The sequence below is a fragment of the Lynx canadensis genome, chromosome C2 (genome assembly GCF_007474595.2).
Source record: "Lynx canadensis isolate LIC74 chromosome C2, mLynCan4.pri.v2, whole genome shotgun sequence".
In the NCBI taxonomy this organism is placed as follows: domain Eukaryota; kingdom Metazoa; phylum Chordata; class Mammalia; order Carnivora; family Felidae; genus Lynx; species Lynx canadensis.
The window spans coordinates 8,238,468-8,310,556 of record NC_044311.2 but is presented as its reverse complement, the minus strand read 5'-3'; the positions used below and the strand labels follow the sequence as shown (position 1 = coordinate 8,310,556).

The following is a 72,089-nucleotide window of genomic DNA, read 5'->3' as shown; positions in this document are numbered from 1 at the left end:
GCCTCGACCCCCGAGCAGGCCCCGACACAGCTATACACAGGTCACCTATATGCTGGAAGCCCGGGTGAACTTGGATAGGAACGTTCTAGATGTCCTCCAGGAGAATGTATCCTTTGTGAGGCTCTTGTGGAAAACAACATTTCAGGGCTCTGGAATATTTTACTTATACAATTCAAGACAAAAGAGAGGAAGAAAGTCCCCACAGTTTGCCAAAAATGCTTCCATTCCCTCAGAGAATTTTATCTGGAGCCTCCTCAAGAAAAGCAGGAGAGACGAAAAGCACCAAATATGCAACTCCTCCTGCACGGGTCATAAGAGTCAAACTCGTGTCCACAAAAAGCCAAGAACTCCAAAAATTCCACCTCAGATGACTGAAGTAACACAAGAGTTGCATGAAGAAGAATAAAGGTGGCAGGAGCAAGGAGGGATACTTAGAAAAACGGGAGAAGAAATGGACCGTCCAGAACCCGGTCAAGATGAGGCGGCTAAGCAAAGACACAGCCTAGACTCTGAAATCTCAAACACACACAACATAATCCACATATAAACAGGAGGGCGCTTCTACGTCTGAACATAGTGAGGTTGGAGAAAATCCTAGCACTGAAAATCCTGGAAATGTAAGTACAACTTTCCATGATGCCGTCCCATTGCAGCGTGCGAAAATATTTAGGCAGAGTTGAGTAAGAGGGAAAAGCCAGTGCACAGTTTAGCCCCCCCAAAACAAAATTAGGTCGACTTCTAAAGATTCGGCCAATTCTTTGGGACTTCTGTGGGAGACGCTCTGTTGTTTTGGGGTTTTGATTTGGATGACCAAGTAGTATTTAATCAAGTCTTTGAATGGATGTAAATGTATATGCTAAAAAAAAATAAATAAATAAACAGGATCAAGGAACTCCGGGAGAGGGAGGGGAAGTCAGAAGGGAGAAGACCTGGAATGAACATCACCCATTGCCTGAAAGTCAAGGACCAGAGCTTATGCTGGAGCTCAGGGAAACACTGAGTCCACAGAGTCTGGTGTTGCAAGCATGATGCATAAAAGTGATCCATAAGGGTGTTGGAAGAGAATGTTAAATCTTTCATCTTTGTTTATTTTTGTCCCCCCCACACAAAAAAAGGCAGAAATTATGATTTTAAACTACCGACTATGTGGATTGACACTGGGGCCCTCCCTCGGAGAGCCCTGTGTCACGGGGGCTCTGTGGTTAGATTCCTTCATAATGCGAGGAGGTCACCAGCAGAACCATTCGATCATTTGCACTGTCCTGCAATGTGGCCTGTTCAATGGGTAGACAGAGTGTATTGTATAGTTTAAAATTCTTGTAAAATAGTGCAAACCATGGCACTCACTTAAAACATCACTGCAAAGAGAGTTAGTGAGGAAAATTGTAAATATGGGAGCACCCGGCTGGCTTAGTCGGTAGAGCATGTGACTCTTGATCTTGGGGTTGTGAGCTCAAAGCCCCATGCTGGGTGTAGAAATGACTTGAAAATAAAATATTAAAAAAAAAAAGAAGGCAAAGAAAGAAAACTCTAAGTCTGGAAATAACAAGTGAACAAGAAAATGTCCTAGCAGAAACCTCTCCTGGACTGTCCTATGTGACAGCTACAAGCTCTGCGTGGCTATTGAGCACTTGAAATATTGCTTAGTGTGAACGAGGAAATGAAGTTTACATTTTATTTCATTTTAATTAATTTAAATTTGTATTTAAAACCTGGTACTCTGTGGATCCTGAGAAACTGAACAGAAACCCAAGGGGGAGGGGAAAAAAAAAAAAAAAGAGGTTAGAGTGGGAGAGAGCCAAAGCATAAGAGACTCTTAAAAACTGAGAACAAACTGAGGGTTGATGGGAGGTGGGAGGGAGGGGAGGGTGGGTGACGGGTATTGAGGAGGGCACCCTTTGGGATGAGCACTGGGTGTTGTATGGAAACCAATTTGACAATAAACTTCATATATTGAAAAAAAAAAAAGTCTCTCTAGTTTCCCACCAATAAAAATATGATATTTGTGGCTCAAAAAAAAAAATAAAAAAAAATAAAACCTGGTACTCAATTCCATTACTGGAAAACTTTTAATTTTTTTTTTAATGTTTATTTATTTTGAGAGAGAGAGAGACAGAGCACGAGCAGGGGAGGGGCAGAGACAGAGGGAGACACAGAATCCGAAGCAGACTCCAGGCTCCGAGCTGTTAGGCTCGAACCCACGAGCTGTGAGTTCCAAGACCCGAGCTGAAGTCGGATGCTTAACCAACGGAGCCACGCAGGCACTCCTTACGTATGCTTGAAAGGACGAGTATGAAGCTATTCTGGCCAACTCGCATTCTGAAATTGAAATACGGATCAGGAGCTTCCAATGAGTTTTTAGCAGTGGATGAAGATGTGCTGTTAATGTAAAATACACACTGGGCTTCAAAGACAGGGTCTGAAGAACACAAAGTATTTCATTGATCATCTTTAGATTATGTGTTGAAGTGGTAATATATGTAATACACAGGGGTTAAAAATATGTATCGCTAAAATTAATTTCACCTTTTAAAAACTGTTCCAATGTGGCTCTAAGACAATATAAAATTCCATGAGTGACTCACATGAAGTTCCCACTGGACAGACTTGGTTAAGATGATGTGCATTTTCCTGAACGAGAAATCCCGGACCAGGCCCCTCGAGGATCTTGGAAAACGTTCAACGTTGTCTACTCGCTTTGAAGTTCTTTGTTTGGTAACAAAGTCACCAACCAGAAAAGAGAAGAAAGAAAAACCAACACGGGCAGACAAAGTGCAGGGGTCATTTACTCGGTGCCAGACGCGGGGCTCCCAAGGCCATCATTCAAATGGCAAAGCCCTTCAAACTTTCAAAGACAATGGAATGACTCTCACCCCACCGCCGCCCTCCCCACCTCCCAGAGCTATTACGAAGCTAAGTGAGAAGCTATCTGTAGAAACACTGCGACATCTGCCCAAGGCCTGAGTAGAATAGCAGCCAAGTACGCACTTTTCCACATGTTCTGTAATCATCACCGCACTCAGTGGGTAGACGATTATCTCCATCTAATAGAAAACCATGGCACGCTGAGGCTGCGTCTCTAGCTCAGGTCACGTAGCTAACATACAATGGCACCTAGACAGCCACTCGGAACTATCAGGGAGTTCACGGACACTGATGAGGTGGATGAGGGATCTCACTCTCTGGCAACAATTCTCAAATGAGACACGGAGGCTGGAGGTCTCTCTGACCCTCTGCTCTGCAGGTAGCCCTTCCTGGTCCTTGGAGGGTAGACATTCTCTGTGGGAGCAATAGATTCCATGACAGCCGGGAAGGGGGAGAGAAACTTCCCGAACGTACCAGGTCTTTCCAGATCTTTTCTGGAAGGAGGCTGGTTCTTGAAAGCCAGGACCTCATTCTTTTTTTTTTTTTTTTTTAATTTTTTTTTTCAACGTTTATTTATTTTTGGGACAGAGAGAGACAGAGCATGAATGGGGGAGGGGCAGAGAGAGAGGGAGACACAGAATCGGAAACAGGCTCCAGGCTCTGAGCCATCAGCCCAGAGCCCGACGCGGGGCTCGAACTCACGGACCGCGAGATCGTGACCTGGTTGAAGTCGGACGCTTAACCGACTGCGCCACCCAGGCGCCCCCAGGACCTCATTCTTGAGCTAGCTCTGCACGTTCAGGTATGCCCCCCGGGTGGCCTCAACATGGCCAATGCTCATTTGTCCAAAGCAACAGTTGACTCTCCAGGGCTGATTGGACCTCCAGCCGAGAAGCTGCCCTCATTCCCACAGCCCACAGCCCTCCGGCCTAATTCCTATTACCTTCAGCCCCGACTGCCTGTTTTTTCCCTTCTCAGTCATTACCAGAGGCAGGCCTGGCATGGGTGGTAGAGAAGGACAGCATTCACTTCCAGCCATTGGTGGTGGTGCACAGGGCCCGCCGCAAGCCATGGCTTCCAGGCCTGGACTTCTCTTTTGAAAGGTGGTAGTTTGACTTGGAATGAGGTGCGCCTGCACCTGCCAAGTTCAACACACAGTGGAGACCAACACAGCTCTATCCCTGAGAGGCCCCGCCTAAGGCAAGGCCCAGACAGGGCAGTTCAAAGGGCGAACAGGGCGAGGGGGAGGCCCAGGCTCCAGAGCCGCTGGATAGAAGTGGGGAAATAGTGGTTGGAGGGCTGAGTGGCTGAAAAACAAGGAGGCGGCGGTTGACTTTCCGCTGTTGCCTGCCTCTATTTTCCAGTTAGCTACTTTCCCTTTGGCTTAAAGTAACCCTATAAGGTTGATTTGATGTCTTGTGTTGTCCTTTGAACTGGTCCTCCTCAGGGAGGGTTTCCTGAGTTTCCGGGAGCTGGCAGGGCCTCAGAACAAAGCAAGCTCTGCCACACCCAGTCCCTTCCTCACGGGGCACAGGCCAGCACCCTGGGCTACAGCTCAGCCAAGGACCTCCTCTCCTCCGCTGGCTTTCACCCCTTCTCTGCCACCATTCACGGGGGTGGAGGGGAGAGGCTGGGAGGTTGGAGGGGAGCACCAAGGTTAAAAGAGATTCAGCCCAAATCAGCGACAGCCCTGGAATGCAGAAGAAAGTGCTAGCCCTGAGTTGTGTGACCTGGGAGAAAGGCAGGAGAGAGCAGATCATATACCACTTCTAGGTGGCTCCTACCCCCCCCCAGGATGAGTCAATTGCTCTGGCTTTCTTGAAGAGCTGTTTCAAGGTCTCCAAATGAGCTGATCTGAGGAGTTTCGTTTTGTTTTGTTCTTAACATTTATTTATTTTTGAGAGAGAAAGAGTGAGCACAAGCAGGGGAGGAGCAGAGGGAGAGAGGGAGACACAGAATCCCAAGCAGGCTCCAGGCCCTGAGCTGTCAGCACAGAGCCTGATGCGGAGCTCGAACTCATGAACCATGCGATCATGACCCGAGCCAAAGTCGGACACATAACCGACTGAGTCCAGGCGCCTGGAGCTGATTTAATTTTTAGCTGCTATTTCCTAACAGAGGTGAATAAAAGACCCCAGGCAATTGCCTACCTGCATAGCAGAAAGGGTCTGTAGGGCCCATTTCTAGATCCAGATGAAGCTACCTGAAACACTAAGTGGCTGCATAGTTTCAGTTAAACTTCACAAATTATTACAGAATTACGAGTTCTACCAGTCCTGACACTTCTAATAGCAGCTTAATGGTTGTTTATGAAACTCTCCCCAGTTATGGCTGCTTAGCATATCAAAAGGCTTGGGAAATACCCCCCAGATAACCTTGGGAAGAGAGACAGGCACAACCATAATGGGTGACTTTGCTGGGCTAAACACAGATCTCCAGAGGAGAGCAAACTCCAGTGAAGGTGAAAGCCATCCTTTAAACCAACCACAGATTTAAAAAGTGCTAAAACATAGACATACAGAGGAGCCACCATACAATATTCAACAACTCTCTTCTAAGTAATTTTAGATACCGAAACAAATGTTCTGCCCTTGGACTCCGTATTATGTAATTCCCACTGTGATGACAAGGAAAGTCTCATATATACATGTTACAAGATTATAAACACAAAACCCTGTGTACTGTATCCTCTGGACAAGTAAAGGGATTTTAACCCCTAATATTCACCAAGTTTGATTCTCCCCTTTGCTGTCTTTAGAATATAGCAGTTGAATAGAGAGAGAGAAGATACCCCTCAGCTGCCAGTCATGGCTCCATTGAGATTTTACTGCATGTCAGGTGCTTTATGTACATATTCCTCTAGTCCTTAGAATAGCTCTTGGGGTTTTTCCTCCCATTTTACAGATGAGGCACTGAAGGATCCAAAAGGCTTATATAACATGCCATAATTACGGAGCTTAAAAGCGCCCAAAGCCAGGATTTAACCAGGGGGCATCAAACTCCAGATCCCATGGCTTGATCACTATGCAACACTTCCCTAATTTGATAGTCAACTTATTTGTTGACTACTGATTTAAAGTTTTAGCTATCTAATTTACTTTCCTGATTGGGGCGGAGCAGAAATTGTGGAGGCACCACCAGGATCTGCCTCAGATGTTTTTACCATTTCCATGTTCCCCTCCCCCAGCTTCAATGCACCTTTACCTTTGAATTCATTTGCCACAAATTTGCAAGAAGTTTTGCAACAAACTCCCACAAATTTGGTGGTTTAAAACAGTATGTATTTACCTCCTTAACAGTTCTAGAAGTCAGAAGTCCAAAATAGGTCTCATGGGATTACAATCGGTATTTTAAGCCTCTATTTCTTCCAGAGGCTCTAGAGGAGAACCCATTTCTTGCCTTTTCTGGTTTCTAGAGGTTTCCTTCATTCATTGGCTCATGGCCCCTCCATGTGTAAAGTCAGCAGTGGCATCATTCTGAGCTCTGCATCTGCCGTCACATCTCTGACTTTCCCGCCTCCCTCTTTCAGTTATAAGAATCCTGGTGATGACATTGGGACCCCAGGAAAATACAGGATAATCTCTCCATCTCCAGATCCTTATTTGAGTCATATCTGCAAAGTCTCTTTTGTTATCTAAGATAAAGTATTCACGGGTTCTGGGGATTAGGATGTGGAATTCTTTGGGGGTCATTATTCCACCCACCACACCTAATGGATGCAACAGTTTCTTTTCCAAGGACTTCCCTTCAGCTCCTGGAGCCACTTTGCCCCAGTGCACAGAGAAATAGAAGTTCCTGTTGCTAACTGTCCTGGTTTGCCCCAGGCTGGGGGGTTCTGGAACATGAGACTGTTACTGCTAAAACCAAGATAGTCCTGGACCAACTAGAGGGGTTGGCTGCCCTACCCTAGAGCCAATGACTGATGGTGATACGTTGTGAAACCCAACTCACTTGCCTCAACAAAGACAAATTCTGAGAGCTAATTTATTTTTTTTTTAATTTTTTTTTCAACGTTTATTTATTTTTGGGACAGAGAGAGACAGAGCATGAACGGTCGAGGGGCAGAGAGAGAGGGAGACACAGAATCGGAAGCAGGCTCCAGGCTCTGAGCCATCAGCCCAGAGCCCGACGCGGGGCTCGAACTCACGGACCGCGAGATCGTGACCTGGCTGAAGTCGGACGCTTAACCGACTGCGCCACCCAGGCGCCCCCTGAGAGCTAATTTATACTCCAGACTTTCCCTAGAAGATCAGGCTTAGGTTTCTGACTCTGCCTAAAATTACATCCTTGCCTCTCCCATCCCTGCCCTTCTTCCCCATTCCCTTAGTAAATTCTACTGGAAGCATTTCCTTAGCAAACCGCCTACACACCAATCTTCATCTCAAGACCCTCCATTGTGGTGACCCGCCTAAAAGGGGGAGAGGGGCACAGGAGAAGGAATAATAGCTTTGTTTCCATTTATTCAACAAACATTATTAAACTCCTATAATATATCAGGTCCTACACTGGGGATGAAGAGTCACACAGAAGCCAAACCCAATCCTCAGGAGGCTCACTTAAAAAAAACAAAGAGATAACTGAGTAGAACAATACAATGTGATAAGCATAGAGAGAGACATTCAAAGAAGATCACAGAAAACGAAGGGTGCAAACTACAAGAAAAGAGGTACAGGCAAGCATTGATCATCAAAGAAGCTTGGACTTTTTTTTTTTTTTTTTTTTTTTTTAGAGGGAGAGTATGAGCAGGGGAGAAGGTCAGAGGGAAAGACAGGAGAGACAGTCTTAAGCAGGTTCCACACTCAGCACAGAGCCCAACATAGGGCTTCATCCTATGACCCTGAAATCATGACCTGAGCCCAAATCAAGAGTTGGGATACTCAATCAACTGAGCCACGAAGTACCCCAAGAAGCTTGGACTCTTTAAAAGCTACTCAAAACCGTTAAAGGTAACACACATTTCAACCAATTTTTGTAAGTCAGAGGGAAAATCTCTCTGAAGATAGGAGATGGAAACAGAGATGGAAAATAGGAAATAAAAAAAAAATCAGAGAATCATACATACCAGAAGTTCCAACATCTGAATGATAGAAGTTACAGAAAGAGAACACAGAAAACAGGAAAAAATTTTCAATGAGATAAGGAAATCCTCAAAATTGAAAAATATATCACCAAAAAGTGAAAGGACCACCAATGACCTAGAATGACAAGTGAAAAGACTCAGTAAAAGTGTATCTGTAAAATTTCAGAACCTCAAGAACAAAGCAAAGACTCCAAAGCTTCCAGAAAAAATTTAGTTAGGTACATACAAAAGCCACATTGAAATCTCATAGACACGATTGGTCTATGGTCTATGCCTTCAAACATCTAACAAATAATTATTCTCAGCCTGGAATTCTATGCCCACAAACTGTCAATCATGTGTGAGTTTAAAATATATTTTAATGCATTCAGGAAACCTAAAACTTTTTATCTCCTGCCTTTTCTTAGAAAGCTACTGCTGACGTGTTCCAGAAAAAATAAGGAAGAAAATGAAGAGAAAGGAAAACATGGAGCCCAAGAAAGAAAGAACCCAAAGGAGGAATGACAGCTACATAGTAGGCTTAAAGAGTAACCATTTCAGGAGAAGTAAACTCGTAGAATAGTGTTTGGGGCTTTTTAAAATACACTTTTAACTACCTAAAAAATCATGTTAATACACTGATTCATCTGATGAAGCATTTGAGAAAAAAATTTAAGGATCAGGACACAGGTAATCGGTTGAAAAGGGAAACAATTATCAACACCAAGAAGAAATAAATAAAAAGGAAATATCATTATCGTGTCTTCCTGTACCCTGTCATAAACAGTATCTGCAGAAAGCTAATGATGAAGAATGCAAACTGACTATTGAATAAACCCAAAGTTTGCAAACATATAAATAAATAGGTGTAGTTGGTGTTACAAGCTGAATGGTATCCAAAATTCATATATCAAAGCCCTAATCCCCAGTACTTCAGAATGTGACTATATTTGGAGATAGAATTTTAAATCCAATATGATATGTCTTTATTAAAAAAAAAGGAGATTAAGACACAGATGGGTACAAAGGGAAGACCATTTGAAGACACCAGAAGAAAATGGGCGTCTACAAACCCAGAAGAGAGGCATCAGGAGGAACCAACCTTTACCGATGCCATGATCTTGGACTACCAGCCTCCAGAACTGTGAGGAAATAAATTTCTGTTGTTCAAGCCTCCCAGTCTGTGGTGCTTCGTTATGGTGGCCCTAGCAGATTAAGACAGATGGGAAACATGTAAGTCAAATCTTCCTAAATTATAATAGAGAGTCATTGTGCAAAAATATCCAAAACTGATAAATCAAGAAGCTTAAAACGTGAATATAAACATATTTTTTAAAGTACTTGTTAGCTTTTAATGGACCTCCTTCCATGTGGCTTCAAACTACCAAGACATAAACCCCCACACACCCTTAATCTTCTCAGCTCTTCTACTGAAGAATTTGGCCTTCACGATGACAGGCTATTTGGGGAGCTTTTCCTTTCCCAAAATTTGGCAGTAGCCAGATCACACCACATCAACGACGGGAGAAACTCCAGTGTCGGTTCTGGTACCATTTGCCCATGTCTGCTCACTGACGAGGGTCCATAGTTTATTGAGGTTGACAGTTGGGCAGAAGCTCTGCTTCCTCTTGAGGAGGTGATGCCTCGTTCCAACTTTTCCAAAGTAACCTGGGTGATATTTGCCGAAGTTGATCCTGTGGTGATGCACGCCACCAGCATTTCCCAGCCCCCTGGGTGCTTCCGGTGCTTGCCTACCCAGCCATGGCTCACGTGGTCCTGAAGTGTCTGGGTCTTCCTCAGGCTGGATGGCATGTTGGAATTTTTTTTTTTTTTTAATTTTTGTGTTTGAGAAAGAGCGCAAATGAGGGAGGGGCAGAGAGAGACAGTGACACAGAATCCGAAGCAGGCCCTGAACTGTTAGCACAGAGCGCAGGGGGGGCTCGAACCCAGGAACCGCAAGATCATGACCTGAGCCTGACTGAGCCCCCCAGGAGGTTAGGCTTCCGACTTCGGCTCAGATTCTGTCTCTCTGCGCAACCCCCTTCTCGTGCTCGGTCTCTCTCTGTCTCTAAAACATAAATAAAAAATCTTAAAAAAAAAAAAATAATTAAAAGCTAAAGGAGGTTAAAGAGTTGCCTGGGGGGGCCGGGGGAGGGGGGGTGGTGGGGAGGGGGGCACCTGAATGGCCCAGTCGGTTGAGCGCTGACTTGGGCTCAGGTCATGATCTCACAGCTCGTGGTTGGTTCAAGCCCTGCATCAGGCTCTGTGCTGCCAGCTCGGAGCCTGGAGCCCATTTCAGATTCTGTGTCTCCCTCTCTCTCTGCCCCTCCCCTGCTCGTGCTCTGTCTCTCTCTGTCTCTCAAAAATAAATAAATGTTAAAAAAAAATAATTAAAAAAAAAGTTGCCTCAGAAGATTGAGGCAGGGTCCCACACTCCACCTTGAATCCTTAAAGACAGATGTATTTCAGAATTCAGATATTTTCCTATCTTTAAAAGATAATATTCACATACTATATCATAAGCACACAATTATGTGCACATAATTAGGGACAGCATCCCATAATTAACACAATAATTTTGCAAAAGGATTTTAAGTTTAGGTCAGGTTTTGCTACCAGAATGAGCTTTGGTGCTAGGGTACCCCCCAAAACTCAATTTTCAAAGCTCTTTTTGATAAAAAAACATGCAAACCAGTGAGTGTAATCTTGTGTTTCATATTTTTAACCATGTATAGCGCTTTGATAAAAATCAAAATCATTTTTGAAAAGGCTACTCTGGCAGAATTGTGGAAGGAGATTTGGGGGAGTGGAATTATACCAGGGGCAAGAGGAGAGTCAGAGACTCACAAGAGAGCCCATGTGATAATGAAGCCCGGATGTAAGGATGGCAAGTGAGGCAACAACGATGGGTAAAAAAGGAGAAAGAACGACGGATTTCAGAGATCTTGTGAACAAATCAAATGGGATGGGTAAGAGAGAAGGAATAATAATGGACAAAACCCCAACTCTTAACTTGGGAAGTTGTGTCAAGGTACCAGCACTGAATGGAGAAGGCAGAAGGATAGGACATTTGGAGGACAAGGAGACAAATGTCCAAGATAGGACATTTGGAGGACAAGGTGAGGTGGGGCCTCTGAGACTTTCATTAGGAGATGTTTTGGAGGCATTGGAAGGCATCTGGGCTAATATATATTTGACATACCCCACGACAGAATTCCTAACGGGGCGGGGGTGGGGGGGAGGCCAGGAAGGGAAAAGTAGGGACAGGATTTAAGAACACAGCCCTCCTTCCTGCTTTGCTTTCTTTTCTCAATGAAGTCTTGACATGGTGAAGAAAACGACAAGCCCTGAAGTCAGTCCACCCAGTTCCCATGCCCCAAACCCCTGGAGGCAGCTCGCAGGGCCATAGACACTCTGAGGGTTCTCTCATAAAAAAAAGAAATCGCTCCTCAGAAAAGCCAATTCCAGGTTCAGTTAATGGCTGAAGTGATCATCGACAACTCCATTTGATAAGGGAAGCTGAAAATAATTCATCTTCTCCTATCTCCCCAAATCAAAATTAGGGAAACAGAGACTTACTTATCAAAAAGTGCCAGTTTTAAATTGTTTTTGAGGATGAGCTATTTCAAAACCAAAACTCATATGCTATTTAGGACATATCAGAGAATAAGAAAAGAAGGCAAACATCTCCATTCTTTTAAAGACACTGACATAGAGCCGATACCAGATCTTATCCATGATAATTGTTTTAAAAACCAGTCCAGGGGCACCTGCGTGACTCAGACAGTTAAGCATTCGATTTCAACTCAGGTCGTGATCTTGTGGTTTGTGAGTTCGAGCCCTGCATCAGGCTTGGTGCAGACAGCATGGAGCTTGCTTGGGATTCTCTCTCTCTCTCTCTCTCTCTCTCTCTCTCTCCCTCTTTCTGCCCCTCCCTTGCTCATGCTCATTCTCTTCAAATAAATAAATAAATAAATAAATAAATAAATAAATAAATAAACTTAACATTTTAAAAAAACACTCCAATATTTGTAAATATACATGAAATGTCTAAATATGGTAGCAATAGAATCTAAAGGTATTTTAAAATTAGTTCAGTGGCATTTATTCCAGGAAGGTAGGCACAGTTAAAAATTAGGAAATCTTAGTAATATATTTCTTCAATATATTTGATCCACAGTGAATGAAAGGGAGAGATCATGTGATGATCACGAGAGATTTCCAAAAAGCATAAGACCCCGATTTTTTTAGAAATTCAATAAAATTAATAACTAACAGCTGGTATTCTGCTTGATGGCAAAACATAAATATTCCCATTAAAGTTGCAAACAGTATACAGTCGACCTTTCAAACATCACAGGGGTTAGGAGTGCTCACACTCTATGCATTGAAAATTCACATGTAACTTTAACCCCTCCAAAACTTAACGACTAGTAGCTTACTGTTGACCAGAAGCCTTACCTATAACAAACAGTTGATTAACACATATTTTAAATATGTATTACATACTATATTCTTAAGGTAATCTAGAGAAAAGAAAATATGATTAAGAAAATCTTAGGGGCACCTGGGTGGCTCTCAGTTAAGCATCTGACTTTGGCTCAGGTCATGATCTCACAGTTCATGGGTTCCAGCCCTGCGTTGGGCTCTGTGCTGACAGCTCAGAGCCTGGAGCCTACTAAGGATTCTGTGTGTCTCTCTCTCTGCCCCTCCCCCGCTTATTCTCTCTCTCTCTCTCTCTCTCTCTCTCTCTCTCTCTCAAAAATAAATAAACATTTTTTTTTTCTTAAAAGAAAATCTCAGGACGCCCAGGTGGCTCAGTCAGTTAAGCATCCGACTTCAGCCCAGGTCATGATCTCGCAGTCTGTAGTTCAAGTCCTGCGTCGGGCTCTGTGCTGACAGCTCAGAGCCTGGAGCCTGCTTCAGATTCTGTGTCTCCCTCTCTCTCTGCCCCTCCCCTGCTCTCACTCTGTCTATCTCTCAAAATAAATAAACACTTTTTAAAAAAAAAGAAAAGAAAAGAAAATCTTAAGAAAAAATACGTTTTGGGACTGCACTGTATTTTTCAAAATAAATCTGTTTGTAAGTGGACATGTGTCATTCAACTTCTGCTGTTCCAGAGTCAACCGTAAACATATTAACAATAAAATAACTTAGAAAACTAAAAAGTAAAGTAAGTACATTGATATTCTAAATGACAGGGCAAGTTTCCCATATTTGCAGATATTGTCATGACATTCCTCAAAACCCAAATAAAATCAACTGGAAAACTATCAGAAATAACCAGCAAATTCAATAAAGTGATCAGTTACAAAATAAATGCAGAATACCAGTAGGTTTCTTATACACCAAGAATAAAAATCTAATGCACTCAAAAAATTAGTGCAGGGGCACCTGGGTGGCTCAGTCGGTTACGTGGCCGACTTTGGCTCAGGTCATGATCTCACGGTTCATGGGTTCGAGCCCCGCATCGGGCTCTGTGCTGATAGCTCAGAGCCTGGAGCCTGCTTCTGTTTCTGTGTCTCCCTCTCTCTCTGCCCCTCCCCCATTTGCGCTCTGTCTCTCTCTGCCTTTCAAAACTTAATAAATGTTAAAGAAAAAATTTTTAAAAAATTAGTGCAAAAACAGAGCTCACTCTCTCTTTGAGAAGGTCAACTTTTAATAAGACCTACCTATAGCTGTTGAAATTTCAGAAAATGACTTCCATAAACTCACCATACTCTAGTACTGCCTGGAAAGTCCTCATGTTTCCCCACTGATATTCACAACCCACTTTGAAGACCAATTCTCTAACAGGGAAGGCTAGAACCAGTGGATAAAGTGTAACAAAATAATTAAAACTCTCTAAACACACAAACAGATCCCACTCACATTAATAAAAGATTCATCTGAGTAAATCCAACAAACATGTACCTTACCTGTAAGATTAAAACCATAAAATTATACTAAAGGATCGAAAAGAACACAGGAACTTATGGAGAGGAATGTCATGTTCTTGTATAGAAAGATTAAAAATGTAATGAAGTCACTTCTTCCTAAATCTATAAATTAAGCCACTGTCAATCAAAATTTCTGGATAAATTTTCAAGTTTGAAATGTGTAAGAATAGTCAAAATATTCAAAAAAGAAGAATATTAAGGGGAATTCATTTTATCATATTAAATGTGCTATAGATTTATAGCACATCTATAGTTATTAAATATTGAAAAATGAATACCCTGACCAATGGAACAATATAGAGGGCATTTGTTTAAAGGGTGGACTTTCAAATCAATGAGGAAAATAAATGCATGAACTGCTTTTCTCACATAAAAACAAAATATTTTTCCTAAGTCCACTTCCTCATAAATCACTTTCAGATGAAGCCACAACTCAGAGTCTGCACTGGTCAGAACCCAGTGTAATCTGCATTGCTTTATTTAATTCTCAAATACAAACCTATGAGATATATGTTATTCTGTTTTACAAATAAAGAAAATGAAAGTTGAGAAAGTTGAGAAACATGCCCAAGTTTAAGGGGTAGATCTGAGAATAAAAACCAGGTCAGAGAGGCTCCAAAGCTAATTCCCTCAGCCCCTTTAGCGAATCATTCCTTTCCTAGTCTCTCATTGGGCTCAAGGTAGAAGCCAAGTATACCCTTTCTGAAGGTGTATTCCAGTGAGTCACATCTGTAATCGTGGAATGTCATGGACAAAGGCAGATCTTTGTTTAAACAATGCCCCGAGATTCACAAGATAACTGCAGATAAAAATATCCAAAAGTATACAGGTTCGGCTACCTAAAAAACCCTACAACCATCCACTTACATCAATAGACAAATCATCTAAACAGAAAATCAACAAGGAAACAGTGGCCTTGAATGACACACTGGACCAGATGGACCTAACAGATAAATTCAGAGCATTCCATCCTAAAACAGCAGAATACACATTAGTTTCAAGTGCACATGGAATATTCTCCAGAATATGTCACATGTTAGGCCACAAAACATGCCTCAACAGGGGCGCCTGGGTGGCGCAGTCGGTTAAGCGTCCGACTTCAGCCAGGTCACGATCTCGCGGTCCATGAGTTCGAGCCCCGCGTCGGGCTCTGGGCTGATGGCTCAGAGCCTGGAGCCTGTTTCCGATTCTGTGTCTCCCTCTCTCTCTGCCCCTCCCCTCCCCCGTTCATGCTCTGTCTCTCTCTGTCCCCAAAATAAATAAACGTTGAAAAAAAAATTTAAAAAAAAAAAAAAAAAAAACATGCCTCAACAAATGCAAGAAGACTGAAGTTATACGTGCACCTTTTCTGACCATAACGTTATGAAACTAGAAGTCAACCTCAAGAAAAATTTTAGAAAGACCACAAATACATGGAGGTTAAATAATATGCCACTAAACAATGAATGGGTCAACCAGGAAATCAAAGAAGAAATTTAAAAATACATGGAAACAAATGAAAATGAAAACACAATCGTCCTTTGTGATATAGCAAAACAAACAAACAAACAAACAAAAACAACAACAACAACAACAACAAAACCTTTGAGAACAAAAGCAGTCCTGAGAGAAAGTGTATAGTAATACAGGCCTACCTCAAGAAGCAAGAAAAATCTCAAATAAACAATCTAACCTTACACCTAAGAGCTAGAAAAAGAAAAGCAAAAATAGCCTAAAGCCAGCAGAAAGAAAGAAATAATAAAGATTAGAGCAGAAATAATGTTATAGAAACTAAAAACAAAACAAAACAAAATCAAAAAACAAACAAAAAAATCTCATAGAACAGATTGATGAAACCAGGAGCTGGTTCTTTGAAAAAATTAATAAACTTGATAAACTTCTAGCCAGATTTATCAGAAGGAAAAGATAATTGATAAAGTTCTAGCCAGACTTATCAAAAAGAGAGAGAGAGAAAGGACCTAACAAAATCACAAAGGAGAGAAGAGAAATAACAACTAACACCACAGAAATATAATTATAAGAGAATGTTATGAAAAACTATATGTCAACAAATTGGACAACCTGGAAGAAATGGATAAATTCCTAGAAACATTTAATTACCAAAACCAAACAGAAGAAATAGAAACTTGAACAGACCCATAACCAGCAAAAACAATGAGGCAGTTATCAAAAACTCCCAACAAAAGCCTGGGACCAGATGGCTTCACAGGGGAATTCTACCAAACATTTAAAGAAGAGTGAATAGCTATTTTTTATCAAAAAAATTATTATTTACAAAAAAATAGGGTGCCTGGGTGGCTCAGTCAGTCGAGTGTCCGACTTCAGCTCAGGTCATGATCTCACAGTTCAGGAGTTCAAGTCCCATGAGTTCAAGTCCCAGCTCAGAGCTTGGAGCCTGCTTCAGATTCTGTGTCTCCCTCTCTCTCTGCCCTCTCCCACTTGCACTCTGTCTCTCTCTCTCTCAAAAATAAATAAACATTTAAAAATAAATAAATAAAAATAAATAAAAAAGAAAAATGAATAAAAGAAAAAAGAAAAAAAAAACTTCCAAATTCATTCTATGAGACCAGCCTCACCCTGATACCAAAACCAGATAAGACACCATTTAAAAGAGAACTACAGGCCAATATCTCTGATGTGAAAACCTCAACAAAATACTAGCAAACCGAATCCAACAATACATTAAAATAATCATTCACCATAATCAAGTGGAATTTATTCCTGGGTTGCAAGTGTGGTTCAATATTCACAAATCAATCAATGTGATATATCACAATAATAAAAGAAAGGCTAAGAACCATACGACCATTTCAATAGATGCAGAAAAAAGCACTTGACAAAATACACATCCATTCATAATAAAAACCCTCAAAGTAGGTTGAGAGGGAACATACCTCAACATAACAAAGGCTATATATGAAAAACCCACAGCTAATATCCTAAAAGGGGGAAAAACTGAGAGTTTTTCCTTCACAGGGACAAGACAGGCACGTCCATTCTCACAATTGCTATTTAACGTAGTACTGGAAGTCCTAGCCACAACATCAAAAAACAAAAAACTAAAGGCATCCAAAATGGGAAGGAAGAAGTGAAACTTTCACTATTTATGGGTGACATGATACTACATATAGAAAATCCAAAAAACTGCTAGAAGTGATAAACAAATTCAGTAAAGTCCCAGAATACAAAATCAAGGCACAGAAATTTATTGCACTCCTATACACCAATAATGAAGCAACAGGGAGAGGAAATTAAGGAAGAAATCCCATTTACAATTGCACCAAAAACATAAGATACCCAGGAATAAACCTAACCAACGAGATGAAAGACCTGTACTCTGAAAACGATAAAACACTGAAGAAAGAAATTGAAATGACACAAATAAATGGAAAGACATTCCATGATCATGGATTGGAAGGGCAAATATTGTTGATATGTGATTACTACCCAAAGCAATCTACACATTTAATGCAATCCCTGTCAAAATACCAACAGTATTTTTCACAGAGCTAAAACAAACTCCTAAAATTTGTAGGGAACCACAAAAGACCTCAGATAGCCAAAACAATCTTAAAAAAGAAAAGCAGGCAAAGGAAACAATCAACAGAACTAAAAGGCAACCATGGAATGGGAAAAGATATTTGCAGATGACATATCAAACAAAGGGTTAGTATTCAAAATCTATAAAGAACTCACCAAACTCCACACCCAAAAACCAAATACTCCAGTGAAGAAATGGGCAGAAGACATGAATAGACACTTCTCTAAAGAAGACATCCAGATGGCCAACAGGCACATGAAAAGATGCCAGTGTCACTCCTCATCAGGGAAATACAAATCAAAACCACACTGAGATACCACCTCATGCCAGTCAGAGTGGCTAAAAATGAACAAATCAGGAGACTATAGATGCTGGAGAGGTTGTGGAGAAAAGGGAACCCTAGTGCACTGTTGGTGGGAATGCAGACTGGTGCAGCCACTATGGAAAACAGTATGGGAGTTTCCTCCAAAATTAAAAATGGATCTGCCCTATGACCCAGCAAATAGCACTGCTAGGAATTTACCCAAGGGATACAGAATTGCTGATGCATGGGGCACTTGTACCCCAATGTTTATAGCAGCACTTTCAACAATAGCCAAATTATGGAAAGAGCCCAAATGTCCATCAGTTGATAAAATGGATAAAGAAGATGTGGTTTGTATATAAAAAATGGAATATTACTTGGCAATGAGAAAGAATGAAATCTGGCCATTTGTAGCAATGTGGATGGAACTGGAGAGTGTTACGCTAAGTGAAATAAGTCACACAGAGAAAGACAGATACCATATGTTTTCACTCTTAGGTGGATCCTGAGAAACTTAACAGAAGACCATGAGGGAGGGAAAGGGGAAAAAAAGTACAGAGAGGGGAAGGAGGCAAACCATAAGAGACTCTTAAAAACTGAGAATAAACTGAGGGTTGATGGGGGGTGGGAGGGAGGGGAAAGTGGGTGGATGGGCACTGAGGAGGGCACCTGTTAGGATGAGCACTGGGTGTTGTAGGGAAACCAATTTGACAATAAATTTCATGTCAAAAAAAAAAAAAAAGCAAGCCTTCAGGCATCACATTCTGGGCTCCAAGTTATATAACAAACTGTAATAATCAAAACAGTATGGTACTGGCACAAAACAGACACATAGATCAATAGAACAGATACAGAGCCAAGAAATGAACCCACAATTATAGGGTTGATTAATCATCAACAGAGCAGGAAAAGAATATCCAGCAGGAGAAAGACTGTCTCTTCAACAATGGTATTGAGAAAAATGGACAGCAACATGCAAAAGAAAGAAATGGGTCACTTACACCATACACAAAAATAAAATTCAAAATGGAGTAAAGACCTAATGTGAGACCTGAAGCCATAAAACTCCTAGAAGAGAACTCAGGGGGCAATTTCTTGACATTGGCTGTATCAGCTCCTTCTAATATGTATTCTGTGGCAAGGGAAACAAAACAAACATTAACTATTGGGACTACATCAAATAAAAAAGTTCTGCACAGTGAAGTAAATAATCAACAAAACTAAAAGGCAACCTAGAAAATGGGAGCAGATGTTTGCAAATGACATATCCGATAAAAGGCTAATATCCAAAATATGTAAAGAACTTCTACAACTCAACACCCCCAAAACAAATAATCCAATTTAAAAAATGGGCAGAAGACATGAATAGACATTTTTTCCAAAGAATGGACACATGAAAAAAATGCTCAACATCACTTATCATCAGGGAAACGCAAACCAAACTATAATGAGGTATCACCTCACACCTCTCAGAATGGCTAAAATCAAGAACATAAGAACAACAGGTTTAGCAAGGATGTGGAGAAAGAGGAACCTTGTGCACTGTTGTGGGAATGGCAAACTGGTGCAGCCACTCTGGAAAACAGTATGGAAGTTTCTCAAAAGTTAAAAATAGAGCTACCATACAATCCAGAAGTCACACTAGTAGTTACTTACCCAAAGAAATCAAAAATACTAATTCAAAGTGAGACATTACTCCAATGTTTATAGTAGCATTATCTTCAAGAGTCAATTATGGAAGCTGCCCAAGTGTCCATCAATGGATGAACATATAAAGATGTCGCATATACAATGGATATTACTTGGCCATAAAAAGGAAAGGAATCTCACCATTGGCAATGACATGGATGGAACTGGAGAGTATTATGCTAACAATATAAGTCAGGTCAGAGAAAGGTAAAGACCAACAATTTCACTCATGTGAGGAATTTAAGAAACAAAACAAAGAAGCAAAGGGAGAAAAAGTGAGAGCAAGAACAGACTCTTACCTATAGAGAACAAACTGATTGTCACCAAAGAGGAGGCCTGGAGGGATGAATGAATAGGGGTTGGCGACTAAGGAGTGCACTTGTGATGAGTGGCTGGACATTGTATGCAAGGGTTGAATCACCACATTGCACACTTGAAACCAATATAAGCTGTATATTAATTAGCTAGAACTTAAAAAAACCTTTTAAAAAACCCTACACTATAAAAAAATTCCCAGATATCATACAGTTTATTAAAAGCACCAGTTTTAAAATTCCTCTAACCATACATTCTGTACCAGAGAATGTTAGGTAAGTTATTCAACTGAGAATCATTCAAACTGCCCTCTCTGCCTACCCTCTCACCCAATAGCATCATTAAACAAAGGACAAGCCAGAGTTCTGGACTCCACCCAATAGCCCCAGTAGATTAATCACCTCCCATGAAATCTTTAATGATTATACCACTAGGCCTTTCTATATAACTCACACGCGGACAGTGCACTTGTCACACTAGGTACTAAGGGTCTTTCCCATTGTCTGCTAATGGGGTCTCTGAAAACAGAAACTCAAGGTGTGTGGCCCTTGGTGGGTATTTAATGTTTGTTGAATGAATCGGTGAGTGGATGATGAATGAATGCTGACAGACAAATGATTAAGGCGTTACTTTTCAGACTAGACCAAAACAGGAACCAAAGCCCAGAGAGCACACTTGTGGGCTAACTATCGTGTGGCCACTTGCCTAAGGCACTTTTCCATTTATAGAGAAGACTGGGGAGCTTTCCTGTCACATACATCTATTATCATAACATTGTTCCAGATGTATTTTACACGTCTGTTTTTCACATGTCAACCTTCGGCTCTCCTTCTCAGAAGGGATTAAGGCTCTGTGCACATTTGTATCACTGACAGCTGGATCGAAGTCTAGAGCAAAGTAGGAGCTCACCATTCGCTGCTCCATGCATGAATTGATGATTGACTTTGTTCTCTTATTCTACCAGAAATCCAAACACGAAAGCCAAGTTGACAGTCTTCTGCAAGAGCAATGATCAGGGACCCATGCATTTTCTGCAGTTGACTTGGCCTGAGGTTGCCCTCCCATCTCCCCTTTGGGAGGTCTAGGGCCACGAGATAGTGGCTTCCGAGCATTGAGGGAGAATCTTGGCTAGACTGACAAGTGGACAGCCATGGTGGAGCTGGCCCAGGTAGGATACTCTGAAGGTACTTCATGTCCCATTGGCCATTCATGGTTGCAGCCAACAAAGAACATAATGTTGTGCCGAGAGGAAAAATAAATTGAAGAGAAACAAGACTTAAGTTGGCAGCTTAGCTTGAAAGCCAAGAATACTTTGTTCTTGAACAGGAAGCTGGAGGAATGGGCCATGGCCCCAGCCTTCCAAAGCTGCAGATGCCATATCAGTAGTGACCATCTACAGAGTTCCCATTCCAAGCTCTGCTGTCGGTCAGAAGAAGCCAGAGAGTGCAACCAGAAGATGGGAGAGAATTGTTCTTGAGCCTTTCAGAGAAATTTAACATTATAATTATAGTGTTACTAATATTTAATCTTGAGGTTTAAATTGTCCTAGGCCATTATTAGTCCTTTGAGAAACACGACCTTCCTCTGCTATAATAACCTAAGACATTTTGTGGAATTAATTTGTAGTTGTGTTCTGTTCATAGTTTTATCTGCAGAAAATTCCCCAAGAAATTCATTAACCAGGATTTTTTTTTTGTTATAGCAAAAGAGCTCTTATATTAAAAACAAAAAAGTCAGATAAAAAGCTACTCCCTAGACCTTTCTCAATACCTAGGAAGCAGGTAACACTTAGGATAGTCTCAAAAGACCCCTGCTTATAAATCCCTTATATCAAAATACAAAGCCCTTAGAGTAGATCTAAAGCTCCCAACTACCCCAACGTTCTCTTCACTTTGTCTACTACTACTATTGGAATTAAAAGGAATCTATGCCCAAATCAATGTAAACATGACTTGAGACATAAAACTCTATTCTTTGTGTATATAGACACATACACCACACACACCCACACACACACACACGCACACACACACACAATTTTCCTATCATCTTAGTAATGTTATCAGTTATTTCTAAAGAGTTCTTTTCCTTTAACTCTAGTGACACAAGTAAAAGTCTATCTGTCTGATATTAATATAGCTAAAATTCCAGCTTCTTTGTGGTTTCTGTTTGCATGCTATACCTTTTCTCATCCTTTTCTTTTCAATCTGTTTGCATCTTTGAATCTAAAATGTGTCTCCTGTAGTCAGAACATAGTTGGATTTTGTTTCTTTTTCCATCCGGAAATCTCTGACTTTCGATTGGATTTTTAATCCATATATATTTAATGTTATTACTGATATAGTTGGATTTACAACTGCCATCTATTTGCTTTCCATACGTCTTCAGTCTTTTTTGTTCCTCTATTTCTTTTACTTTCCTTTTTGTCTGGTTTTTGATTATTGACGTATAATTGACATACAGTGTTACATTAGTTTCAGGCACATAACATACTGACTTGTCAATTCTGTACATTACTCCGTACTCACCATGATAAGTGTAGTCATCGTCCGTCACCACACAGAGCTATTACAATATTATTGACTATGTTCTCTATGCTGTACTTTTCATCCCCATGATTGATTTATTTTATAACTGGAAGCTTGTACCTCTTAATCCCCTTCATCTAATTTTGCACATCCCCCCATCCATCTCCTCTCTGGCAACCACCAGTTTGTTCTCTGTACTTAAGAGTCTGATTTTTGGTTTGTTTTCTAGATTCTACATACACGTAGAATGATGTGGTATTTGTCTTCTCTGTCGGACTTATTTCACTTAGCCCAATACCCTCTAGATCTGCCCGTGTTGTCACAAATGTCGAGATCTCATTCTTACGACTGAGCAATCAATACATTCCATTGTATCTATATACCGCTTCCTTATCCATTAACCAGTGGACATTTGGGTTGCTTTCATATAGTGGCTATTGTAAGTAATGCTGCAATAAACATTGGGGTGCATGTATCTTTTCAAATTTGTGGCTCTGTTTTCTTTGGGTACATACCCAGTAGTGGAGTTACTGGAAAGGTGTTCTCTTCTAATATCAACTAATACTGGATTCTTTAACCTTTTTTTCTTTTCTTTTAATTTTTTTTTAACATTTATTTATTATTGAGAAAAGGAGAGAGACAGAGCATGAGCATGGAAGGGGCAGAGAGAGAGAGGGACACAGAGAATCCAAAGCAGGCTCCAGGCTCTGAGCTGTCAGCACAGAGCCCGACACGGGGCTCGAACCCATGAACCGTGAGATCATGACCTGAGCCAAAGTTGGTCCCTCAACCAACTGAGCCACCCAGGAACCCCCCTTTAACCTTTTTTTTCTAGGCATTTTCCAATTCACTTATCAGCTTGCATTTCCCCTAAATCAATGACAAGTTCTCTTTAAACCTGTAACTACAAAACCTGACCCTGAAGAATATTTCAAATCATTCACTATAGCCACCAATATAAAGGGAGAGGCAAGATCACCAAATATTTAATCAGGATTTCTCTTCAATGCTTTGGAAACATGCAAAACATTTATTCAACAGTCCATAAACACCATGGGTCCTCTCCCACATCTATCCTCCAGAGCATGAGGCATCACCATAAATGAAATCCTGCTCTTCATTTCTTGCCTGATATAATATTCTTTTCCTTTTCTGCTAGTGCTTGTATTCACTGCACACCAATTCTGGGTCTATCTTTGCTCCTTGAGGTATAAAAAATGAGTAAGATTCAGTGCTTGCTCTTTGAAAGTCAAAAAGGAGATAGAGACACACAAATAAAACGCTGCACTATGAAAAGAACAATAAATACCATTATTAAGTATTTACCACATGCTGGCTGGCCATTGAACTGTAAACAGACCTCCCGCAGCCTTTTGCCACGGTCCTATGATGTAGACCCTGTGATGATCCCCATCTTATAGATGAGGAGACCAAAGCTTGGAGAGACCAGGTTCTATAACTAGGTGGTAGAAAGATCATGTTACAGCAAGGAGGGAAGGGTCAGCTCAGCCTGGGAAATGCAGGAAAGACTTCAAGAGGGTTAAGTTTTGGTTGAGCCTTAAAGACTGAGGAGACTTCAGGGTCACGTACATTTGCCTTGCTGGAATTTAAAACAGACAAGGTTGGAGGTCGAATTTCTAAAAGGGCTTTTAGAACTTCTTTTTGGTGTTTTCCCATTAGCTCTAACAAAGCCACAACATCACTAAAAAACTCAATGATCTGAAATAAGGTATACATGGAAGATCATCTTCTAATGTCCATCCACCCCACTTGATCTTCCCCTCTTCCTAAAATGTTACAATTAGAGATTCATTCTTTTGGGTAAGGTATCTTGTCTGCTCTCTGGAGGTTCCCTATTAAATGCTCAGATGAGACACGGGCTAGTTACTACCCATTAACACTCTAGCCTGAATCCATGTATCCACTCAACGATAGCCCTGGAGTTTGGCCACCAGTCACTACCTTGGTGACCCTGGGCAACGTCCTGAACCATAAATTGGGGATAATAATCATAGCAGCTACCCGATAGGATTGTTGCCAGGATAAAAGATAATTCATGCAAAGTACTTAGTACAATGCCTAGTATTTTGTAAGCACTTAGTAAATATAAGTAATCTTATAATTAACAAGACCGGAAGAAAAGGGAAATTAGAGGGGAAGTTTCTGGATAAGGGAAGGCCAATGAGGGCAGATCAGGGGGAGACTGTTTCTCTGGAGCTGAGGGTCAGACACACAGACATAGGAGACAAGAAGGCAGAGACTGGGTAAGTGGAGACAGCAGGTTACCATCCCTGGTGTGGTATTAGTTAAGTCTCCCGTGGTTACATGTTAATAACCCTAACCCTAACTGTATCAGTCTCAGTCATCACTGTATCCCCAGCACCCAGTGCCTACTAGGTGTTCCATAGTGTTTGTTCAATGACTTAAGGAATGAATGAGGGACTGCCTTTTGTATTTCAAAATATACACCATATCCATAGAACACATTCCAAAATGTTCGTTGGGGGTTATATTGGCTTCACAAGATATGGCAGATGACTTTTTGCCTTTGTACATCTTTGTTTCTGTTTTTGTTTGTTTGTTTTCAAATTTTCTGCACTGGTCTTTAGTTTTATCATTTGGAGGGGAAAAGTTTTCTGGATGACTAAGGTTAGTCTGTTCTCATGTTGCCCTCATAAAAGAGCGAATTTTCTGAAACAGAGCTTCTCAATTCTAATGTCCTTACAAATTGCCTGGGAATCTGGTTAAAACGCAGATGCAAATTCAGCAGGTCGGGGGCAGCACCTGAGTGTCTGGGTTTCCAACAAGCTCCCAGGAGTGCTGACAGTGCTGGCCTGGGCACCACGCTGTGAGAAGCCAGGTTACAGTCTAATGTAACAGAAACCCAGGCCAAACACACGTACAAAGAAAACAAAAAGCAGGAGGAGAAGATGTGCCAATGGACAGAGGACACCTCATCCGGAAGCCAACATGACTTCAGGACGTTTCTCTCTTAGATTATGGTTTCTTGAGGATTCTGTTTTGTTTGCTTGGTCTATTTGGAGGCTGCGCCGTTCAAAAGAAGAGATTCAAGTCTGTGAAAGCCCTGGGGATGCTCGTATTTTCTGAGCAAAAAGAAGGGCTCATTTTTTTACTCTGTCTTCCATTAAACACTGCCACTGCGGCTGTCAGTCGCATTCGCTTTAGATTAATGTCTCCTAAATTAATTTTGTGTTCAATAAACCTCCATAAATGTTTGTTCAGCAGACCAAATTGGACCCTTCGATTTAACTAAGGGTGCAAGTACAGCCACACAGCTCCCGTCCCCATTCACACACTGTTGGCCCTGCCTTCATTAGTCACTGTCAATGCTGGTGCTCTGCTAAGCTCCTCCATATAATCAAATGTTGCTCCCATTGAAATATAAGCCTCCCAGAACATAGAGGGGCATTTTCTAAATTGGCTGGAGAGGATTACAAAGCACTGGAGAAGAAAATAAGTACAAGTGGAAGCAATCCTTAATTTAAGATTCTTTGACAGCAGCAAATCTTCGCTTTCTTTTTTTAACCCTCATTTTCTCAGAGAATTTTTAAAACACTCCCCTGCTGCGCACCTTGTCCCATTCAGTTCCCGTAGTCTAGACCACCAGCCCTGCTAAATCCTGATACTACAGACTTTGGAGTTGGTCCAGACGCCTCGTTTTACAGATTGGGAACCTGAAGCCCAGGAAGGCTGGACAACTTGCCCAAAGCCCTCCAAGGCTGCCCCAGACACCAGGGCTCTGCCATGACCTCAAGCTGTGTTGCTTCATTGTTTTGAGAGCTTGGGAGCGAGCGGACAAACCAGGTTGGTTGTTATTTTCCTATCAGGGTTAAGTCCTGGCAAACGGCTTCAAAAGTCAAGTGGTGTTTTAATAATCAGAGTAGCGGCACAGCTACAGCAGCGGCCCTTGATTTTTACTTTTTCATTACAGAAATTTTCAAAAATACTCAAAAGCAGAGAGGTTGCCACATCTCCATGCGGTTATCATCCCACCAGTTTCAGCGATCACCAACGTTTGATCATTCTCGTTTTTTCTAGTCACCATCTCTTCCCTTTTGTCTCAGCAATCATTTTTGATACTTTGGATTATTTTGTTCCAGGCTTTACCCACTGTGTCTCCAAACGGTATGCATTTGCTGTTATCTCCAGATTGATCAATTCTAGGTGTCTCCTATTGACTTCCTATTAAGGCAAATCAAGACATAGCTCTCTTCCCCAGTCCAGCATCCTGTCCTCTGGTTCAGTTTCTCCAAAGATTAAATTCTAAGCCTCCTGCATAAATGGAATGAGACTCTAATATCTACCTGCTTCTTATACCGGCTTTCAAACAACCACTCACTGTCTCCCATGCTGCACCTCACCCAGCATTGGAAAGTTCCTGCGTCACCCCCCATATGCGAGCCCTTCCTGCATTTTGCATGACAAACACAAGCAAACGAAGCGTGTGTATACACCCTCGCACACGCACACCCCTATTCACAGTCACACGTTCGCACACCTGGCAACCAGTTTTAAGCTTCATCCTGTCAACTAAGCTGTGAACCTTTCTTCCCTCCTCTCTCTGACTTGGTGTTTTGTGATTCAGGGCTTCAAATGTGTCATCATTTTTCTTGTTCTCCTTGTTGATTTTGGATAATTTGGGGGAAAGAAAAAGATCAGAGAAACATCTTTACTGTATCTTCCAGAATTTCTACCAATGAAGATTTGAACCCAGCTCCCACGGCTGATTAGCTTTCTCATTTTGAGGAAAGAGACCCGGTCTTTTCTGAATCTCAGTTTTCTCAACTTTGCCAATAATCCAGCTTTCCTAGGGTGGTGGATTGAATGATTCTGATGCCTGTGACACAGGGGAGTCCTGTTATCTCAAGGAATGGATAATGGTGGCCACAAAAGGTAGTACCTGGGCTTCTCCAGGCTGGAGGGCAGAAAAGTCCCAGGAATAACTTGGTACCCTGCTGGGCACCACCACGGATATTTGCCCGCATTTCTGATTCAGCTCATTGCCCAAAGGCCACGCAGGGGCGGGTGGGACAAGCAGAAGGCTCACCTTCCAAATCTCCGCGGCGACCACTCCTGTGATGGAGCCTCCCGCTGCAGTGAAAAAAACTCGCTGCAAAATTCATGGTTATCCTCACAGAATTGACATTCTGCACTCCACTGAGTGTTTCATTTTGTTGTTGTTGTTTTCTAGCAAATCAAAAGCTATCCGTTATCTATAAAAATTATTGTTTGATCCAGCAATCTCATTTCTAGGAATCTATCCAAAATATACACTGGCAAAAATAAGAAAAGATATGTGCATCTGAGGCTTTATTGCTGTGTCATATATATTAACAGAAAATTGGAAAAAATGTAAGTGCCCATCAATAGAAAAGTGGTTGAGTAAAATATAATATATCCACACAGCGGAGTGTTATACACCTGTCAAAAGATAGTATAAGGAGGTAGTTGCCAGGATAAATAGTTAAGAAAAAATTTTAATGTGGTGATGTTTGCATGGCTCCTAAAAAGTGGTGGATATAAAAATATGCATATATATGCAAATGCATATTTTTAAATGGATGGATGAGCCACACAAATTTTTTAAAGTTTATGTATTTTTGAGAGAGAAAGAGTGCAAGCAGGGTAGGCGTAGAGACAGAGAATCCCAAGCAGGCTCTGCACTGAGCCCAATGTGGGGCTCGAACCCACGAACCGTGAGATCATGACCTGAGCTGAAATCAAGAGTCTGATGCTTAACCAACTGAGCCAACCAGGCGCCCACACACAGCCTTTTCAATGGTTACCTATAAGCAGAGGAGAATAAAAGGAATAAAATTCAGTCTTCTCTTAATACAGCTAGTTTTGAGGACTTGACTTGAACCACGCAAATAATTAACATAATTTCAAAATGAAATTAAAATTTTAAAGTGCAATCCTTAAAATCCAAACAACAAATGAACATATATACACCTCGGTAACAATCCCAAGAAAAAAATATTCCAAATGACTCTAAAGTAATTGCCTGAACATGTCTAGCAGGGTCTATCTTTAAAGAAAGAAATAACTGCAAAATTCCTGCTTTCAGTAACTACATTGTCAAGGAAGCATTGACATTATTACCCAACAGGTTTTATTAGGTGGGTTAAAAAAAAAAAAAAAAAAAACAGGCAGTCACGGTGGCGTCGCTGAGAATGTTTTTCCACGCAGGGGAAGGCGACACTTTGTCAGGTCAGCAAGATCTACTCTGTAATCCTAAATTTGAGGACAGTATCAATGTAAACTTACAAGGTATTTTGCTTTTTAATTTTTTAACTGTTAATTCTAATTTTGCTTATAGTTTATTTATTTCTTGAGAGAGAGCAGGGGAGGGGCAGAGGGAGAGAAAATCCCAAGCTGGCTCTGCACTGAGAGCAAAAAGCAGATGTGGGGCTTGAACTCAAGAACCATGAGATCATGGCCTGAGCCGAAATCAAGAGCTGGACCCTTAACCAACTGAGCCACTCAGGCGCCCCTTAACCCTTTATTTTAAAATAATTATAGATTCATAGAAAGTTGCGAAAATAGAGGCACTATGAACCCTTCCCCCAGTTTCCCCTAGGGGTTATTTGTTAGATAACATGGTACGGTACCAAAATCAGGAAACTGACATTGGTACGATGTGTGAATACAGTTCTATGCCTTTCTACCACTTGTTTCGATTTTTGAACTACCACGACCATCAAGGTACCGAATTATTCTATGACTGCAAAGATCTCCCTCCTACTAACCCTGCCTAATACACTTCCTCCCACTCATCATCCCTAACCCCTGGCAACCACTAATCTGTTTCCGTATCTATAATTTTGTCATTTCAAGAATGACATACATAAACGGAATCACAGAGTATGTGACCCTTTGGCAGTTTTCATTCAGCATAATGCCCCCGAGATCCATCCAAGTTGGGTGTATCAATAGTTTGTTCGTTTTTATTGTATTCATTCCATGGTATGGATGGACCTGCCGAACCTTTCACTCATTGAAAGACACTTTGGTTTCTTCCTCTTTGGGGGTTATTGCAAATAAAGCTGCTAAGAACATTCGTGTTCTGGTTTTTGTATGGACCTAAGTTTAATTTCTCTAGAGTAAATGTCTAGGAGTGTGATTCTTGGGTCATTCCAGAAGTGTATGTTTCCTTTTTAAGAAATTGTCAAACCGTTTTCCAGAGTGGCAATACTATTTTGCGTTCCCACCAGCAATTTGTGAGAACCAGCTTCTCCGCATCCCTGCCAGCACTTGGTATAGCATTCTGTTTTTAATTTTGGCTGTTCAAATTGTCGTATAGTGATATCTCATCATGGCCCTTACTTGTGCTTTCCTAGTGACCAATGGTATGCAACATGCTTTCGTGTGCTTATTTGCCATCTGTATATCCTTCTCAGTGAGATCATGGCTTTTGACTTCATGACTTTGCCCATTTTCTAATTGGATAGTTGTTGAATTTTGAGATTTCTTTATATATTCTAGATACGTGTCCCTTGACATCTATGTGGCTTGCAAATATTTTCTCCATGTAGCTTGTGTTTTCTTCTTCTTAACAAGGTCTTTCACAAAGCAAAAGTTTAAATTTTGAGAGGGTCCAATTTTTTTTTAATGTTCACCTATTTAGTCTAGAGAGAGTGTGAGCAGGGCAGAGGCAGAGAGAATCCCAAGCAGGCTCCACTCTGACCGAGCCTGACTCAGGGCTTGAGCTCACAAACCATCAGATCATGGCCTGAGTTGAAATCAAGAGTTGGATGCCTAACTGACTGAGCCACCCAGGTGCCCCAATGGAGTCCAATTTATCATTTTTTCCTTGTATGGATTTAGATATGTGTCTAAGAATTCTTTATGAAGCTATAGGTCCCAAATATTTTTGCTATGTATTCTAAAATTTTAATGATTTTTTCCCCCAAATGTTTATTTTGAGAGAGAACAAGTGGAGAAGGGGCAGAGAAAGGGGCACAGAGGACCCAAAGTGGCCCTGTGCAGACAGCCCGATGGGGGTTCGAACTCACAAACCATGAGATCATGACCTGAGCCAAAGTCCAATGCTTAACCCATTGAGCCACCCAGGAGTCCTTAAAAATTTTATAACTTTATGTTTTATATTTAAATCTATGACCCATTTTAAGTTAAATTTTATATAAGTTGTGAGGTTTAGGTTGAGGTTTGGTTTGGGGATTTGTTTGTTTTTGTTTTTGTTTTGACTTATGAATATGCAAATGTTCCAACACCATTTGTTTAAAAAGATGGTCCTGGGGCACCTGGGTGGCTCAGTCTGTTAAGTGTCCAATTTCTGCTCAGGTCACGATCTCACAGTTGGTGGGTTGGAGCCCTGCAGTCCTGCATCGGGCTCTGTGCTGACAGCTCAGAGCCTGGAGCCTACTTTAGATTCTGTGTGTCCCTCTCTCTCTGCCCCTCCCCTGTTCGCACTCTGTCTCTCTTTGTCAAAAAGAGACGTTAAAAAATTATAAATAAATAAATAATAAATAAATAAATAAATAAATGATGGTCCTTCCTCCATGAGGTACTTTTGTATCTTTATCAAAACTCAGTGTGGTTTATTTCTAGGTTTTCTACTTTGTTCTATTGATCTGTATTTCTACATAACTGTGCCAGTAACACTTGCCGTAATTATTATAGCCATATAGTACATTTTAAAATCAGGTGGACTGATTTTTCTCACTTTTTAAAAAAAATTTTTTTTTTTAACGTTTATTTATTTTTGAGACAGAGAGAGACAGAGCATGAACGGGGAGGGTCAGAGAGAGAGGGAGACACAGAATCTGAAACAGGCTCCAGGCTCTGAGCGGTCAGCACAGAGCCCGACGCGGGGCTCAAACTCACGGACTGTGAGATCGTGACCTGAGCCGAAGTTGGCCGCTTAACCAACTGAGCCACCCAGGCGCCCCTCTCACTTCTTTTTAAAATTCTTTTAGCTACTCTTGTTCCTTTGCCTTTCTATTTAAATTTTAGAATAAGTTTGCTTGTTTCTACAAATAAATCTTGCTGGGATTTTAATAGGAATTGTGTTGGTCTATAGATTAATTTGGGGAGAAGTGACATCTTTTCTATGTTGACTGTGTCAATCCATGAGCATGAAATGTCTCTCCATTTATTTAAATCTTCAATTTCTTTTATTAACATTTTGTACCTTTCAGCATCGGGTCTTTACAAGTTGTTAGATTTATACCTAAAGATTTCCCTTTTTTTTATTTATTTTATTTTTTTTTTTTTAATTTTTTTTTTTCAACGTTTATTTATTTTTGGGACAGAGAGAGACAGAGCATGAACGGGGGAGGGGCAGAGAGAGAGGGAGACACAGAATCGGAAACAGGCTCCAGGCTCCGAGCCATCAGCCCAGAGCCTGACGCGGGGCTCGAACTCACGGACCGCGAGATCGTGACCTGGCTGAAGTCGGACGCTTAACCGACTGCGCCACCCAGGCGCCCCAAGATTTCCCTTTTTAAGTAACCATAAATGGTATGTTACTGCAGTTTCCGTGCATTCATTGCCAACGTATAGAAATACAATTTACTTTAAGGGGCATCTGGGTGGCCTCAGTTGGTTGGGTGTCTCACTTCGGCTCAGGTCATGATCTCACAGTTTGTGGGTTTGAGGCCCTCGTCGGGCTCTGTGCTGACACTCAGAGCCTGCTTCAGATTCCGTGTCTACCTCTCTCTCTGCCCCTTCCACAACTCAATCTCTCTCTCTCTCTCAAAAATAAATAAACATTAAAAAATTTTTTTTTAAAGAAATGCAATTTACTTTTATATGTTGATCTACCAGTGGCCTTACTTGGCTCACGAATTCATTCTAGAAATTTTTATGTAGATTTACGGGAATTTTCTACATAAGCCAGCATGTCATCTACAAAAAGAGAATTCTTTTCTAAGCTTTATGCCTTTTATTTCCTTTTCTTGCCCTAATGCACTGGCTAGGACTTGAGCACTATGTTGAATAAGAGCGGTGGGAGCACCGGATGAGGGTAGAAGCTAGGTTGCTGGGGGTGAGGAAGAGGCATGTTTTGTTTAACTGATTCAGGGTAATTATCAAACATTTTCCATCCTTCCAGACCATACCTTTTAGTCCTTTGGCTAGATAGAGAAGGCTTTTCATGGGCCTATTTTTGTCTGTGTCCATTGGCATTTGAGTTGCCAGCTTCTGGACAAGTAGACAGGGTTACAGCCAATCTGGAACATAATGAGGCAAAGAAAATCCAGGGAACTTACAGCCACATTGTTCCTCGACTCATGAGGTCTCCAGCTGACCCACAACCTTCTCTATATCTTTCGAGCCTTCATATGTTTACAATGTCCAGAGTTTGCAGCTGTATTTAGTAGAAAGCAGAGGGAGAAATGCATCATATTGTCTGGAATAAGACATTCACCTTTAAAGTGGATTCTTCTTTTTCCTTTTTGAAAAACTCAAAGAAAAGTTTTTTTAACATGACTCTCAATTGATAACTGAGTTGGTGATCCTCAGATGAAGAGGGGCACAAAGTCTCAGGCCTACAATTGCTTGGTGCTCCATCAGAATTCTGCTACTTAAAGAAGAGGGGCTTCTGACATCTCTCCAGAAGCTTTCAGAAGCTCAACATTGCTCTTGAGATTGTCCCTAATACAAAGGAAACACTTATTCCAGGGATACCAAAGATAGGAAGGCAGCCTGATGAGCAAAACCTAGAGCACACTATTCATCATGTGTCCTGAACTCCCTTAATCCAACCCATGTCACTGAATCACTGCATTTGGAATTTTACCAAGAAATCTTCATTCAGACCAAGAAAGATGGTCTATGAGTTGGAAACCTCAGTCAGCATTCTAAACCATTCCTACATGATAGTTTATCTCTCTTAAGTGTTCTCATGTCAGATGTCCCTTGGTGCCAACAGAATTTATTTGCAAACTTGGAGACAGGAGCAGGGAAAATCAAAAGTCGATCTCGATAGATCTGGGCCTTGACTCCCTTACCTTTCCAATGTCTCCTTTATTCCGAAGACAGGTAGCAATTGGCTGCCCTCTAGGAAGAAGGAATGATAGGGGGAGGAGCCCAACCATACCCTAAAAATAGGAAAATGGAATTGAACCCCATGTCTCACTGTCCCCAGAAAAAGGAGATAGTTTTTCATCACCTGAAGCACACTGCTGTCTTAGGCAATGGGCAGTGAGATGTGTGCTCTGTTCTAGAGTGTTCCACGCCTGCATCACAGAGTGACTAGTCACAAAGGGTACCCAAGGGTGGGGGAGGGGACTCCACCCCTACCACAGAGCCTAAGAGGTCCCACCACCTCCTGAGATTCTAGATGTCTCCCAACTTCTCTGGGACTTCCTACTTGCCACCCTTGTCCTGTCTTCACATCACATCAATACCTTAGTGTAATTCTCTATTTATTCAACCTATAACCCAGACAAGCTGGGTTCCTGTAACCTAGGAAGCCCTTTACAAGCCTTTTTGATCTGCTTATACCACATCAATTCCACAGCCTGTGAAAGCCTGGAGTTTTCCTAGGAATTTTGCTCATTCCCAAGCATAATTACAACAAACAAACAAAAAACACATTTCTGGAGGCATGATATAGAGGAAAGTGCACGTATCTTCCACACACGGGTCGATGAGCTTTTATTATACAGAATACACCTGTAAAGCTACATCCCAGATCAGGAAACAGCTTATTCCCTGCACCCTAGCTGCCTCCTGGTCATTATTCCCGCCTGCGCCCCACAAGAGTAGCATCTTCTGAGGGCAGGGAATTATTACTGGGAACGGTCTGAAGCCTTTATGTGTACTAACCTCACTGACTCCTCACCGTGACCGCTGAGATGGTTCTATTACTAACCCACTTACAGGTGAGGACAGCAGGGAGCATGCAGGTTGAGCTACTGGCTGAGATCCCCCTGCTGGGGATTAGCGGAGCCAGGATTCAACACAGCCGTCTGGCCCCCAGAGCCCCACTCCTGAACCACTCCTGTTGCCAAAATGTCACGGTGGCTGGAGAAAACCATGGGAGTCAAATAAAATTAGATTCTGGAAGAACAGCCACCCACCTCCACAGGGCTCTTTGCCCACAACTTCCATGTGCCCTTTTGTTTACATCTTCTTCCTTACCACTCAGAACCTGGTGAGGGGTGTGAGGCTCAGAGCAGGGAAGGGGCTGGCCCAAGGGCCACAGCTGGAAGGACAGAGTCAGGTTTGAGCCCACACCAAATCAAGGACCATTCTTGTTCCCTCATTTTCCATGGGGGAACTGAGGCCAGGAGGGGTTAAATAGACTACATTGCCCCTCCTTCCAATTGTTTTTTTTCATGGCTGGGGCTAATTTTCCTCAGGGCCCATGTCTGTACTGAGTGACCAGAGGCCACTGGATTCTTTTTTCAGACTTCTTGGTGGAAACTAGGACCTTGGCTATGCTTGTGCTGGTGACGGGGGATCACCAGGGATCCAGGCAGGAACTGTAGGAGGAGAGGACAATAAGGAGATGTACACAGCAGAGGCTGAGCAAGGCAGGGAACTCTCTGCATCCAGAACCCACTGGGGCATGACTTATGGGCCCCAACCTGCAAGGACAGCCCGCAACAGCATTGGCCGTTGGCACAGTGGTATGAAGGTGTCAGTTGGACTGCCATTCCATTCTGGAACTCAGAGTCGTCTTCCAAGCTCATGTGGGTGGGTGACAGCAGAATACACCTCCCTTGTGGGTGTAGAGTGCAAGGGCCCCTTGTCTTGCTGGCTGTTATCCAGGGACTGGAAGTCACCTTCAGGTCCTTTGCACGTAGCCTCTCCATGGCCCTTCCCACAATTCTCTTCATTTCAAGGCCAACAAGAGAAATTTCTTTCATGCCCTGAATTTGTTTTGTCAGAGAAGGTTCCTTCCTGAGGAAAAATTCAATTCTAAGGACTTTTTTTTAAGTTTATTTATTTTGAGAGAGAGAGAGAGAGAGTGGGCAGAGAGAGGGAAACAGAATCCTAAGCGGCTCCACACCATCAGCACAGAGCTCAACACGGGGCTCGAACCCATGAACCATGAGATCATGACCTGAGCCGAAAGCAAGAGTCAGACACTTAACAGACTGAGCCACCCAGATGCTCCAAAGGACTTAATTGATTATGTCAGGCCCACCCAAATAATCTCCCTTCTGATCAACTCGAAGTTGACTGACTAGATACCATAATTATATCTGAAAAATCCCTTTTTCTTATTAACATAATCATGGAAGGGATATCTCATTATATTTAGAAGTGCCAGTCACACTCAAAGGGAGGGAATTATAGAGAGCATGCACCGGGGAGTCAGGAATGTAGGGGCCGTCTTGGAATTCTGCTTATCACATCAGGTGAGGTTATTGATTTTGTACCAGGGACCTCATCTGAGAACAGCTACTTTAATGCAGCTACCAAATAAATATGAACATTTATGTGACGGTGAACACAGTGAGCACAGAAAAGCAATGATTATATATCTCTAGACGAAGATTTCTAATCAAAATGACAAAGAGTTCAAGTGGAAACCCACTCACTACACTGAACATTTATTGATACTGGATATGTTTCTTTTCATTATGAAAATACATGTAAGCTCAAAAAGAGAGAAGAAGGACAAGAAGTTGAATGTAAGTATGCAGGGGTGAATGGGGGCTAAGACCTTTGGCTACTGTACTCTGAGGTTGTAGCCATATGGGACCGAGTCCAGCTCTCTGGGGCACCATGTTATTTGAGTCCTCAGCAGCATGTGAAACTGTTGACTGCCCTCTCAGGTCCACGACACATTTCTCTAAGCACAGGTGGTTCCAGTGCTTCCTAGTTTCTCTCCAGCCACTCTTCACCCTTCTTCTCAGTCTCCTTTGCATGTTCTTCTTTTCCCTGCCCTCAGGTTGTTGCTCAAGGCTCGGTCTTGCATCTTCTTTTCTCAAGGGATATGCTTTCCTGGAATACGCCAACAAAATCCATAGCTTCAAAGACCATCCCTGTGTTGAGATTTCTCAGTCTTTATCTCCCTCCAGGTCTCTTTTCCTGAAAAGCAGCCCCGTGTATCCACTCACCTCCAAGACAGCACCACCTATGGATCTTCCAGGCCTTCAAACTCAACATGTTCAAATTTGAACTCATCCCCTTTCCTCTCCCCAGCACCTGCCCCCCCAAAATAAAAATGCTTTTCCTTCCATATTTCTCGTCTCAGTAACTGTCACCATCATCCACCAAGATGTTTCAAGCAAACCTGGAATTCTCCCTTGGTCCGTCAGTCTTCTCACTTGCCTATCTAAGTCATCGTCACCACCTATCAATTTCACCTCCCAAATGATCCATCTGCTTCACTCCATTTCCACAGATACTCCCATAGACCAGGCCATGATCTTCTTTTGTCTGCATGATGGAAATGATTTCCTAACTAATGTCTTCGCTTCTACTGTTATTTCCTTCCAACCCATGCTCCACTTCTTAGCTAGAGGGATTCTACTAAAATGCAGACCTCCTCATACTACTCTTCTACTAAGGGCCTCATTGGCTTCCCATTGCTCCTTATGGTAAATTCCATACCGTGGCTTCAACATTCTCCATTACCTGACCCCATTCTAGTTCTCCAGTTCTGGTCTTGCCAATCCTCACTGCACCCTCTATAATACAGCCACACTGAACTTTGGTTCACTCTTCTCATACCCTACCCCATCCTCCCAACTTCTGCTAATTGTCAGGTTAAGTAACTGGATTGCACATCCTAGCCTCTTGGAGGGTCTTTCCTGACTCCCTCAACAAGGCTAAGGCCCCCCACAGAGTATATCATAGCATCCTGTACTTCCCCATTATATCTGTCATACATTATCGTAGATGCTGAAAACTCCTTGAACAAAGACACAGTGCTTGCCATCATCTGATCCTCCTCTGTGTCCTCAGTGCAGCCATTGAAGCAGTGGGTAAACTATGTCCTTCCAGAAGTGGTAAGTGGCTGAACATCCCAAAGGCATTTCCTTGCTAGACCTACCATGAGAGATGTCACAAGTACTGAATTCTCTCAGGAACAGAAACACAGTCACTAGGAATCAAGCAAACAGAGAGGTTTTTCCCTGAATAAAATATGATTTTAATTTGCACAATACGCACATTTATAATAATAATAGCTGCATGAGACATGCAATAATAAGTTCCTAATGCTAACCTGGGGCAAAATATCTAATACAAATTAAATTGGCTCTGTTCCTAGGAATTTTAGTATATTGCATTGTGGATTTTTAGCCAAAATTGTGCAGAGCATAGCTGATTAATATTCTAATTAAAATCAGAATGGAACTATAGGAAATTGTTGGGTTTCCTCAGTAATGAATAAATAAATGCCTTCCTAATAAAAGTAGGCTCCCAATAGACATTAGTATTGACTCAGATGTCTTCTATGGAAACCACATAGCCCGCCTACCTAGAAGGTTGTGAGGCCTTGAAATGCTGCTGTCTCCAGAATCAACCCCACGAATGCCCTCCTGACTCTAGAGGCATTTTCGGCCTTTGGAGGGACTCAAGATGTATGTGCAATCATTTTTCTCTTTCATACTTCAACAAGAAGAAACTGTCCCACTCAAAATCTTTAAGGGGCAGTTCATTACACAATGTGATTTTGCCTTTGGCCACAGATGGTTGAAACAGATGTGGATACTTGTACCAAAACGGGTCAGTCTGAAAGGCATGCGAACATATGGAGCCGAGCTGGAAATCCAAGTGGTCTTGGGGTCTAGGGAACTCCTTGAGGGCAGCCATGACCGTTCGCTGTGAGCCTCAGCGAGTGAGCAGAGCTCCAAGTCTGCATCGGCTGGCAGATGCAGCATTCGCTGTAGCAGAAATAGGAAATCATGAGGATCCAGATGGCAGAGTGAAATAAGAGTACATGGAATGTCTCAGAGTGCTTAAAATAAATCTTCCTTTTCTTATGCTACTTTGAGCCACTTTCTCTCCTTGCTATCCAACAACTCCTAAGATAAAGGGGAGTAGTGGCACCAGCCACGTGATTTCCGGCCCCGATTCTTAATTTCACTCCTGGTTAAGAGCTGTACCAGTGCCTTGGATGAGGACAGAGAGAAGGCCCTGAGGGAAGATGTGGGGGGTGTGAAGCTGGGCAGAGCAGCAGGACCGAGATGAAAGAACTGGGGGCCAAGAGAACTCCAGTAACTAGAAATAGGTAAATCTAACAAGAAAAGGGTCAATGTGGGTGAATATAAAACACACACTTGGACCGGAAAGGAAATCAACCAGACAGCCCAAGATGAGTGGTGGACATGGAGAACAGAAGTCACAGCGACGTACGACGAAATGACTGAGGGGGGTTGTTGACAAACATGTCTGACACGTCCGCGCTCATGAATTCGAAGCTACTATCTGCATGTATGATGCGCCAGGCACTCTGTTAGGTACTCTACATCACACGTCAACAATTTTACTATGGCCTTCCTAATATCTTTTTTTTAATGTTTATTTATTTTTGAGAGAGAGAGAGAGAGAGAGTGCACATGCATGAGAGTGGGGGAGGGGCAGAGAGAAAGGGAGACAGAGAATCCCAATCCGCAATGCAGGGCTCAATCCCATGAACAAGGAGATCATGACCTGAGCCGAAATCAAGAGTCGGACATCTAACCAACGGAGCCACCCAGGTGCCCCAGCCTTCCTAATTTCTAATAAACATAGAAGGCCTCATTTTCAGCAGAGCAACTGAGAAAAAAGAAAGAACTTAGAAGAGTCCTAAACTCACCGGGTTCAGTGGTTGCCCCTTTAAACTTTGGTCTCTCTTTCACAGCTATGGTGGTCATCTGGCCCTGCTTTTCTGGGGCTTCCTCTCCATCATTTTAACATATGTATTAGTTTGGAGATCCCAAAATCAGGTCCTGTCACGAAGATTCTTCTTCATTTTTTTCGGATTTTTTTGATGGTTAGTTATTTTTGAGGGAGGGAGAGAGAGAGAGTGAGAGACAGAGTGCGAGTCGGGGAGGGGCAGAGAGAGGGAGACACAGAATGAGCCGGACACAGGGTTTGAACTCAAAAACCGCAAGATCATGACCTGAGCCAAAGTCAAATGCTTAACTGACTGAGTCACCCAGGCACCCCGTGACACAAAGATTCTAACACAAATGGTTGATTCCGGAGGTGATCTGGGGAACACCAGCAGAGTGGGGAAAATGAGGCAAGGAAGGGAAGGCAGCCAACTTGTTATCCAACAAGTTCCTGCTGGGACAGCTGCAGCTTGGGTTTTTAGAGGGACCTCCAGGAGTTAGTGTAGGACACAAACATCAGAGTCGTCTTTCCTAAGGCATGAGAATCTGGGGTGTTTATCCACCACCTACTAACAATGATTGGTCGAGTTCTGCTTCTGGGACACCGATCTTCTGGCTTGCCTTGCCACAGGCTGTGTGCTCCCAGGGCCATATAAAAATCTGTTGGGCAGAGATTTACAGATGTCACAGCAGCAGCCTTTGTCTTACAGAGGTAAATTCTGAGGGGACAGGATGGGACACTGACAACTATAAAACTCGAGTTTCCTTTGGGATTCATTATCCTTCTCCATGACTGTGCTTTTTAACTTGGTGTATGGAGCAAAAGATAGGCTGATTCTTTTATAGCAAGCAGAAGATGGCATAATCAGGAACCCATGAGAAAGGAAGAGTGTGTTATAGAAGATTCTTGCTGTCATGTTTCAGAAGAAACCTGTCTGGCAGAATCCTAAAGGGGACCTACTCAACAGCCCGCACAAGCGTCCCAGGGTCTGAGTATCTAAAAACCCCCATTCCAGTGCCATATCCTAAGCAGTCTGTTTGTTTTCGAAGGTGGCCCAACGAGTCAACTGGGCCCTAAGACACTGATTAAATTGGCTGAAAGCTGAATGCTTCCTGTTGCTTCATAAAGTCCTTGAAGTTGCTCTCTTTTGCACTTGAAATTGGATATATTAATTTTTTTAATAAAAAGGGAGAGGAGGAGGTCGTTTTTACCTGAGCTGGTGGAAAAGAAAAATTTGACTAGCGCGAAATACATGTAAATATTACATGAAAATCTTCCTAGTGTGTAGATATCTTATTAAGATTTTTATTGTAATTCCAATATTGTTAACATATAGTGTTACATTAGTTTTAGGTGTACAATATAGTGACTCAACAATTCTGTACATTACTCAATGCTCATCGTAAGTGGTCTTTAATCCCCATCACATGTTTCACCCATTCTCCTCCCTCACCTCCTCTCGAGTAACCACCAGTTTGTTTTCTATAGTTAAGAGTTTCTCTTTTTTTCTTTGTTTTGTTTCTCAAATTCCACATATGAGTGAACTTACACAGTATTTGTCTTTCTCTGGCTGGCTTATTTCACTTAGCATTATACCCTCTATCTTCTTCCATGTTGTTACAAATGGCAAAATTTCATTCGTTTTTATGGTTGAATAATATTCCTGTGTGTGTGTGTGGTGTGTGGTGTGTGTGTGTTGATTCTTAGTATTCTTGTATTCTTTGGGTAAATGCACAGTAGTGCAATTGCTGGATCATGGGGGTGGTTCTATTTTCACCTTTTTAAGGGACCTCCATATTGTTTTCCACAGTGGCAGCACCAATTTGCATTCCTACCAGCAGTGCACGTGGGTTCCTTTTCCTCCACGTCCTGGCCAACACTTGTTATTTCTTGTGTTTTTGATTTTAGCCATTCTGATGGGTATGAGGTGATACCTCTTTGTAGTCTTGATTTGCATGTCCCCCTAGTGTGTAGACTTTTAAATCAGTCGGGGGCATTAAAGATGAGGTAGCAATCTGGTTTTTTGGAATAATTGTCTTCATGCCAAAAGAAATGCTCCACCAAAGCTTTTTTTTTTTAATACGAAAGGAAAATTCTTAGAAAAGTCTCCTCCCTGAAATATTGCCTTTCCTGTTTTCCTTCATTCCTATTTCTGACATCAGCCCAATCTAGCAGCTTCCTTTCACCATGAGTCAGCTCATAAGCATAGTCCTCTTTCACGACAACTATCCAGAGTGAGAAGCAATGTGACAGCTTTCAATCTCTTCCTACCTAAATCTGAAACACCAATTCTTGCTTTACACACTTTTTCATGGGTGCTATTCCAGCACTCCATAAATGACTAACTCATTTTGTAGTTATCTACATATCTTTTCCTAGTCTACATCATTGTACTACACTTAATAGCCCCCAAGGAAGACTCTTAACTATCTTATCCATCTAGAACAGTGGCACATGCCACCAGCATGGCTGCCATGTTTCACAGCTCCAGAGGGTACCATTTATGTAGAATACTGCAGAAAGCCTGGAATTGTGAACTTATTGGTGCTGGTCAGCATCAACCCAAGATTACTGCTCAACGGTGACCATGGCAATGAAGTCACTTCTCCATCAATTATGACAAATCCACTTATGACAAAGAAAGAATATGGTTTTGCAGGTGAGATAAAACCTAAATAGAAGATGGAAATTCAGAGTTCAACTAGTGCAGCCCTTTCATTTGACCCCACACTGTCCAACATCCAAATGGCTAACCCAGCTTGGAAATGTTGAGCTGGTTTCAGAATATTCTACACTATGTCCTCTGCCACATCACCCTTCATCCCTCACACCCCTACCTTCTCCTCCACTTCTCTCCCCTACCACACACCTTACCATTACTCACAGAGAAACCTGTATCAAAGGTATCAGACTCAAATGGCTGAAAGGCTAGGCAGAGGATATAAATTCATAAAATGGACCAAATGGGGATTGTGGTGACCAGGAAGGGTTCTCCCCACCTGAGAGAGGAGCCACTACTCAGCCAATAGCACTATACAAGTGATGTTCTTCAGGAGAAACCCAAAGTCTAGATTATAGGAAATTTCCTGGATTTTAAATGTAGTAAATTAACTTCGATTATTTGTAAGCACCATATACCAAGCAAGTCACATCTGGCCCAGAGTTTTCAGTATCAGCCTCTGATGATGGAGCCCATGAAGGAATCAACATCTCTTCACCACTCACAGCTAGGTGATCTGTTATGCATCAGTGTCTCTGAGCCTTGGTTTCCTCATCCATAAAAATGAGATATTGACTCCTTCACAGGATTTTGTAAGAACTAAGCTTATATAAGAGGTAAAGAACATAGCACATGTGGCTGGCACAGTCAATGCTCAATGAAAGATGGCTGTTCCCTTCCCTCTGCAGCAGAGACCTCTCTGCATGTGGGTATCGGTAGAATTCACCACAGCTTTCCACCTGTTCCTTTCTCTGCTATTAAGGAAAAATGCCCACTACTGAAGGCATTAGGGAGTGGGGTGGTCTTCAATTAGTCATCTTCACCCCAAAACAGAGTTTTTACAAATCAACAAATTTGGTTTTGCATGCTTTCTAGCCTAAGGACAGTAAGAACAAACCAGTAATAAAAATAAAAGAATATAAGCTAACACATTGCATTTAAAGAGAAAACATAATCGTTATAAACATAAAGGTAGGGTGTTCACTTCAGGCCATATTTGCTGAAGGTCACACCATATCATGTGTGCTTGGATCCAATTTGCCAGGTCCTGCTGGGTGGCCAAGGGCAGAAGTCAGTTGGCAGCTAAGAACACAGTAATGTCTTCTCTCAAAAGGTGAGTGGGTCACTGCCTTTAAAAGAACTGAGCTGGGTTGCATTTAACTGTTGACAACGTAATAGCAGGAAGTGGGGCTAAGGCTTAGGGTCAGGGCAGAGGCCACTGGAACTGGGTAAGTCCCTGGAGCACCAGGCTGGTCCACTCCCTTTCTATCTCCCTCCTCACAGTGATGAAGGATGTCTGAGGGCAGTATGATGTTTGAGCTCAGACTCAATGCCTGAATTACTAGTTGGACTTCCTGTGTTTCACTCCTATTCCTATTTGGTGATGATTTTCTTTTTTTTAAGTTTTTTTTTATTTATTTTGAGAGAAAGAAGCGGGAGAAGCAGAGAGAGAGGGAGAGAGGGAGAATTCCAAGCAGGCTCCACAGAGCCCAACGTGGGGCTCGAACTCAAGAATTGTGAGATCATGACCTGAGCTGAAATCAAGATCCAGACGCTCAACTGACTGAGCCACCCAGACAGCCTTTTGGTGATGATTTTCATACCTGGATCACAATAGGTAGAAAATATGCAAAAATATTTTGCAAATATGCAAAAAAATATGCAAAAATGCAAAATATGCATTTCCTCAAGGCAGCACAGATTCTGGAGCAAAGTTGCTACAGAGTCAGACAACCATGACATCTCAATTCCTGCCAGGCTAAAAGATCCTCTAATTTAAAATCAATTAAGTAACACAGAGAGTTGGTGATCGTATATACCCACCAGCCCCTTGCACTAGGCCTTCACACAATAAATACTGGTTATTGAATAAAATCAACTCGTGGCAGAGTAAATAATAACCCATGAAGTACACTCAACAGAATGAAGGCTGATACTCTCCAAATGCATGGGTTTACTCCTTCATTTTATTTCTTATTAACAGTATTTCTCCATTGGCATATTCATTCATTCATTCATTCATTCATTCATTCATTGATTCAATAAATATTTATTGAGCACCTCCTGTGCTTCAAGCACACTTAAAAGTTAAATTCTGAGGACAAAAAGATGATCTTCAATTAGAACCTAAGGTTATGTCTACTCTATGAAAAACCACATGGCCCTTAGAACCATAATTGCACCAGATCACCCGTTGTGGATACCAATCTACAAGGCCCATGTGTCTAAGTCAACATATGTGTTAAAAACTGTTTCGCCCTTAAGCTTCCTCTGTGCTGCACTAACAGCATGTATTTCACTTGGTTTGGCCAAATTGAAAAGCAGCTTAAAAGAGGAAGGGGATATTTGCTTATGAATTTATCATTCTTTTGGATTAAAAGTTTATTTCATGTTTGAGCTGATGACTCTCAAACCAAAAGCCTTCAGTTGAAATATACCAAGACTGTCCTAGATCAGTCTGTTATCAAACAGCTGATCAGAGGGGTAGATGTGACAAGAACTAGGAACTTTCTGGTGGCCTATAAACATCATTTAACTACAATTTGCATGAAGAGAATTGTAAGAGCTGGTAATTGAAAGAGCAAATCAGGCTTGCTGCTCATCGAGATCCTTTAACACATATTGATTACTGTGTGCCATCTACTGTGCTCAATGTTTTAGCTAATCTTCTAGAATCCTCACAATAATTCTGTTTTTATCTTTTCCATTTTAGAGCAGAGGAAACTCAGGTCTTTTCGAGGACTTAATCACCTGCCCGAGGTTACAAAGTTAAGAAAAGAGGAGCCAGGAATCCAACACAAATAATGAGTCCAGAGCCCCAGCTCTGAACCACACAATTTCTGCAGCTCTGTCATATACATCACTTGTGTGTCACCACCAACCTGTGGCAGCCAGACAGCCTCTATTCTCCATTTGACAGATGGCAGACTATAGCTCAAAACCCACAGCTCTGATGGGTTACAAGAGAACAGAGCACAGATACACCACCTATGGCTGGCAGAGACTCGAGGAATTTGGAAGGACCGTAGCTCCTACATTGGCATGTTCTAAGATACTACACCAAGACTGGGGTCTGGTCACCCTCTCTCAGCTCAAATGAATGCTTTGGCTGATGCCAGGAGACTTGAGAAATGAAAGCCCAGTGCCAGCCTGAATGTGCCCTATACCCTCCCAGAAACCAGATTCAAAAGAGAGAACAATATCCATGCACATTGTAAATACATTTACCTCTTGACTCAATGATCTCCCTTCTAGAAATGTGTTCTACTGATATTCCTGCACTCGTGAAAAGATTATTCTTTGCCACACCATCTGTAACAAGAGTGGAAACAACTCAAGCATCCATCAAGAGGGAACTGGTTAAATTAATTATGGTAAAGCCTTTTAATGGAATACTACATAGTTGTGAAAAAGAGTGAAGTTTTCCATGTACTGATACAGAAAGGGGTCTAAGATTTATTGTTAAATAATATAAAATTCAGAAAAGCATTTTAGTATGCTATTTTTTGTGTAAGAAATGATGTACATATACAATCATACATTTATATATTTATATATTCAATAAATTTGTTTAGATACATTTATTTTTTTTTTTTAATTTTTTTTTTCAACGTTTATTTATTTTTGGGACAGAGAGAGACAGAGCATGAACGGGGGAGGGGCAGAGAGAGAGAGGGAGACACAGAACCAGAAACAGGCTCCAGGCTCTGAGCCATCAGCCCAGAGCCCGACGCGGGGCTCGAACTCACGGGCCGCGAGATCGTGACCTGGCTGAAGTCGGACGCTTAACCGACTGAGCCACCCAGGCGCCCCTATTTAGATACATTTAAATGACCTCTAAAAGAACACACAAGAAGCTAATAAAGATGGCAATCCCTTTGCATGTTACGGGAGGACAGTAAATAGTGTGGATGGGGCAGAGATGAGAGTGAGTTCTATGTATCTTTTCATAACATTTGCTTCTTAAATTGTGCAAAAAGGATGACCAGGGGCATCTAAGTGACTCAGTTGGTTAAGCATCCAGCTCTTGATTTCAGCTCAGGTCATGATCTCACAGCTCATGAGATCGAGCTCCGCATAGGGCTCATGCTAACAGTGTGGAGACTGCTTGGGATTCTCTCTCTCTCTCTCTCTCTCTCTCTCTCTCTCTCTCTCCCCTGCCCGTCCCCCACTCACACTCTTTCTCTCTCAAAATAAATAAATAAACTTTAAAAAGTTTTGACAATAAAAAAAGTACGACCATCTTGAGCCCAGCTAAAGATCATTTGCACCTCTATGGAGACTAGGCTGCTGAGTCTGGGCATGAACAAGTATGTGTTGTAATATGTATACACAGACTTGGGAACGTCTTCTCTACCCTGCCACTCCATGGGCTCATACTTGGAGTACTCTGTATCATTCGGTGTAGACCAAGCTGCTGTGAGAAATAGATCCAAACATGTAATGGTCTGACATGGTAAAAGTTGACTCCTTGCTCACGTACCTGGGAAGGGGTTCGAGTCGGCAGGCGACTCCCCTCCACCAGGAACCTTCCATCTAGTGTCCGCCCCTCTCATTCTCTAGGGCCTTGATATCACATATATCCAGCTGGCAGAAGGGGAACAGGTGCAGGAGGACACATATGCTCATATGCTCCTTTTATTAAAAGCCTTGGCCCAAAACTGACACACTGCACTTCCTCTCACATTCCATTGGTGAGAACAACTCACGTGACTACAGCCAAATACAAGGCAGGCTAGGAACGCAGTCGCTAGCTGGGCAACCTCTTTCCATCTCACCATTTGCCGTGGAAGGGGAGAGTAGACAGTCACCCATCTCTGACACCACCTCTATCCCCATTACTGAAGGAATTCTGGAAGGATTACTAGGGATCATTCATCTAGCAAACCCTTCCAAGGAACCCGTGTGTCAGTCCCTGCTGATGTAAAGAATACTGTGATGTGGTTTGTGGTTTGTGGAGACGAAGAAGCTTAGCTCCCATTGGAATGATGAAAAGGGGGCCACAGGAACCAGTTGAAGACCTCAGTTACCCTGAGCCTCCGCACGGCCCAGCACAGGGATCAGAATCACTATCTTTTCCCAGTACCCATCACTGATTCTCTCATCAACGTTTCCTTGTTCCCTTGTACACTTTCTCTGTTCAGTTATCATCTATGGCAAGAGGACCTTTCAATGACCAATAGTGCGTTCTCTTCTTGACCCACCTGACTCCAATTCTAGCATTCATTTCCACGGGCACGGCTTCTTTATTTATTCCCCGGGAGATCACCCTCCTAACCCTGTCTGCCCAGGGCCTTCACACGTGCTTATACTTGTGTGCCCATATGTGCACACACGTACACACACTGAGGCTGTGATGTAGCCCCAAAGGAAGCACAAGAAGAATAGTGCGAGCCCCAAACCTTCCCCCAGCCTTGTAGGAAGGAAGAGAGAGACACATGGACAAGTATGCAAGGGGCAACAATTAGGGATCGATTTTGAGCTGAAATACCTCTGCCAAGGGCCTAAAGCAACACAGACGTGATCTCGTCCGCAGGATACAGCAGGTGAAAGCAACAGATGGGGACTCTGAAAGCTGCCGCGTTAAACTAGAGCATACAAAGGCAAAATTCATCCGGACCATGTAACTCCAGGAATTACTTTTTTACCACCAAGGGCCTGTTTTAATTATTTATATACATCACGTGGGCTTGTGCTTGCAAAGATTTTTCCTCCTAGAGAAATTACATTTATTAGACAGCAAGGTCTCATTTCCCCTGTGTCTTATTAAGCAAAGACACGTGCCACTACCATGCAGGGTTTCTGATCATTCGTTTGTTCACTCGACAAACATTTACCGAACTCCATGTGCCAAGCGCTGGGGACACAGTGGAGAATGCAGCAGACAAGGTCCCTGCCCTCCCGTTCTCTCTGCAGATCATCAAAAGATTATAAATACATAAGTATAAATTAGAAAGGAGAATAAAGGAAGCCATGAGAGAGCATGAGGTGAGATCTGCATAAGAAGGAGCTTCAAAAAAACGGCATCTCTGCCTTAAGGACCATCCCAGTGGGGGCCAGGTTCTCAAGAGGTGTGACCACCCAAACTTCAGGAATTCCCCCTAAAAGAGATGAAAACACTCAACTTAAAAAGGAAGCTGATAAAGTCTACCTGTCTTCTCTGTGCCAGAGACAGGGCTGGGCCATTTCTCAGCACTGTTTCTTCTCCCGCCCTGCCCGGGGCTCCCCTTCCCAGGTGGGTGACCTGTTCTTCAACTTTCACGGATTAAGAACCAAGGTTCCAAAAGTTTCAGTAGACCGACTGCACCTTCTGCTTAGTAAAAGGCAGACCAGAGAGTCAAACCTGGATCCAAAGCCCAAACGAGCCAGTACCAGAAGGTAGCGATGCTTAGGGGGGACCCTGTTTCAGCACTGGAAGGAAAGTCACCGAGAGGCAGCACCTGCACCTGCTGTGAAGGATGGATGGATGCACCCAGGTGACACTCAGGTGCTTATTCCCCCACAGATAGCGAGTCAGAGACCACAACCACACAGGCCCCTTCATCCCTTGGACCACCACATCTGCTGCCCGGGGCCTTGCAAACAGGTGGCCCATGGGAGCAGCCCAGCCAGTGAGAGAGTTGTCCTTCTGTACAGATGTCTATAAATGAAATCTCGGGCTTTCACAGATTATGCCCTCTCATGCTGAGTCCTTTGCAGGTCCCATCATCATTCCTGGCAGACTCCCAACCTCCCATTAAAAAGGAATGTGTGAACTATTTTAAAATTCCTCCAGGAAAGAGTCAGCATGTTGCCTTGGCAACTGATGAACCCTTCTAGGAGTCCTGCTTGGTTCTTCCTTTAGTCTAATGTACTTCCGCCCCAGTGCAATTCAAAGCCTGTGCTGGCCTCCAGGGGTGCAAGAGAAGACAGAAGTGATTCCCTGTGACCATACCCCCCACTGTCCCCTTGCCCCGTGAGAGTTTTGGGGACAGGAGAAGGAAGCAGAAGAGGAAGCAATATGGAAAGCGAGGAAAGGAGGACAATAGAGGACCTCTAACCAGGGACGTGGAGGCTTGGCTTGAAAGGCCTGGGCAGTCTCTAGTCTCAAAAATGTGAACCAGTTCTGTCACAGGGTTGCTGACATATCCCTCTGCCTTCTCCTCCACTGACCACTCTAACTTCCTGACCCAGCACTTTAAGAAGCCTGCCCTCTCTACCAGCCTCACGGCCCTCCATGAGCCCCCACACCCTCTGACGGACCAGATCCCCCATCAGGGCTTGCCCCTTGGACCTTTAGCTTGCCCATACATGCATCCTGTCACCCCTGCTCTAAACCAAAGTTCCGTGGGTGAAGCGCCCGTGCTGATGTTCATTTCAGCCACCACCATCGGCGCACTGCAATACTCATTTTCTACTGACTCCAGAGAGAGTCACAGACTTCTGTCCCTCTCACCGTGTGTGGAGCACGTGCCAACTTTCCACCAACCCCTCTCCCTGTGGATGAGAAACACCTGCACCCGCAGGACCTAGACCTTGATGGGACCACCACAGAGCAAAGTCCTTCTGCCTGGCCCTGGCCAGAAGGTGGGAGGCAGAGTTTTAAAAAAAGGAGTTTGGGATATAACCTGCCTTCCAGGACTATTTTGTCTACAAAAAAGTCCAAGGTCAAATTAGCCTACACAAACCCAAAGGAGAAAAGAACCTATGGACTCATTTCACTGAAAACCAGACGTGATCTGGTAGCTCCAACAATTTGATCTCCCTCCCTTGCCTTTATTCTATTTTGACTTCATTCCAGCAGGTTTTTGCCCACATGGTGACAAAGATGGCCACCAGCAGAACCAGGCATCTGCCCTTCCAGAATTACAATTCCAGCAGGAAAAAAATGTCACCTTTCCCAGAGTTCCAACCAAGTCCCAAAGCTGAGCCTCCTGGGTCGGTGTGTCCAGCCCTAATCGTTCCCCCTGGCAGGGCCTGAGTCGTGTGTCTGCTCCTGGAGCTGGGAGAGTCGCCTCCACAAACCCTGTGACCTTGAATAGGGGAGAGGCGATACCCCAGTGCAAAATCAAAGTGCTGTTAGCAGAAGACATGGAGGCTGGACTGACCGCACAACAGATGTCCCCCACCATCTGCGGCCTTGTCTCTTCCTTTCTCTTATTCAGAATAGTGAGACGTGGAGTTAGAAGTGTCTCCCCCTTAAGAAACATCTTTAGCTCTGAAGGATCGGGCAGGGCCTGAGAAGAACCAAGTTGGGGGGAAGAAAAGTGAGTTGCCTAAAATTGGCTCTGACCCTAAGTTTACAGAGACAGGAGTGAATGGGGGTCGTATTTATTCGTTTTCTCATTGAAATCCCCAGCTCTGTTCCACCTTCAGGCCTTTCATTGGCTGTTCATTGCCAGTGGGACTTTGCAGACCTCAGAACAGTTTCCTTAATTATATGTCTGTGTTTAAAAAAATAAATAGTGGCGCTTATCACTTGCCTGCACATGGGGACCTGGATGAGCCCACTGACGCAAAGCAGTTTCTAAGCAACTTGTGGGTTGGTGCCTAATGCAACAGCCACGAGATTTGGAGGAAAAATAAAATAAAGCCCGTGGACTCTCAATGTGGAGCCAATTGTGATTGGTTCATAGAGGCTGCAAGGGGTCCTTCGGGAGGTTAATTCCATCTCAGGCTGACAGAAAGGGCTTGTTTCTGGAGAGTCGGGATCTCTCTGGTGTGGGATGCTTGATAAGTGGCTTCTGGAGGATTCCAACAAGCGCTCTGTCCCAGGGAGACCCGATGCTGATGAGTGTGATAACCAGATCGCTGACGTTCAGAACTGAGAGAGGCTCTGAGCCATGAGAGCAAGTCCAGGGAAGAAGGTTGGAGGGGGAGAGGGCAGGGCCAGGCTTCCTTGTGTCCCCCACCCCAGCCCTCGGCCCTCAGCCCTCAGCCCAGTGTGGCGCTACTGGTCAGAGGGCGGGGAGTGACGTTCTGACTGAGGAGGAGAGACTCAAAGCCACGGGACCGACCTTACGGCGCACAGAGAGAGTGAACCACGGCAGCAAACGGGCGTCATGAATAAATGATACCAGCATTTGTATCTGGCTGCAATGCTCACACCCTGTATGACCCTCGGAGAAGCATTTAAGCTCTCCTTGCCAAAGGTTTCTGGTTTTACAGTGGAAATGATAACAGGATCGTCATAAAGATTAAGTGATTTGTGGAACACACAGCATTTTTCTCTGCCATAAGGGTCATACCGGGCCTCCGTGGCCACTGCACTAAGATTCTGGAAGAGTCTATGGTCATTTCCATAATGGACTATATCCGTTAACTTTTTTTTTTAAAAGATTTTATTTTCATAGGCCGTTTTAGGTTCACAGTAAAACTGAGAGGGAGGTACAGGGTCCCCACACACAGCCTGCCCCACACAACCTACGCTGACGCATCAAACCACCCAAAGTCCTCGTCTTACTTTAGGGTTCACTCTTGGTGGTGTACATTCTGTGGGTTTTATGTGGTAACTTTTGCCGTGTGACGAATCCCCCAAAACTTAGTGACTTGAAACAACAACGTATTTAGCTCCTGAGTCTGTGGGTTGACAATTTGAGCCGGGGCTCAGATGGCTGGTTCTTCGGACCTCAACTCACCTCATGCCTCCGCAGTCAGCTGCCAGGCCATCTGGGAACCGACTGATCTAGGACGGCCCCAGCCCAAGATGACCTATCTCTACTCAACATGGCCTCCATCCTCTATCTTGCTTGTCTGAATATGTCACGGGATGGCTGGTTATGCTCTGGGCAGGCACAATGTCCCTTCTACCACATTCTCTAGGTCAGATTAAGCTACACGACCCTCTCGGACTCAGAGAGTAAGGAAACAGACTACATCTTCCTGAGAGGAGCTGCAAGGTCACATTGTAAAGGGACATAACTACAGAGAAGGGAATCATCGTGGCCCTGTTTGCCATCCACCATAGCTCTGTTCAGAGACCTTTTTTAAAAAAAAATTTTTTTTAATGTTTATTTATTTTTGAGAGAGACAGAGACAGAGCTTGAGTGGGGAGGGGCAGAGAGAGAGGGAGACACAGAATCCAAATTAGGCTCCAGGCTCTGAGCCGTCAGCACAGAGCCCGACACGGGGCTCGAAGCCACGAACCGCGAGATCATGACCCTGAGCCCAAGTCGGACGCCCAACCGACTGAGCCACCCAGGCTCCCCTGTTCAGAAACCTTTGAGGGAAAAAACATTGGTTTGCATCCATCTCTAGACCTTCTTGGAATAGTTCTTAGTCAAGTTGCTGACCAAGGACACCCTTCCATTAGAAAAGGCTGTGGAACTGCCCCCCAATCCCTGATATCCAAATCCAGTATCTATCTATATACAGCTAAAGCATAGGTGTGAATATAAACCAAGGGAACTTAGGGATGACAAAATAAGGTATAATTTATAGATAAATTTGCTAACAATAAAAATCACTGACTCTCAGAAGAGAATGGCCTTAGAAGTAATTTGATCTACCAGTTTTCAACTTGTGTGACATGGAACCATGGAGGTTTCAAGAAGGTAAGTCATGGGCTCACTGAAGAGAAAATCAGATACCAAACAGCAATGCAGAGAAGAACTCTGGGCCCCTCACCCCTACGTCAACCAAGGTGTCCACAACTTTTTATAACAAGTCATTAGACACTTTATTGCAAAGATTCTTCTACTCCCTGTACAAATGTTCTAGGATTTCCCTGTGGTTACTTGGCTTCATTTGATTTTTACTACCCAACATCTTTCAGGGAACTAATATATGTTGAGGGCCTACACCACATAAATCATTGTGTTGGGTCCTTCAGTATTGAGTCTGATTCTCTCTTCCATGTGGGTCTTAGGGTCTTTCAAATGTCTTCTTCAAGTCTGCCTTTATTCCGGGCAGCCACTAGTCAATTCGCCTCTTGTGTTCCAGCAAATTCTCAGTTTCTATCACTGCCCCCAGTTCAAGAGTTCCTTCTGTTTGTAGGAAACATCAACTTGGTTTTTAAATCCAAACACCACCAGCTCTATTCTGTTTCCATCAGCTCCAGCCCACCCAGGTATCCAAGAGCAATCCCAGTATAAGTGGCAGGAAATCGTCAGTAAATCCCCCATACTCCCACTTTCCACCTACAGCCAAGACCCTTCATTGCTAACACCTGCCCCAAGCCAAACTGGTATTAACAACACATATCTAGCCAGGAATCAGGGCCATTTCTCCTCAAGCCTGGTCCTCTTTGACTCACATGGCATCATCTCATTTCTGAAAATCCATTGCTAGATGATAATAATAAAAATATTAGTAAGAAATGACTGAAATCTTTATTCTGAAACAAAAATCCCACAATGCAACATGAGGACAGTTGCTGTGAGAGAAATTTGCACCATCTGATAACTAAAATTTTATTCTTGGCCTTGCCATCAATTTAGCAAGAAGCATTAAGTGAGTCACTTTATCTCACTGGGACTTTTATTCCTCGTCTCCCTGGTCTGCTCCCCATGTCTTATGGAAGAGGGCCACCAGCTGCCTCCAACTTCTCTAGATTTCCAGCTCCCAGGCCAAAGAGCCAGAAGTACTGGTGAACCAGGATGCTAAGGGTTAATAGGAATGTCCCCATCTCAAGAGAGTGCTGGGACTAACTGACTAATTCTAAGATGACTGACTGACATTCCTTATCTGTTGAGACTCCATGAAGGTCAGAAATCAGTACTCAGCCCTGATTAGCACGTGATGGGGTAACACGTCTAGCTGGTCAATCCAGTGGGAGTTTCCTACGTGCATTAATATCTACCTCCTAAATGATGTGACCGCTAGGGAAAACAGTATGGAAGTTCCTCAAAAAATGGAATTAGAACTACTATATGATCAACGATCTCACTTCTGTGTATTTATCCAAGAGAATTGAAACCCAGATCTCGAGAAGATATTTGCACTCCTATGTTCACTGCAGCATTATTTACAATAGCCAAGAGGTGGAAACAACCTAAATGTCCATCAGTGGATGAATAGACAAGAAAAATGTGGTGTATACATACATTGGAATATTACTCATCCATAAACAAGAAGGAAATCTTGTCACATGCTACAACATGGATGAACCTCAAAGACGTTATGCGAAGTGAATTAATCCAGTTACAAAAGGACGTGTACTGCATGTTTCCAATTATATGATGTATCTAAAGTAGTCGAAGTCGTAGAAACAGAGAGTAGAATGGTGGTTGCCAGGGCCAAGGAGATGCAAATCAGAGGACTGTTCAATGGACACAGAGTTCCAGTTATGCAAGACAAAAAAGTTTTAGAGCCCTTCTGTACAGCATTGTACCAAGAGTTAACAATAGTGGTCTGTATACTTCAAATTTTGTGAAGAGCGTATACTTCATGTTATATGTTTTCTACTGCAATAAAAAAGGATAATAACAATAACTATTTCCTACCTTCCCACGTTTGGGTGTTAGAGATATTTCATGTGAAAATGGTTTGGAAGCAGGCCAAGTACTATGCAAATGTAATGGATTATTACTTTGATTATTACAGTACCTCACCCATTTTTTTTTCCTGTTTCAGAATGCAAGATTATCCTATAATTAAATCTAAATCAGAAGAAGAGGCTACACTTTACACCAAATCCTCCAGTAGTTTTCTGGTGCCACAGACCACACAGGGCAGCGGCACAAGTGAGCCCACACAGGCAAGACCCCTTAACCACAGACAGAGAGGAACTAATGGGCAAAGCTGAGAAAACACTGTTTTGTAGAGCTGCCTCCAGCTTGTATATGATACCCAAAGGCAGAGCTGTGCTCTTCAGCGGGAAAATCAAAGATATTTTTCACACCCTGGCCAGAGATGTTTCAAAGGAGGAGTCAGAGACAGGAGCGTTGAAAAAATGCCATTGCATATCCACCTTAAAAGAAAATAAAATTCATCTCCAGAGACTAGTACAATTCCCAGTACATGGCATTCACTAGCCAATGTATACAGAAAATATTGGTTGCATGGAGGATGGGTGGATGGATGGATGGATGGAAGGAAGGAAGGAAGGAAGGAAGGGAGTAAAAGGGAGTAAACATGAATGAATGAACATAAAAATGCTCCCATGTCGGGCTTCTATCTTTAGGATTCTGTCTGGTCACCAAAATGATCAGAAGCTGCTATTTCAACAAGTACCAAGGCAGGCTTTCATCATGAACAGCTTTTCATGACCCAATGTTAGCCACAAGGCCACTGTTAGCTTGAAGGATAACTCTCCACAATATTACAAAAATGATCCCCTCTTGGAGGGTGATTAAGAAAAGGCACCTGCTCTGGGCTGGCACCACCAGAGCCCACACCTTTCATTGCCTGTTCATTGCCTCTGTGAGGTACTTCTGTGCAGTGCACAAGATGAACATCAGGACTAAGTGGCTCTGATTAGTTGTATGAGGAAGCGAAAGCTAACAACTTGGGAGGAGACAGACTGTGGCTCAGTGGCTTTCAGACTCTTTTCTCCAGTCCCCTTTCAGGCTAGAATTGGGGTTTGCTAGCCAGTGGCCCTAGGTGAGCACACATAGAGGTGTTCTGGCAAAGAGACAGAGAAAAGAAATCCTATGTAATCTTTACCCAGATCAAGATAAACAATACTTCCATTACCCACAGAGACTTCTCTCCTGCCCCTTTCCAATCAACATCCCCAACTCTAGCTTCTTTGGCAATCACTCCTAAGACCTCTATCACATAGATCAGTTTTGTCTGTTCCTTCATAAAAATGGAATCATATAGTATGTTCTCTTTTGTGTCTGGCTTCTTTAACTCACGATAACGTGTTTCAAATTAGTCCATGATTGTGAGTAGCAGTAACTCATTCCTTTCGTGCTGAGAAGTATATTCAAATGGCCAAATCACACACAAAAAGATGTTCAAAGTCATTAGCCATCAAGGAAATACAAAGACAAACAATGAGATCCCTCTACGCCTTCAAAGGACCAGCTAAAAATAAAGACTGACCATACCAGGCGTTGGTGAGGATATGCAGAATCTGGAACTCTTGGATACCGCTTGTAGGAGAGTGCACTGGTAAAAATCACTATGGAGAACTGGTTGGCTTTCTAATAAACTTAAACATACACCTCTTCTCTTCTATGACCCAGAAATTCTACCTCTAGGTATTTACTCAAGAGAAATGAAAACAGAGAGGGAGGCAAACCATAAGAGACCCTTAAATACGGAGAAAACTGAAGGCTGCTGGAGGGGAGGTGGGTGAGGAATGAGCTAAATGGGTGATGGGCACGAAGGAGGGCACTTGTTGGGTGTTACATGGAAGGGGTGAATCCCTGGGTTCTACTCGTGAAACCAAAATACTACACTGTATGTTAACTAATTTGAATTTAAATAAATAGTTTAAAAAGAGAGAAATGAAAACATAAAACCACAAAACGACCTTTACAAGAATGTTCATAACGGCTTTGTTTATAAAAGCCCCAAGTGGAAACAGCCGAGAGGTCCATCACTAAGAGAATGGATAAATAAACCGTGATACGTCCACACAACGGACATGTGACTCTTAACTCTCTGGGGCTTCAGTTAGGGGAAGAATGATTTTAGGCCACACACAGAATCATTAGAGGAATAACGTGGAAAGTGGCTTACAAATACAGGATTTATTTTTGGCTTTATTGCGACATAAGTAAGAAAAAGACAAAGAAAAGGTAAGTGAAAAAAAAAAAAGTCACAAACCAACATGCTCTTGGCCGCCAATTCCCAAACCTACTTATCCCTCTGGATCCACCTGCCATTTTCTATCTGCAAGCAAGAAATAGTCCCGAAATGAAACCATTTTTGCCAAAACAAAAACGAGGTGACCAGAAGGGTTGGCCTTAGAGCCTCAACCTTTAAAGAAACCGCCAAATTTCCGGCACATGGTTAATCTGCTCGCTTAGAAATCTCAAAGCATCCGCTGCTGCATCCTTCCCATAATATTGATTTTGTTTTATTATTAACTGCCTCATCTTTTATTCTGTTTTAATCCGCAAACCACCTTAAAACTCTGGAAACAGGCGGGAAAATAATCAGGTGCACACACACGTGCACTCACACACACACATGCATGTGCGATGCCTTCCCCACCTGCATGTACGTGGAGGCCTTCACGTTTTCTACATCTGTGTACAATCAGCATAGTATAAACCAATGAGTCACTTGAGAGCAAACATGGCAGAACATATACATCTCAGCGAGGTCCCCAAAGTGGAGAGTTTCTATCCTTCTTCCCACGATGCTGTTCTCGCTCAAAACATTTTTGGATCTTTGGAAACGATGTTCTATAAAGAATTGTGAAAATAGCAGAGCCTATTAACCTGGGAGGAGAAAAGCCCGCCCTTCAATATTTGAAGAGCCACTGTGCAAAAGAAGAAATACATGCTTTATAGCCATTTTCCACTTGAGGAAACGGAAGTTACATCACTTGCCTGCGGTCACGCAGCCAATGAGCAGTGCTGGCTTGCTTTGAGCGCAGGCAGTCTGCCCCTGAGCTGGCCTCACAGAACAGAATGAGACAGACTAATGATGAAGAATGATATTGTATCTCAGGTGTTCTGGTGGAAGACTACTGGGGGACAGTGGGTGCTTCAAGGGGAGTGCTCAGTCAGCCCCAGGGACTGGGGGGATGGTGGTAGGTGCCGGGAAGGACCTCACAGAAGAGCTGCCATTCACAAGGAAAGGGCTGATAAAACCTGATTCATCTCTTTGCAGACCGGTGGGTTCTTACATTCTCACCTTTTCCCAAGGATGTTTCAGAAAAAGCCAGGTAGGACTTGTAACATCCCTCACCTCGTCCCTATCCTTATGCTTGTCTGGTCCTCAAAGGGCACTTAAACTCTCTCCTGCAGATCGGGATCTTGTGACAGCTTTGGAAAATGGGGTCACTACAAGGATATGAATGACCTGCCAATGCCTTCTCCTGTCTGCCTCCCAGACTCTGGAAATCCGTCATGAGATCTTTCTTCAGCAGTCAGGTGGTGGTCCAAGGAGTGTGTGTGCATGTGTGTGCGTGCGCGTGCGCGTGTGCGTGTGTGTGTGTGCGTGTGTGTGTGTTGAAAGGGAGGCAGGGAGGGGGGCTGCCTCTCCCTCAGCCCCAGAGCGTCCAGCCTCTGCACACACAAAGCCGAAGCTGCCTGGCCCTTTGATCGGGACCCCATGCTGTGCCTTGTTCAGGGAATTTTTAAATTCTCTTTCATTTTATTGAGCGGCTCTGCTCCCCACCTCCCATGCCTGAGTCAGTTCTCAGGATTATTGGGTCCTTCTCTTCATTGATTTGTTTTTCTGACCTTTGTAGTAGATACCAAAATATATGGATGGAACAAGAAAGGAAGGAGGAAAGGGAAGGGGAGGGAGCCCAGGTAGCCTCTGAAAGGGAGGGCCGATGGTGAGGATCTTGGGTCTGGCCACATGTCACAGAAAAGACAGAAGTCAGGTGGCAGACACCTAGTGCTCCGGAAGAGGAAGTCCCCGGCTTGCGGGGGTTGACCACCGAAGACCAGGCTGAGGCCACTAGGCTGAGTCCCCCACACACGCCGGAGACTGATGCTGGACCTCTGCACCTCTATGCATTTGCTTTCTGTTGGAAAAACTCCTGTGTCAGCCCCGTCTTTCATTCTTTCAGAGAATACTCACTTGACTCAAGGCCCTGCCCTAAGAACGCACGCACACCCCTCTTTCCCCGTGTCAGGGAGCCCGTTTTGTATTAAACCCCACGTCCTCAGAACAGCCACACTGGTTGGTGCATGTTCCATCACGGACACTGAGAAGGAGGAAATGAATGCCTGCGGAGTACCCACCGCCTGTCACTGTGAGGTGTTTCGTTTGCATTACGGGTTACTAGGCGACACTTTGCCTGCCATTCCGGAACCGAAGCTAGACTCACAGCAGAGCCACCAACTGGAAGGCGGTGCTGGATCTAAGAAGTACGCTTCCTCCCGGTGGGTGTGAACGCTGTTCCCATCTCAAAGCCAAGTGAGAAGGCTTCGAGAGTCAGTGGTAAAGATCTGGGATTCCTGCAAGATGGGGAGTTTGGGCCCAGGGAGGCACAGGGCAGAAGGGGAGAGCCTGGAATAGCCCGTACCTCAGTATTTGGTGAGGCTGATGACATGAGTCCCCTAAAGGTCAAGAACGTGGCTGGACTTGACTTGTTTTTCCTATACTCGGCTCAGGTGGGCTGCCCGCTAGGCACAGGGAGGCAGGAGCAGGAAGCTGTATGGTAGACCCTACAGTGGAAGTCGAGTAGGGGGTGGGAAAGGGCGGCCTCCATCAGGGACTTACCGCGGGGCCCCTCAAAGCCCCTGACGCACACCCTGCAAGAAAGCCTAGCCTTTGGACTCATGTCACAAAGAGTATCGACGACAGGTCAGTGTTGGCCCAAGAAACACCAGCATCCACCAAAGGGAGCACCAGAGGTGGGCACAATTATGTAAAGAGAGGCTTGTCCTTTTCCTCTTCCTCTGACCAGAGAGGCCATTCTGGAAGAGCTAGACTCTGAAGGATAGATGCTCCAAGCTACCTAGAAGGAGGGAGGTCATGGAGATGAGATTTAAATGGAGTTTGAGAGTTACGAGGCCCTGCAAACACCCCTATCCGCACACTCTCATCTTTACCTTTGGGTTCACACAGGCCTGACCTCCGGCTGCCAGAATCTGCATCTCTTTGCCTACAGCCTTCCTCTGGCCACTGAAGCCCTCTCTGCTCACAGACAAAGGCTGGGGAATTGACACCCCTAGAAGCAGCCCTCACCACTGACAGGTGGGTTTCCATGTATAAACACCCCAGCTCCTTCATTTGGATAGGATAACTCTGAGTCACTTGTCCTACACTGTATTAGTTATCAATCGCTGTCTAACAGCTTATCCCCCAAACCTAGCAGGTTAAACAACAACAAATACGTATTACCTCACAATTTCTGCTGGTCAGGAATTCAGAGGAAGCTTGAATCGGTGCTTCTGGCTCCAGGTTGCTCATGATTCTGCAGTCAAGATGTCAGCCAGGGCTGCAATCAGTTGAAGGCCTGACCGGGGCTGCATGGTCTGTTTCCAAGCTGGCTCCTTGACATTGATGGCTGCTGGCAGGCCTCAGACTGCCACCACTTACACTTCTTCGTGATCTGTGGCTGGAATCCAAGAGAATGAGGGACCAAAGTGAGAACAGCGAAGTCTTTTATGACCCAACCTTAAAAGTCGGATACTGTGTTAATTGTCTATGGCTGTCTGACAAATTACCCCGAGACTTAGCAGTTTTCAGAAATGTATTAACTCACCATGCCTATTGGTCAGGAATCTGGCACACCTTAGCTGGGTGCCCCTTGGTGCCTCTGACTCAGAATTCCTCACCAGCCTCTTCCCCACGTGGGCCTCTCCATAGCATAGCTCACAACACGGGGGCTGTTTTCTTTTTTCTCAGAGCTAGTGACGGAAAGAGCAAGAGAACATAAGCCAGGCAGAAGCCAGAATCTTTTTCTGACCTAATCTCAGAAATGACATCCATCACTTTTGTCATATTCTATGGTTAGAACTGAGTCACTTCTTATGTGGTTATAAATGGCCTACACTCAAGGGGGTGGATTGTGCGAGGTCACAAATACCAGCAGGAAGAGAGAATTGGGGCCCTCTCAGAGCCTGCTCTCCATGGTATGGCATCACTTCTGCCATATCCTACTGGACACACGGCACACACGCATAGTTCAGTGTGGGAGGGAATTACACAAAGGCACAAATACCAGGAGGTGAGGATCACTCGAGCCGACCTGAAGGCTAACCCCCACAAAAACTGTTTCCAGAGTTCCCCACTGAAGTTACGCATCTGTTGATAACGTACTTTTGAATGCCTTCCTTCCTTCCCTGGCTCACTTCCCCACTCCCCTACGGGTCTTTCCTGACAAAGAAACCACTTTCTTTGTCACTTTCCTCCCAAATAAACCACTTGCACATGAATCCTTATTCCAGGGCCTATTCTGGGGCAAACCCAACTAAGACAAAGAGTGATACATTAAATTAGACTTTGATAGGGGCACCTGGGTGGCTCAGTTGGTCGGGCGTCCAACTTTGGCTCAGGTCATGATCTCGTGTTTTGTGGGTTCAAGCCCCGTGTCGGGCTCTGTGCTGACAGCTCAGAGCCTGGAGCCTGCTTCCAATTTTGTGTCTCCCTCTCTGCCCCTCCCCCACTCGCGCTCTGTCTCTCAACAATAAATGAACACTAAAAAAATGTTCTTAATTTTTTATAAAAGTGTGTGCCTATGTGTGAGCGTGTGTTAGGGACTAATGCAAAAGTTATTTCTTGCTGTGAGACACAGCAAAAAATTTGAAAGCCATTGTAGTTAGCATCACAGAATTTCAGGGCACAAGTGGTTCATTTAACCCTGATGATATCTAGAAAGACTAGACCTTAGAGAATTCAGTGGAGGTAGAGAGAAGACAAAGAAACATGAAAAACTGGAAAGTGCATGGTGCATCCAGAAACAATGACGTGTGAAACTAGGGTTGTTACTTCCTGAGTTAATTCCCCGTTTTCTGTTGGAGTTTTATTTCTATCTTCTCATCACCTTATTTCAAGGGGGGGCCTTGTGTCATGATGCCCATATCCTGTCTGAGCTCCAGCCAGGCCTCATGCCTAGCAAATAGCCCATACTTTCATGAAGGAGAATTGCTCTAGCCAAATTGTAGAGGCGAAATGTGAGAAAACTTCATAGCGCTTGCGGGGGGAGGAGTGGAGCTCCCAGGAGTAAGCTAAGTCACTTGAAACAACTGTACATTTTCATACACTTTTCAAAACTCACTTTGAGACTGACTTTAGATAGATAGGTACCAAATGACTCTTGACCTCTAAGTACCCCCAAAATGCCCGGGAGAAATCAAGGCATTCCAAAGCACTCAGTTGTGGGCCTATCAAGGGCTGGCTAGAGGAACTTAAATCCAAATTAATTACCCAGATATCTCTAGTTCAGAAGTTGGGCCACAGACAAACTCATCAGCATGCAACAACAGCACCAGTCCCACGGTGAGAAGAAAAGGAAGCAGGATAATGAGGACAGTAGATAAAAGGGAGACCATGGAGGAGGATCTTAATTGTATCTTAATTGAGTCACACACTTTCTCCTTCATGCAGATCCCAGCCCTCAAGTCAGAGCAAGAGTGGCCTCTCTGCTTGGGTGCTTCCTGTGTCCCAGCCATGACTGGTGTCCAAGGTCAACATACTGTGGCTTTCCATTAGGAAATAAGTGTATCGGTTAATGGTTGCTGCAGTCATGCTATACAATAAACCACCCCGAATCTTAGTAGTCGTCACTCGTGTCACCCATGCACCTGCAGGTCTGTGGGTCTGCACGTCAACCGGACGCTGGTTGGTTCAGGCTCCGTCTCAAGCTTTGGGCGTAGCTTATCTTGGCCCTCGCTGAGGCTTGGCTCATCTCTGCCCCCCAAGTATAAACCTCAGGGCCCAGAGACCTAGAAGGTCTTCTCTGACACACAGGGAAAAAGCAGAAAATTCAAGGGCTCTCAAGACTTGAGCTTGGAACTGGCAACCCCTCACTTCTATCCATGTGTCACTGGCCCAAGGATGTCACATGGCAGAACCCAGAGTCAAGGGGTTACACTCCACCCACAGCGAGGCCGTGGGAAGGGTGAGGACAGAAGGCAGAGTGATGGATGTAGAGACAACGATTCCATCCACCAGGGTCCGGGCCCTGCCTCCAAACCCAAAGTGAAGCCATGAGACTTGATAGAGACTCTGGAATTCTGATCCATTGGTTATATTTCTGATAACGAGGAGGCATGAAGATGAGGGTGACACGCTCACACACCAGGCCACCGTGAAAACCAGCGGACGCCGATGGGGCACACACCCATTCCATCTGCACTTTGGAACTAGTCGGGGTAGACCCCCGCGCTCACGGGCCCACATCGTCAGAACTTGTCATTGCTTGCCGTCCAGAGAGGCGTGGCGTCTCCTCTGACGTCAGACTGTGAGGGGAAAGAAGCAGCTCTTTCTTCAAAGACACATGTGCTGCTCTGCAATCAGGAACGTTCCATAATCGTGTCATTTCTTTCACGTTGACTCTGGCCTATGTGGTTGGCTGGGAAGGCTGCTTCTGGGAAGGAAAAAATATATATTTCTTTCCTGAAGGTAGAGTCCAGACGAATCCAGCTTTTTGACTTGGATGGTCAAAACCAAGAAACTACCCCAGACGGCTCCCACCTGAAGAGCTTGGAGCTGGTGGTAACAAAATGCACTCCCAGGCCTTGTGAGTCACTCCTTGAGAGGGTGCAGGGTCGCAGCACCTAGACCTGCAGCTTGACCCTGCACCAAAGTGCCCGCCCAGGGAGCAGGTGGGGGCTGAATTCCACACTGTCTTCCACTCTCCAAGCCAAGCACCCAGACCGGGGGCTGCATTATCCCAAAGCAACTTTGGTAACTCATCCGCCCACAAGGGGCACATTTTGGTAATTCACAGAGAGATGACTTAGCACCTCCTTGGCCGTCAGATGTTCGGTTCTCCCGGATCTCCCAAAGCTACCCAAAGCACGGGGCCTGGCAGTGTGTGAAACTGGATTCCTCTTTCCAGCTCTTCGCTACTCCACCCCTCCTCTTAGCCCCCCTCCCCGCCCCCCCCCCCGCCCCTTAGCACTGACATCCACACCCTTTGCATGTGACTCTGCACTGCCCTCCATTGGAAGAGGCAGGATGTACATCTCCATCCCACCCACAGTGGACTTGACCATGGACCTGCTTTGCCCAGTAGCATGTGAATGGATGTGAAGTGAGCAGAGAGACTTTCAAAGCGCTTGCTTCGTCTAGCTTGGCCTCCTGAGTCTCAGCCATCTGCTACGAGAAGGGCATGCTCCTTCTGGTACCAGAGCGAGGAATCCCACGGTGACCCACAGTCTGAAACAGAGCCACCGTCACTGCCCCACAGATCGATAAGCAAAAACAACAGATACGTGTTGTTTATCATGCAATAAAACCTGATACACATGGCAATTCATGGAAGAGGACAAACTCTCCTCTCAAAGCAAGAAGCCTCAGTCATCCAGTTAAGAGGAGGCATCCAGGGGTGAGCAGAAAATGTGAACGCCCAATTGATATCCCACCAGAGAACTGATCAGAGACACAGACCCTGGCTGGAAAGGAAATTTGAGGACACCAGATGAGATCAAATGTGCTCAGAGAAAGGTCAGAAGTCATGCCTCGCCAGACTCTGGAGCTGAGCTTCCAGGACTTTCCATGGCATGCCCGAGGCCTCCGTTGTGAGGGAGAAGGGGCTGCCGGGAGTTCTGAGTGTGCCCAGGTACCGTGATGTCCATCTAGGTGGCCCCAAACCCAGTGCCACCCGACCGCTGCAGCAAAGGCCACCATGCTGGGCGGGCCTGTCTGCTCCAGCACCCACACCTAGGTTTCCTTGTGGAGAGCTACGACACACGCCCAGCTCACCCCTCCAAGGATGGCAGACGTTTTGTCTGCGGGAACCTTTCCACTGAGTCGGCCAGGTTTTAAGGAGGGCTGTGCACCAGATAGTGCGGCCACCTCGACACGTTTATCAGACCTTGGTCGCAGCTCTACCCAACTGCAGTCTATTTGGCTTTTGCAAATGCAGATGCATTTCTCACCACTCGTGGTAATCAGCTGAAGAACATTCAGGTTCAGTAGCATGTGGGAAGAGATTTTGGGAAGGAGAAAGGAAGGGAATTCCTTTACTCGCTGCTTCCAGCCCCCAAACAAAGACCAAAGTCAAATGCTTAATCCTCAAGGGTCAGTTTGGAAAACAAGCCCTCGCCCAACATGCGCCGTGCGTGGACAGAAAGAGGCAGGAGACGGCCACCTTCCGAGTGACCCCCCACCAGGTGTGACGGTGCCAGACCCCAGGAGAACAGTGACATCTGGGTTCACCCTCCTTTAAATCCGTTTAGAACCGTACCCAGGAGAAACATCTTTGCTAAGAACTTTTTGAACAACAAAGGAACCTGTTAAGGATAAGAGGACCAGTCCCACTTCGGCTCAGGTCATGATGTCACGGTTCGTGGGTTCGAGCCCCACGTGGGGCTCTGTGCTGACAGCTCAGAGCCTGGAGCCTGCTTTGGATTCTGTGTCTCCCCCTCTCTCCACCCCTCCCCTGCTGGCACTCTGTCTCTCTCTCTGTCTTTCTCTAAAATAAGTAAACATTAAAAAATTTTTTTAAAGAATAAGCAGATCAGCACCACATAAAGAAAATTAAAGTTTAGCCAAAAAATGCATATTGAAAACCCACGATGGGGCTTTCGCATGAATCATTGCGAATCCCTCAACAACTCTTTAGGGCAAGTGGTTTGACACATGCAGGAGGGGAGGTCAGAGAGACGATGTGATTAACCCGCAGTCACCCAGCAACTCAGTGACAGGACCCGAATTCAAATCCAGTGCTAGTCTGACTCCAGAATTTATATTCTTCCCATCATATAGACTAACATAAGTTAACCTTAATATTTTATATAAAGCAGATATAGAATCTCAGTCTACAAACACAGGTGTCTAACAAATATAACTTTCTTTGGTTCTCTATTATTCAACTTAATTTCTCTTTCGAGCTCATTCCAGCAGCAGGGAGGTAACTTAAACTCAAGCCAACTTCTTGCCCTGTCCTTCCCAGGGTTGTGCAGCAGGCCCTCGGATGCTCTGCACCATGTCCCCCCGGGCAGTCGTTGGGGACAGCTCCACATAAGTCCACGCACACTGACAGTACCCAAGTCAGGCACGGGTCACCGTGCCTCTCTTCTCTGCTGCCTCAGTGGGGAGGTAACAAGCCTCTTCGCCCTGTTAAAAGAAAACCACGGGCCCAAAATGGCATCACTTAGGCCAAGTCATGAAACCAGGGTTTAATCCCTAATCTAATTACAGTCCCAACCTCCCCCAGAGATGTTAAGTCCTAACCACTCAGGAATTTTCTGACTGGTGCCAATGAGGTCCTCTGTCACACGGGCCCTCTCCATCCCCCAAAGGAAGATGAGGTGATCTGTAGGATCAGATCCCCTGCCCTTCCCCCTAAGGGAAAGTGACCTTGCCTGGAAAAATCTTTCTCTTTTGCTAATAACTTTCTTGCCCCACCCTCCTTCCTATAAAAATCTTCCATTTTGTACAATTCCTTGGACCCCCCCCCCCCAGTTGCTAGATGGGATGCCACCCGATTCACGGATCAATGAATAAAGTCAGTTAGATCTGTAGATTTACTCGGTTAAATTTTGTTTTTTATTTTTTTTTTAATTTTTTTTTTCAACGTTTATTTATTTTTTGGGACAGAGAGAGACAGAGCACGAACGGGGGAGGGGCAGAGAGAGAGGGAGACACAGAATCGGAAACAGGCTCCAGGCTCCGAGCCGTCAGCCCAGAGCCCGACGCGGGGCTCGAACCCACGGACCGCGAGATCGTGACCTGGCTGAAGTCGGACGCTTAGCCGACTGCGCCACCCAGGCGCCCCGAGATTTTTATTTTTTTTATTTTTATTTTTTTAATTTTTTAACGTTTATGTATTTTCGAGAGACAGAGAGAGACAGAGCACGAACGGGCGAGGGGCAGAGAGAGAGGGAGACACAGAATCGGAAACAGGCTCCAGGCTCTGAGCCGTCAGCCCAGAGCCCGACGCGGGGCTCGAACTCACGGACCGCGAGATCGTGACCCGGCTGAAGTCGGACGCTTAACCGACTGCGCCACCCAGGCGCCCCTTAAATTTTTTTTTTTCAACGTTTACTTATTTTTTGGGGACACAGAGAGACAGAGCACGAACGGGCGAGGGGCAGAGAGAGAGGGAGACACAGAGTCGGAAACAGGCTCCAGGCTCCGAGCCGTCAGCCCAGAGCCCGACGCGGGGCTCGAACCCGCGGACCGCGAGATGGTGACCCGGCTGAAGTCGGACGCGTAACCGACTGCGCCACCCAGGCGCCCCTAAATTTTGTTTTTTAATAGTCCTCTGGGAAGACAATTTTGAGGCCTGTTCTTCAGAGGGTCCCCTGAGACACCGAGCCCCAGCTGCTTGCGGCATAACCTGATCATCGATGCCCCCTTTATCGGCTGCTGCTCTTCCCTGACTCATTCCTCCCACTCACTCACTTCTGCTTCCTGGGATCGCCTTCCAAATAAACTACTTGCACATGAATCCTTGTCTCAGGCTCTGCTCTCGGGGAACTCAAACTAACATGCAACAAGCCCAAGTTCCTGGGAACTTCCACAGGGCCACGGCATAGCAAGGGCAGAGCAGGATGGAACAAGGAATCAGTAAGTCACCTGCCCCTTCGGAATCAGCTAAGCCATCCCCACCTTACCATCCCTGGCCACCGGGCTGCACAGATTGCTGCTCAGTTGTCCCTTGTTCCCATCATCTGGCTGCCTCAGGCCCAGCTTTTCTCTTCCCTATTTCTATGCCGCGACACCATGTGGGGGTGACAGAATCCCTCTGCTGGACTGTCCCATAGCCATTCCCACCTCCCCAGGGCTCTACCCAAGAAACAGAACATAGCATGCATTCTTGGGTCTCATCTGCCCGTGTTGGCTTTGGCTGCTTCCCAGGTGCTCCCCTGAGGCACCAGAACGACCATCCCTCTTTCTAGGACCATCAGAACCTGTGCTCTCATCTCTTTCCCTCTGGCTCCCTTCCTCCCCAAGCCTGGGAGAAGCCCTCTCTCAACACTCTGCTCTCCCTTGTGCTGTGTTCCCTGAGTGTTCTGTCTATGCCGAGTCCCCTCCATCCCCTGAGGGCTCTAGGGCTCTGGGGAGTTCTCTCAGGATGGTACCCTAGCTCCTTGAAAGATGGGAAGTGGGGGAGGAGGGAACCACTGTGGCAAAAAGGAGGTAACTGAAACTATAAACCTCAGTTGACATTTTTTTCAATATCATTCTTCCACATTTGTGAGACGCATGACAAATAATCCATAGTACAGTGCAGTCCCAGTAGGGAACCCCCGCGTTCCTTCACCAAGCGGTTGGAGGAAACCCCCCTCATTTCCTCCAGATCTTTCCCACGTCCACTACCATCCTGGGTTGGCTTCTTCATTTCCTGATGTTGGCGTATCTGTACTATGAGAAGGGGCCCATCCTGTTCATACTCTGACTTCGGGGGTAACCGACTACAATCCTTTTTTTAAAAAAAAATATCTATTTATTTATTTATTTACTGAGAGAAAGAGAGAGAGCATGGGAGGGGCAGAGAGAGAAGGAGCGAGAGAGAATCCCAAGCAGGCTCCACGGGGTCAGCACAGCACCCGATACAGGGCTGAACTCCCGAACCGTGAGATCATAACCTGAGCCAAAGTCAAGAGTCTGACACTTAACCAAATGAGCCACGCAGGCGCCCCACAACCAGCAGCCTTTCTGTAAAATGACTGTGATGACGGCTACTTGCCCCAGAACCATCTCCTGTCCCTCGGGGGGTGGGCACTGTGGTGGGAAGGGTACCTTTGGCTCCGGTGGCAGCTGTCCCCGAGCCCAGGGGAGCACACAACTGGTCCCCGAACACATTCACACTCCAGACCAAGAAGATAACAATTCCGTCCCTTCTCGAGAGAAACTGAGGCACAGTTCCTACTGAAAATGGTTTCCAAATTCACGGAATCACTGACTACCTGAGGCCCATGCCTTCGACTGCCTTGGAAAGCAGAATCCCTGGTCAAGAGGAAACACTGCCTCTGCCGCTTCCAGTGCCCTGACCTTGCAGCCCAGTTAAGGCTGGTGGGTGGCTTGTGGCTGCTGCTTTTAAGTACAGCTCAAACTCTCCTCCTTTCAGAACCTTTCCCTCACTCTGGTTTGGGGGCTGAGGAAAGATCACCGCTTGTAAAGAGCATCACGAGCCAGGCTCTTATGGTATAATTGCCAGCTTCGATTTAGAAACCTGGGGTAAGCCATGGCCAATGCTATAGTAACAGAGTCCCTAAGGGCTGCTGCACCCGGTGTTACAGTCCCCAGGGCTTCCAGGAATACTTCGGTGCCCTCTGCTGAGGGAATGTCCCCACCAAGTTGGCCCTCCCTTTGTCTCTTCTCTTGAGGCTCCTCAAGATGAAAAATCTCTCAGACTAACTCAGCTTTCATGCTCATTCCCCTCTACCCTCTCAATGACCAGGTCCTTGGAACAGGGTCCCTTTGCTCCAGGCAGATGCTCTTTGTGCCCACCTGGAGTGACAGCCCTTTGAGGTAATCTGTTTCAGATGGCCTGGACCGGAAGGATGAAAACACTGGCCAGTCCCAGCGATGAAAGTCTTATGTTGGGCTAAAACGCCCTTCTTGGGACCGTCGCTACCCCTCCCCCTCCTGCTCTCCACGAGAGGAGGTCTCTCCTCCACTCACTGCCCTCCTAGCTCTTTCACTCCCCGCAGAGAGGGGGAGATGCTTGGTCAGAGCCAGGGTTGTAGACTGGGCACCATTGCTAGGTCTTGCACTCTGCTGGCTCCCATTCATTCTCCCCTCACGCTGTCATTCTCAATCCCAAGTGGCTGGGGGAATAAGAGAACCAGGGTCCTAGAGAGCCTGTCTCTCCACAGGCATGCTCAAGCACATGAGCACCACCATTCACATTCAGGGACATCGAGAAATCCCAGAAGTCATGGGTTGAATGGCGTCTTCTCAAAAGATACATCCACTTGAAACCTGTCACTGTGAGCTTATTTAAAAAAAGGGTCTTTGCAGGGGTGCCTGGGTGGCTCAGTCAGTTGAGCTTCCAATTTCGGCTCAGGTCATGATCTCACAGTTCGTGGGTTCGAGCCCCATATCGGGCTCTGTGCTGACAGCTCAGAGCCTGGAGCCTGCTTCGGATTCTGTGTCTCCCTCTCTCTCTGCTCCTCCCCTGTTCGCACTTTGTCTCTCTCTATCTCTCAAAAATCAATAGACATTAAAAAATTATAATAAAAAAGGGTCTTTGCAGCTGTAAGTAAGTTAGGAATAGCCAGATGAGATCATCCAGGGTTACCCACGTGAGCCCTAAGTCCAGTGGCAGGTCTCCTTATAAGAGTCAGAAGAGGAGGAGACCCAGATACAGAGAAGAAAGACATGTGAAGACACAGAGGAAAAGACCATGTGGAAATGGAGGCAGAGACTGGAGGGATGTGGCCACAAGTCTAGGAAATCCTGGAGCCACTTGAAGCTGGAAGATGCCAGGAAGGGGCTCCCTCAGAGCCTCCGGAGGGAGTGTGGCCTTGCCCGTACCTTATCTTACATTTAAGTGTTAAGAAAGTCCAGTCCAACTCAATGGCAAAACTTTAAAGTTTCTCCCCTTTCCCCAACTTGAGCCTGACTTAGGGCCAGAAACCTATAAACCTCCAAAGTGGAGTAGGAGAGAGAAGTTAAGGAACAAAGTCCAGTTTGAGAGTGCTCCATGATGTGGCATCCCAGCTTAATGGAGGGGTACAGGACTTTGATGGGGAGAAGTCCAGGACAGGACCCCCCACAGGAGAAGAGCCTTGCAGGGGGCTCAGGTCTGGTGGGAAACTGTAAAAATGTAATGCTCCAGAGATGGTGTGGACGAGCCGTGAGCTAACCCCCAATCTGCCTTGACTTATCCCCGTCAGGTATATCTAGTTCTAGGGTCAGCGAAGAAAAGTCAGATAGGAATTTCAGGGTTGGGACAACGCATGGAGATCTTTCAGTCCCCTCCCTCCTTTGATTTTACAGATGGGAAACAGGGACCCAGAAAAGTTCAATGTATCCAAGTTCACATAGTAAGTTCATTCCTAAGTTTCCTGCTCCCCCGCCCCTGTTGGTATGCTTTTGTTGTTTAGTTTTGTCACGCTGCTTTGGGGTACATATTCCCAGCAGATTCTGCCCCAAATGCTCAGTGGGGTATGCACGGAATTGAGATGTCAAGCCTTTGCCCTGGCACAGAACACCTGTGTGCTCTGTCCCCACACCAGCTGGGTTTGGGCAGAGAACTCTCTGAGGACAAATTAGCCCAGGGCTGGAAGCCTTAGGCTCCATTTGGGGTCAGGCCAACAGAGCACAGGCAACCTTCCAAGGGCCCTGCCTCCTTCCCCGGGCCGATCAGCAAGGACCTCTATTCCCTGCCTCCTATCAGCTTCCCAGCAATGGGAGGCCTTCACCTTCTCTGATCCTTGACATCTGCTAGCCCTCTTCCTACTGCTGCCCAGTGCTGCATGTTTTAGATTGGGCTCCCTCGAAACCAATCCCTGAAACAGAGACCAGGGTATGGGTAGTTTATTTGGGAGGGGAGCCCCAGAAAGTAAGGGTGAGAGGAAAATGGGAAGGCAACACGGGGAAAGGAGAAAAGCCAATGAAGGGTGCACTCGTGAGCAGTACTGGGGTTCAATCATGCTGGGGACCCTCTGGGATACGAAAGATGTGCCTCAGAATCATCCCTCTGGAAAAGTGAAAGACTGGGGCATTTATACCGACTCCTGTCCCCATTGGTCACGGGCATCTGGAGGGCATGGCTCCCTCTTGGCAGGGTGAGATTCCCTGCAGGCACGTTCCGCCCTCCATGCCAGGCTCCCTCTGAGGTTGATGTTCAGCCTTATGGAAATTACACCTCCACAGCCATCAGAAAGGTACAATAATAAAGAAATTTCTTCCATTTGGAAGGCCTTCCTCTTTCCAAAGCCCTTTCCCACATGCCATTCTCTGTAGTCTTCACAGCAAGCCAAGGAAGAAGGTATCACAATCCCAATTCTACAGAAGAGGCAACGGAGGCTTGGCGGGGGGGACGGGGGTGCTGCTTGCCAGACAGCATGATTACAATAGAAATATCAGAGCTATTCTTGCCAACCCATATGGCAACACGCAATCCCTCTGCCATTTTCTTCCTCCCCTGGTGAAAGAGATGTGCCCATCAGTAGCTAAGACTTTGTTTTTCCCCTTGCCATTCAGTTGACTCTGGGAAAGGGGCCAAGCCCTCCTAGAGGGGGCTAATTTGGGTAAGAAGAAGGCCAACCAGAAGATGCCTGAAAACAGTGGCCTTGCAACTACTGGGAATCACACAGGATCAAAATCGCTGTGCACCAGGGGCTAACTTGGCCACTCTAGGCAAGTCGGCTCATCTCTCTGGGCATCCCATCCCCCTCCCCTAGGCAGAAGGCTTGGTGGGAAGGAGGTGGGCCCAACAGGCCAGCCCCTGGGGGCAGGGGGAGGCAGGAACCTCAGGTTTATAAGCCTGAGAGCAAAGGGTAACAGGGGAAGGAATGTGCTGAGCTTGACAGCAAATGAGTTGAAGATGCACCAGAGACCAGGTTGGGAGCTTCAAGGTGGGATCAAAGGGGGCTGGAGGAAAAGGGACTCGAGAATGTATCCTTAAAGCACAGAATCAGAGCATAGGGATGGAGGTCTCTGCCATTTTCATCTTCTCCACGATTGGGGTCTTACAGCCCAGGGTGCCTCGGTCGGGTTTTCCTGGACCATTTA

The 72,089-nt window shown here is 44.5% G+C and overlaps 1 long non-coding RNA gene and 1 pseudogene across 1 annotated transcript; both read right to left on the bottom strand.

The window, feature by feature from the left end:
* Positions 1-9,297: 9,297 nt before the first annotated feature.
* LOC115523980 lies at positions 9,298-9,736 on the bottom strand (annotated as a pseudogene).
* A 35,223-nt stretch (positions 9,737-44,959) lies between these two features.
* LOC116738324 lies at positions 44,960-62,125 on the bottom strand. The gene is made up of 4 exons (XR_004344119.1): positions 62,033-62,125; positions 59,992-60,136; positions 59,628-59,844; positions 44,960-45,038 (listed from the first exon to the last, which is right to left on the bottom strand). It is a non-coding gene; the product is annotated as an uncharacterized LOC116738324 (long non-coding RNA).
* Between the last annotated feature and the right edge of the window lie 9,964 nt (positions 62,126-72,089).